This window comes from Aythya fuligula, chromosome 14 (genome assembly GCF_009819795.1).
Source record: "Aythya fuligula isolate bAytFul2 chromosome 14, bAytFul2.pri, whole genome shotgun sequence".
NCBI lineage: Eukaryota > Metazoa > Chordata > Aves > Anseriformes > Anatidae > Aythya > Aythya fuligula.
Window position 1 is genome coordinate 13,051,776 of NC_045572.1, and position 69,081 is coordinate 13,120,856.

General features: G+C 50.0%; 3 protein-coding genes and 1 long non-coding RNA gene across 5 annotated transcripts; 3 read left to right on the forward strand and 1 right to left on the reverse strand.

Moving 5' to 3' along the window:
* Positions 1-15,666: 15,666 nt before the first annotated feature.
* MFAP3 (microfibril associated protein 3) lies at positions 15,667-25,405 on the reverse strand. Its single transcript, XM_032196676.1, has 3 exons — positions 25,342-25,405; positions 21,153-21,614; positions 15,667-19,757 (listed from the first exon to the last, which is right to left on the reverse strand). The coding sequence occupies exons 2-3, from the start codon at positions 21,430-21,432 to the stop codon at positions 19,012-19,014; spliced, it is 1,026 nt and encodes a 341-aa protein (XP_032052567.1). The 5' UTR covers positions 21,433-21,614; positions 25,342-25,405; the 3' UTR covers positions 15,667-19,011.
* A 25-nt stretch (positions 25,406-25,430) lies between these two features.
* On the forward strand, positions 25,431-35,023 carry FAM114A2 (family with sequence similarity 114 member A2). 2 transcript variants are annotated; one of them, XM_032196674.1, is made up of 15 exons: positions 25,431-25,512; positions 25,953-26,095; positions 26,208-26,413; positions 26,631-26,727; positions 27,202-27,297; positions 27,577-27,689; positions 28,624-28,758; positions 28,919-29,077; positions 29,679-29,802; positions 30,814-30,893; positions 31,560-31,688; positions 31,901-32,040; positions 32,776-32,848; positions 33,411-33,464; positions 34,192-35,023. In XM_032196674.1, the coding sequence occupies exons 3-15, from the start codon at positions 26,210-26,212 to the stop codon at positions 34,291-34,293; spliced, it is 1,506 nt and encodes a 501-aa protein (XP_032052565.1). In that variant the 5' UTR covers positions 25,431-25,512; positions 25,953-26,095; positions 26,208-26,209; the 3' UTR covers positions 34,294-35,023. The 2 variants fall into 2 exon arrangements, with proteins under 2 accessions (XP_032052565.1, XP_032052566.1); XM_032196675.1 differs by having other exon boundaries at positions 25,475-25,490.
* Positions 35,024-38,300: 3,277 nt separating this feature from the next.
* LOC116495057 lies at positions 38,301-41,181 on the forward strand. The gene is made up of 5 exons (XR_004253920.1): positions 38,301-38,775; positions 39,965-40,160; positions 40,270-40,343; positions 40,852-40,908; positions 41,044-41,181. It is a non-coding gene; the product is annotated as an uncharacterized LOC116495057 (long non-coding RNA).
* Positions 41,182-48,608: 7,427 nt separating this feature from the next.
* On the forward strand, positions 48,609-60,932 carry LOC116495056 (LON peptidase N-terminal domain and RING finger protein 1-like). The gene is made up of 12 exons (XM_032197246.1): positions 48,609-48,978; positions 52,185-52,303; positions 53,127-53,249; positions 53,798-53,908; positions 54,696-54,822; positions 55,008-55,101; positions 56,126-56,240; positions 56,846-56,967; positions 57,192-57,350; positions 58,027-58,189; positions 58,333-58,479; positions 59,249-60,932. Exons 1-12 carry the CDS (start codon positions 48,609-48,611, stop codon positions 59,444-59,446), a joined length of 1,848 nt encoding a protein of 615 aa, XP_032053137.1. The 3' UTR covers positions 59,447-60,932.
* The last annotated feature ends 8,149 nt before the right edge of the window (positions 60,933-69,081 follow it).

Sequence of the window (69,081 nt, forward strand, 5' to 3'; positions counted from 1 at the left end):
CCCTTCAGGGTGGGGGCCTGGTTTTGCTTGCACACAGCAGCCCAGTCTCTGGGAGTGGACAGGGCGCTTAGACCTGTGAGATGCCGTCCTGAATTATTCACGCTGCCCAACGAGCAATTTCGCATTTAGCCGGAGGGGAGGACTTAATGACTCAGCCCTGCCATACCCCAGCTGCTGCAGGGAGTGCTCCTGCTGGGGGAAAGGCTTTTTGTGCCAAGGCAGTCTCATCCTCCAGAAATCCCCCCCACCCTTTTTTTTTTTCTTCTTTTTTCTTCTTTTTTTTTTTTTTTTTTTTTTTTTTTTTTTTTTTTTTCTATTTGGAGTGGCCAGAAGGAGCTGTAAGTGCTAGAAGTGGATCTGGAGATGAGCAGAGCCCATCCGAGGCGGGCAGCCCACTTGGACTGAGGGTGGGCCGGCCAAAATATTGTTTTTCCAAATCATCACCGTGATTGCGACTGAAGGAAGCTCTATGCTCTCCCTTCCCCACCAAACCTCGGGGTCCTGTTAAGAAATAGCAGCCGGGTCCTCGTTATCCCCGTGCCAGCTTGTAGCCCCTGGCTTAGCTGCAGCTTTTGGCTGCTTTTTCAGTCCCTGTCTGGCCATTCGAGGTGGCTGTGTTCATCCTTATCCATCCAACAGAGGATGCTTTTTGTTCTTGCCTCCTGTAAGCAGGGCTTCATCCAAGCTGATTTTAATGGGTGACAGCAAAAATACCTCAAGATACTTTTAAAACCCTGCTGTTCCTGGAACTTTTGTTTAGCTAGAACAGCTCCTGCTCAGGTTGCTCTAACAACAGCTGGAGACTAATGTGTGCTGCGTCTCTTGGGGGCCACCAAAGCCAGAGAGAAAGGCCAGCAAGAGCAGTGACAGAAGTGATGATCTTGCTAAGAAAACCTGTAATGGAAAACGCAGAGCTGCCCATAAATCCCATTGTCTTGTTACGCTGCTGAGCGAAACCCCAAAACAAGAGAAAAACCCATCACAGAGCATGCCCTGCTGTAAAACCGGCATACTGTAAGACTCGGGATGTAAAAGTAATAATAAAACTGCAGGAAAATGTGGAGGCATGGGCTCAGTCCATGTGATGGTGGAGCATTGAGTCCTGTTGTTGTGGGGCAGGCAGTCCTTTGGGTCTCCTCTGCTGGGCTGCAGGTCCCACCTGCGAAACCTGCTCTCCTCCATCTCCATCTAATTAAAATCCCTTGGACTACAGAACAACCACGTGCATTTGGAAACGTTCCCCACCCCTGCTAATAGTCTAATTGCCAGCCACTCCCTGCTCCGGATGGGGAAAGGTGAGGGAAAGTTGGGAAGTTGAAGGGAATTTGGGGGAGCAGCAGCCAGGGGCACGGGGCAGGGATTAGCACTCGGCACACGCCTGCACGCACGCAGGCACAGCAGGGCTGCTCGCTGCGTGCCGAGGAGAAACCAGTTCAAACAACAGGTCTGGCATTAATATCTCCTTCTCTATAAATAAATCAATACAAGGAGAGCTGTTCGGCTGCTCCTCCTCCGAGTTGCTTGCATTCCCCTGGACGCTTTGTGTCCTGCTTCATGCCTGGAGTTTCCCTGCCCAGTCTGGGGTTAGAGGGATGGGGACATCGCTGTCCCCCTCTAGCATGGGTGGCAGTGGGCAGGATGCAGCCCCCTGTGAGCCCCATGCACCTCTGGGGGATCAGCCTGGCTCAGGAGAGGGCCACCCCAAAAAGAGGAGCCTGCAGGTGTAGGGCTGTGCAGTCTGTTCCTATTGTCAGTGCTTTAAAGAGATGGAGCCAAAAAGGAGTCATCTGAGCTTGTTTCTGAGTTACGGAGAAATAAGTGACTCGGTGAAATTATTGGGGGAAAGGAATTTAGAGGATGGTGGAGGGGCCAATGAAGAGCCTCAGAAGACAAAAACATTGCTTGACAAACTGCCGTGCAGGGCCAGGAGCAATTCCTGCTGCAGGTTGGGAAGCAGCTGCGCTTCACATCCTTCTGCCTCCAGTTGGTTTGCAAATTTAATAGGACACTCAAGAGAGCATAGATGGGAAACCCAAAACTTGCTTTTCATTTTCTCCATATGTGCTCGCAGGCTCCCTGACATTTTTTTTTTTTTTTTTTCTGTGTGTTTGCTCTTTTTTTTTTTTTATTTTTTTCCCAGCAGCTTCTGTCTTAGTGAGGAAATCCGACCTAAAACTGAGGCTCTGACGGATGGAGGCTCCTCTCAGAGCAATGTCACGTAACGCCTCCCATGGTGGGAGCTGGCAGATAATGTACTGAAACAGGGAGTTCAGGTGGTTTGAGATAAATAACATGAGCTGGGTTTTAATGTATTTACAGAGCTGATCTGGTTTTTGACGAAAGCGAGGAACTGGCCTTCCTCGGTCTGCAGCTCACCACCACCCTACAACAAAATTATTGATATGCGCCATCAGCATGCAGCCTGTGATCCCTGGTGCTCCTGGGGGCTTGAGCATCTCTTGTATCCCAGCCTGACCCTACAGCAATGAGGCAGTGTGCACAGGGGGAGGGCAGAGCTGAACTATTTATACCTGTGGAAAAAAATGGACCCTTCCCTCGACCTCCAGCGCGCAATAAACAGCCTCCAGCCCAAGCTGGAGCTGCATCCTAGGACCTGCTCGTCAGCCTTAGGATAAGTCAGGAGCTTACCAGTGCCAGCTCCATCACCAGAAAGTCGTAAAAAAGATGGGGCTGCCCCCTGGGGAACCCCATTTGGGAGCTGCTGGAGGTGGCAGCAGCGTGTTCCTGTGCTGGGGGAGCTCTGCAGGAGGAGCAGTGCTGTGCTCGCTCACCCAAGCCACGCCAGCTGCAGCTTTGTGACAATTTTAGGTGAAATAAAGAAGTCCTTGGAAGAGGTCGCAGCCCCAGTCCCCTGGAAGAGCTCAAGTGGTCCTTGGGTGCTGTTCAGCCCTGTGCTCAGCATCTCCGAGGGCTAACAGCTGGGGTGGTGGCAGTGTGAGCCACACACCCGCGTGCTGCGAGCTGCTCAGGTCTGTGACACGTTGGGCACACTGTACACACCGTGCTGGGCTCACTTCGGATAAACCCTGGCCATGCTCCTGACCCTAAAAGTCTTTAAGACCGTAAATAAATGATACCGCTCTGTCTTCTCCTCTAGCTCTCAGTGCCCGGTGAGCTCAACAGCAGACAAACTGTGCTGTGGAGAGCCTGTGCTCTGCTATCAGCCAGTAAATCCCCCCCTGGATGGGTGTGTAAGGGCTTCAGTGGCTGAATTTGGGACCTTGTCCTGCTGGGGCAGTGGCAGCACAGGGAGCTGGAACAGCAGGAGCCCTCTGCTCCATGTGTAACACGGGAAGGATGATTTGGGGGGGCACATCCTTCACCGCAGCCAGATATTGATGGCCTCCTAACTCCCGAGCGCTGGAGCGCAGCACACTCCTGGTGCGTTACAAAGTGATCGATAATGAGTGGAAATTAATGCAGTGGAAATGATGCATTCAGAGCCAGCTGGGGGTTTGGCCGCGGGCTGTTAGCGTGGCTCTGCTTTGTGGGGACAGCAGGACATGGCACAGGATGCAGGTGGTGCCCTGGGCATCTCCCTGCATCTCCCTCGGGTCTGGGATGTGCAGGTTCCCAGAGAGAAAAACAAACATTGTTATGGCCTGGAGTGAAAGTTCAGCCCCTCTTCATGCTTTTTAGGAATAACTGGCCAATGGTCTGACTGTGCTCTGGCAGCAGGACATTTGGGATCTTTCCCCAGCCCGTGGCACAGCCTCGGCTGTGACTGCTGCTCCCCTCCTCTTCATCCTTGCTGCAGCCCTGGGGCAGTCCTGGCTCCGTGCTGCTCCAAGCAGCCACAGGAAGTAAATGTTGCCCTTATAATCAGATAGGTTTTCATCCTTTTTACCCAAGTCCTGCTCATGTTTCCTGCAGAAACAACCCAGCACCCATCCGCTCCCACCCCCCTTATTTTCCGCTTGGTCTGCCTCTTCATTGCCTAATAATGAGCTTCTGGTTCCATTTTGTGATCAGCCTGCTGGGGCCCCACCCTGTGCCCAGGGCAGGCTCCTTGCCTGGCCCCTACAGCCCCAGCAGGCAGAGGGGGTCCTGATCTCACCCCAGGGACATGGGGACATCGGATGCAGGGCACCTGACCTCATCGGGGCATCAGAGAGGCTGCGTTGTGCCTTTCTGCTCCTTGTGTGGCTGGGCTTTGCCAGCATTGTTGTCATCTGAATAGAGATTTCGGTCTCTCCATCGAGGTTTTCAGGGAGCAGAGACAGAGAGGCATGCAGTTTTGGCAGCTGCTGAGACCAGGAGCCCGTAGGACGTCCCTTCCATCGTCTGCCGAGGTGAGCCTGCAGCTCCAAACATCACTGCGAGTGGAGGAGCAAAGCGGCTCCTTGGCAGCTGAGCTGCTCCTCCCGGCCTTAGCTGCAGCATTGCTACAAACATGGTATCTCTGCAGGCCTGGAAAGGAGAAAGCTCGGTGTCACAAATACCTGCCCTTATAGTAAGATGGCCAAGCAAACAGCTTCCTGAGCAGCGCTCCCTTTGAAATGTTCTCAGCTGGGGTCCGATACAGCTTCTTGGGCTTCCCTTGTAAGAGAGGAAAGGATTCCGGTTTTATTTTAAACTACAAAATCTTGGTCACTTTTCCTGCCCAGCTGTAGCCTGGAACAGTGCTGGCACGATGAGTACTTCGCCCAGGAGTGAGACAAGATGCTGGTCTTGGTTCCCAGCCCCAGCTCCCCCCGGCGTGTGAGGCTCTGTGCATCGCTCTCAGCAGCGGCACAGTGGCGAGGTTCCCTGAACACTTTTAGTGCATAATAGGACTGGTTCAATAATCCCATTACAGTCTGTCTTCGGGATGCCAGAACTAATTGGCAGGCACTGGGACCTTCTTCCCCAGCTGGAATTTTATTGCTCATCACAATTAACCACGATGCTGAAGTCTCTCGGCTGCACATGTGCCATTAGCTCAGTCTGGAGCTGTGTCCTCGCTGGGCACTTTTGGGTCCCCAATGCACCCTGTCCCCAGCCTCTGGCAGGAAAAGTACACGGTTATTACCGTAGCTGATTTGCCTTTATTTCATGCCGTTTGCACTAATAGGATTTATTTTGCGCATGTCCAGTTGGAGAATCTTAATGCCTGAAATGCTGAAGGCGGCTGTGCCAGGGGCACTGGGAAGCTGGGGACAGCACTTGACATGTGCTTCACTCTGAGCACGGGCAGAGATTCAGCTCTCTCCAGCATGATGGACACATTTGTTTAAGCATTTTTTATTTTTTTTTATTTTTTCCTGAACTAAAGCTGTTAAACAGCCTTTGCAGCTCATCCTGGCTGCCTGTGTTCAGCTGCTCTGCAACGTGCCATTTCTGGGGCCCCGGGGAGGGCGGAGGGCTGAGGACAGGCTCTGGTGATGCAGCTGGAGGCAGTTTTGTTGCCTTTTGAGCAATTCTGACTTCAGAAACTCTGCTCCCACAGTGGCACTTTGTAGGGATGAGGAGCAAACTCTCGGCTTCAGTGTTCATATTTCCCATCTCCGCACGTGACCTGGATCACAGTGCCACCGACAGAGGCTCTGAAAGCACACGAGCCAGGGGAGAAACCTCCTCTTCCAGAGCTGGCCAGGGACTTATTACTGGAAGATACTGCAAAAGCCCATATTTTACAAGGTTTCAGAAAGTGATCAGACAAATTCTAGGAATTAAAAATCCACCAGGGGCTGTTAAGTGCCAAGACAAGCTCTGAGCTGGTCAGTGAAGCCAGGAGTCGTTGTGGAGAAGCAAGCCTGGGTCTGCATGGTCCCTCCTGCTCTCTCCATCACACCCACGCGTGGCCAGGACTAGCGCCAGGGTGCTGGGATGAAGGGGCCTTGGTCTGTGCAGGGCTCCCCTTGCCATTTTAGCTTCCGGAGTTGTTTTAATCAAGAGCTACATGATATTTGAGCAGGACGGCAGGAGTATCTGGAGTGCTTTGAGGGATGAGGCTCCACCGTGGAGCCAAACGGGAAGACAGAGTGTGCCATTTCAGAAAACACTTGTTGGAAATAGGAGCAGAGGGAGGCTGGAAGAGATTTGTCTTGTTTTCCACAACTGGCCTGTGGGGTGGCAAAACCCCAAAACCCACAGGATCAGGACAGGAGGGCTGGGACACCAGGCTGAAACCTCAGCTGGTGCTGGGTGTCAGCAGCAGCCAGAGGCACCCCACCACAGTTACGATGGCATTTGTATTAAACGCAGGCTGCAGGATCAGATTGCCACCCAGCAACAGCCTAAATTACACTTCATTCCTCTCTTGATTGCCTCTTAGGTTGGCTATAACCCTGCCTCAGTCCATTTCTTCCAGCGATGGCTTTTAGTCAAAATAAAACCCTCCCCTGAATTCACCGTGCTCCGGTTCACACTCTCAGTCCCCAGTTATCACCTCCAGCACCCTACATAGCGAGATGCCATTTGCCCCTCTGCCCAGCCTCAGCCCCCAAAATACAGCAGGATCGCTCCTTAGCATCTCCTCTCCAACAGCAAGTAGCTAGGGAATGCCCCCAGGATTATTTTATTTCCAAATAACTGAACCAGCCTCTTTTTCCCACTTGGTCACCACTTGGAGCAGAGGGATGCTGCTGGTGGCTCTGGGCTGCCCACCCCTGCCCGCTCCCACCCTAGGGGTCTGGGGGGGGGCTCACCAGCAGCACTGGGGCCAGGGGAAGGTTTCTTTGGTCGGCGCTGAGGCTTTGATTTCAGCGTAGAGCCGCGTGCTGGGGCAGTATTTCATGCTTGCCGGTGTCGGCTGATAAACCTTTGATTTTCACTTCTGGGAATAATAGCACGGTAATGAATTATATTCACAAGAATAACTGTAATAGTCATAAAACTGCAAATAGAAGAAAACTGTAAATCAGTCATCCCCTTGTAATGTGCTTACTTCATCTGAATCACCCTCCCTGGGCAGATTATCAATTTTATTTGGCTTTTCCATCCTAAACTTTTATTAAGTGGGGTGCCTCATGCGTAAAGATCCGGAGCACGAGCCATATGTTCAGGGGATTTATCTGTTTATTTTGCCTGCCTTCCTGCGCTCTCCCCCTCCTGCTCACAGCTCTCCAGACCTGCAGGCGGTTGACGTGGGCCCATAAAAGACACACATCCCTGGTGCGGCTTTACCTTTATTATGCAAAAAAATAGATGCCGTCATGCCACACGGCGATGAGCGCGCCTGCCTTCGTGCTGCGCAGAGGTACCCAGGCGCTGCTGAACATTCAGATTTCCGTGTAATTAATGCAGAAAGCCATTAGCATAGCCCCAGAGTGATCAAGGGGGCACATCTCAGACAACAACGTGCCCTGGGCTGGCAGCACCGAGCTGCTCCTGCCCTGTGGCATTGCGGGGAGGCAGTGGCAGCAGGGTCAGCATCGTGGAAAGGACGGTGACAACCGACTGCTGAGCCAGAGCCCAGACGGGGAAGGTGGCTGTGAGGGCAGAGCTGCTGCACAGGGGGGCTCCGGGTGTCTTGAGGGTGACCTGCTCTCACCTCGAAGGGAGGGAGCAGCAGGAATCAGCTGGGCCCAAGGGCTTTCTCCTGCTGGGTGCAGGGAAATAACCTGGTAGCTTTTAGCAAAGAATTGTCACCTCCGTTTCTCTTTCTCTTGGAGGAGTTATATAAAAAAATGCCTTTGTCTTTCTCTCACAACAGATGCCCTGAATCCTTTTCTATGTTTCCCCTCAGCTGAAATCCCACAGTTAAATTAGTGTAAAACCACAGCAAGAGTAATGCTGAATCTGGCCCAGATGCAAAAGGCATTGACGCAGCCAAACAAGGCACAGCAAAGGTGCAAACTGCACCCAGCAAGATGTGACTGCAGGGCTCGGGGACCTTCCCGAAGCCAAGCAGGGTTTGCTTCAGCTGGATATGAACCTGCCAGGGCCTGCGCCGCTTTTGGAAACCCCGGCTGCAATGTTCCACAGCTGTAGAGCAGGGAAAAAGAGAAAAAAAAAAAAAAACACAGAACAGGTTATTTACGAGGAGCTTCTCTTGGATATTTCTATCTGTGATCTGAAATTGCCAAGCAATGTAGAGACCCAGAGCTGCAGCTCCAAATCCTCCCGTCGAGCTGTGCTTTTGCCATCGTTTTCCTGCCCGCATTGCTCCAGTCCTGACCTCCCAGTCTCACTGGAGGAGGTCACAGCTGGAGTCCCAGCTTGCCAGCCCTTTCCCAGTTGCTTTTGGAGCTGCTCCGGCTTTTCCAGAGCTCCTGTTTGGCCTGAGGTAGGGAAAACCGGAGCTGGCTGCACAGCTCGAGCTGTTTCCAGCTTTGGCAGAGCTGGAGAAGAGAAAAAAACAAACTGCAGAGGTGACTGAGATGGGGAGTGGGTGGAGGACAGGCAGAGAGCTCCATTATTTCCATGATTCATGTGGGTGCTCCGCTCAGCACGCGGTGTGATACCCGCACGGATCCCATCACAGAGCTTCGGCGGGGGAATTAAAAGCAACCAGAGCAAAGCTCCCGTGGAGCAGTGGGGTCTGCAGGGTTTGGCTTTCCCGTGCTGGTTTGTGGCTCTGAAATCCTATTTCCAGGAGCTGTAGGAGCTGGGGGAAGCCAGCACAGGAGCTCAAAATCCCTCGTGGGAGCTGTGCAGGGTGTGCAACCTGCCTTGCATCCCCCAGGCAGGTTTGGGGTCCTGTACGGCCACGTGTGCTGCTTCTCAGCAAAGAGAGCCCGAGCGGAGTCATGCTCGGAAGGGGGAAAAAAATCAACCTCGTAGGAATTGGATGTTAAGGACAAGCCTGAAGTTCAAAAGTAGCTGTGATTTGAACATAAATCTGCTCTTTACAGCCAATTAGCCAGTCTGAGAGAGCAGCGGGAGTGTCTCTTGTTGTGACAGCAGTGGAAAGGCACCGAAGCCAAACAGCATGGGTTGTGTGTGTCTCCTGTGCGAGCTGCAGCTCAGGCAGCCCCAGTACCAGCCCCAGCACCATGGCACAGGCCGGGCAGCAGCACGATCCCACCCACAGGATGCTGCTGGCAGCTGCAGCCTGGTTTTGGGGAGCTCTGGTGTCTGGGGCTCATGCGCACGCCTGTGTACAGTCCTTCTGGAATCTGCTCATAGCAAGGGCCTCTCGGTGCAATTTCTTGTGGTTTCCTAGGGAAGAAAGAGCTGATAACACCGTGCAGGTGTGTCCATTGGTAGCTGTAATTCCTTCGGTGCTTTCAGATGCAGACAAGGGACAGCCGCCTCCCTGACCCTCAGCCACCAGAGACTCTCAGAAGGTCAGCAGCCAAAACACCCCCCCTAGAAGGGCAATGTGAGCCCAGCCACTGCAAGACACAGGAGAATCTACACCCCCCAGCACCGGGGAAGGGTCCCTGGGGTGGCCAGGACCCCCCCAGCTCACACAAGCCCCCAAGATGAGTTGGGAGCCTGTCCATGAGCATCCTCTGGTCAGAGCTGTCCAGCAGCCTTCAGCATCCACCGGCCATCCATGCAGCTCGGAGGCAGGGCCTCCCCGAGCAGCTCCTGCTGCTGAAATCACAGCCCTGATCCCTGTTCTGTGACCAAATTAGCGAGGAGCAGCCACGCGAGGCGCATCGCCCCCGCCTGCGCGCGGTGAGGGGGCGGCGGGGGAAGGCAGCCGGGGGGATGCTCTCGGTGAGTCAGTGCCCAGCTCTGACTGCTCGTTTTGGAGGTAAAGGCTGGAAAGTGGCTCCCTCCCTCCCTCCCCAAGCCAAAAAAAAAAAAAAGCCGTGACAGCTTGATTTGGTGCTGGATAATGAGGCAATTGTGAGGAGGATGGGTACAGCGGGAGCCTGCGCTTGCCAAATCGTTCGGCTTAATTGATCAAATATTTTTATGCATCGTTTATTCCTTTAAGGCCTCCGTAAGCCGCCTCTCCTGCCGCACTGAAATGAAAAGAGCAGTGCTGGAAATCACCCAGGCCGAGCCCTGACGTGACAAGGAGGGACGGGTGGCAGCCGAAGACCTCCCGGACACCACGGACCCTCCTGGCTGCCCATGCTGCCCACCCTGCTCGTGCTGCAGGGCCAAGAAAGGGTGGGCAAGAGGGTCTGGCCTCCCCGGGGCTCCCCAAGGCAGGCAGCAGGTGGGAGCACAACCACGGGCAGTGTTCATCCATCCAGGCTTGTTCTGAAGTCCTGGCCAGGGCATGGGGACAGCCCCGTGTGCCACCCGGGCTGTGCCTGCCCGTCCCCATGCCAGCCCCACTGACCCCGCTGTTCGACGTGCCAAGCTGGTCAGACAAGGAATTGCTGGGAAAGGTTTCCCCCATGCAATTAAGTCACTGTAATCACTAAATCCTCCCGTCAAAGCCGGATCTGTTAATCTACGAGGAAAGAAGGACAAATCCTTCTTTGCTGGCTTTTATCTCCTGCCCTCCTGCTGCCAGGCTCCCTCGACATGCTGGGGGTCTCCTTGCCCTCCCCCAGGCTCTAACGTGCCGTATGTGCCCCCATGGGGAAAGCCACTGCTGGATGGGACCCCCGGTGGGCTGGGGGGCTGCAGGTCCTTGTTGGGGGGTGGTGTTGGGCTCGGGCAGGCAGGGAGCCCTTCAGGACAGTGCCTGGGCAGCCGCTCGGTGCCTGCGGGCTGCTTTCTCCATGCTCAAAACAAGAGCTGCCTCTAGCGGCAACGGAGACGGCCTTGGGGCCTGTGCCAGCTCCAGCAGAGGCAGCTCCTTCCCCGCCCTGTGCTGGGATTGTGGGGACATGCCCCTGACCCCCAGCAACCTGGGGGATGCACAGAGCAGGTCCCCAGGGCATCTCGGCCTGTCCAGCACCAGCATCCCCCCCAAGCACTGTGCAGTCCCCCTCACACCCTGCCTGTGTCCTGTCCTGTCCCTAAGGTCACGTCTGAGGCCAAGAGATGCTGGAGCAGGCTGTGGCTGAGCGGGGAGATGGGGCAGCAGATGGGTACAACATATCCCGCAGTGCTACTTCGGACTCTCCTGACACCCAAATTTGGTTTTCTCTTATTTAACCCCCCTCCGCGACAAACCTTCACCCTAATTCTCCTAGAACGATGAGTTCTCCTAGGCAACTAGTGGACAGAAAACCTCAGCATCCCGTTGGAGCTCCCACCTGGTTAGCCAAGGCCAGGTGAGCTCCCCCAGCACCGCAGAGAGCAGAGCTCTCCCCTCCAAGCACAGCCAGACCCCGCACCTTCCTTTTTGTTCCCAGCAGGTCCAGTGGTGTGGGATCTCCTTGACTGCATGCCCAGGGATGCTCCTCTACACCCCTGTGCTCCAGGAACAAGAAAGACCTTGAAAAAGAAAGCTGGAAATCCTGAAGGCACCTAAAATGAAATGCAGGAGGAAGGTAACCGAATGGAGGCGTGTCGAGAGCCAGGGCTGGGGCTCCCAGCCCCGAGTCCCTGGGGAGAGGCAGCGAGGACCCTGCTGGGAGCCCGTCGGGAGGAACTGCCGTGCTTTATGGCCACTAATGGTATTTGCAGCTCCCCGTTTAAAGATGATGATAAAGGTAATCAAACTGTCAGGGACGAAGACAGATGGGGAGCTCGCTGCAGTCAGCGAGGGATTCCCCGGGTTGGGTTAGCAGCCGTGATTTATATTCCCTTCGTACCTGCAGACTCGGAGCAGGGAGCAGGGCAGCGGGGCTTCACAAAACCCTGTGCGGATTGCAGTGACACTGAATTTATCTGCATTGAGCTCTGAGGCCTATTACGCCTTCTTTATTCACCACCATGAAATATGGCTGGGATTATCAACTTCTCCTAGAAAATATTTGGTGAGCACAACTGGCTGACAGCGATGAACAGCTCAGCATCCTGCAGCCAGATGTGTCCCAGCCAGCAGCAAGCCCCTTTCCCTTCCTTCTCCAGCCACACAAGGCTTCGAAAGGGCCCTGGCAGAGCAGGACTGCAGTCCTCATGACCCATTGGAGCTATGAAGTGGTCTGTTTGCTCGGAGGTGCAGGTTACAAAAGCATCATCAGGGATGAAGGAAGGGGATGGAGGTGCAAGGACCCCCCCCAAATGCATTGCCATTGATCTGGACCTGCCTGCAAGCCACAGCTCGGACCTCTGCTGTCTGTGGCTCCCTACCTGTAAATCAGAGAACAAAGGGCAGCCTTCCCTTGCTCTTCTCCAAGCTCTTGCCTCATTACAGCTCTAGCATCCCTCCTTTTCTATCCCCAGACATTGTCTCCTTTCTCATCTTTCCGCTGAGCACTGTCACAGCGACAGCAGGGCCAGCCACCAGCCTCGGCCTCGCTGTAACACAGCGTCGCTCCGTGGGGCTCTGTGCCGGCGCTGATACCGTAGCCATGCAACCCGTGTTTGTGTTTCAGGGATTGTGTTTGCTTTATTTCCCTGGATTAAAAAGCGGTAAGAAAACAGCCGCACCAAGAAGAGCTCGAGGAGTTAATTAGTTTCAACATTGAAAGGGCCGCTGCCCAGCAGCTAAAAAATCATCGTGTTTGAATGGTGAATTAAGTCAGCCAACCAATAAATCTGAGCAACAAAACAGTCCCTTTAGCCCAGAGGAGCTCTCTTTCCTCAAAACACTGATAAATGGCTTTTTCTCAGAGCCCACAAGGTCATCAAATTAATAAAGCATTTCAAGGAATGTACGGAAGCGAAGTGACACCCTGTTGGAAGAGATTTGCTGCTGAAAACGACTCTCTATAACGGAGTGTGATGCGTAGAGGATTTCCAAAGCAAACCCATCCTCTAATTTAGGGCAGTTGTCCAAACTCCTTCATGTCTGTTCTGGTCCATTGTCTTCCTCACTACTCATTACTTAGGAGAGCTAAGCTTGGGAAAAACTCACAGAGGAAAAAAAAAAGAAAATCTGAGATTTTCCCATCGACCAGGCAAAAAAACCTCAAAATACTTACTGTGGACAAAATATAAGAGAAAGTAAATGAAATGCTGACAAGCTCCTGAAATGATGGCAGGACACAGTCCCATCCTTTGTAGGGGTTGCTTTCCAAGCCCACACGAAGCCAGGTCCGGGCAGCGCGAGGTGCTGGGGATGTAGCAACGGCAGGCGTGGACAGGATGAGATGAGTGATGGATTTAGAGCTGCTCGGGGGCAGATGTTAGGGAAATCTTTCCAGCAGTCAGGATAGTTTAGCGAGGGAACAGATTGCCTGGGAGATGAGGCATCTCTGCCCCTGGCTCTTTCCAAGGCATCTGCCAGTGGCTGCGAGCGCATCCTGGCGGCCTCGCTGCCTTCCAGCCCAGGGCTCTTCTCAGTGCCCTGCTCTTCAGAGGAGGTAGCATGGGACACGATTTTCACTCTCCCTCTTGCAGATGGCCCGTAGCAGGCCTTGGAGCAGACTAAAAAGGCACCTCCAGCCAGCTGTCTCCAACTGATTTACTTGAAGTTTGTGGTGGGAGCCTCTCCCCTAATCTTTAGGCTGGGTATGTCCCCTCGCTCTCCACCGAAACGGCTTCCTGCAAGCTTGTGTCACACTTGAAACAATTTAATATGAAATATATATTTAATAACGCGGCAGCACAAAGAGGCACCGAACAGAGAGGCCAAACATAACAAATCAGAGAGCGAGCAATAACCTCTGCACATTGCATCCACTGGGTACCCTTCGTCACGAAACCCTACCCTGGCTTTCATTTGAGTCGCTTTGTTTGGAGCACAAACCCTCTCGAGGCAGCCTGCAGTCCGTGCGCACCCCGCAGCACCCTGCGAGCGCTGTCCCAGCACACGGCGCTGCCTGGGGCGCACACGGACGGCGACTTCCAAGGGGACGCGCGCATCTCGCCCAGCTCCTGACATCCAAAACTGGCAGCACGCACACAGCGCTGGCTCCGTTGCGGGCTCATTGACATGCAGCAAGAGCCCCGGGTAGCATATGGAGCGTGGAGGCAGATGGATGGACATATGTATAATCTGTGTGCATCTCCGCTGATGTAAACGTCCCGGCGCGGGCATTAACACTCGAGTACACGGCTTGTGCTGGGGGCACGAGAGAATTTTTCTCCTATAAAATAAATAAAGTACGTTCCGAGCATCTTGGGATGCAGCCATTCTAATCCTTTTTATTCCTTCCAAAGGAAAATGATTCCATATTCAGGGCGCTGTGCAAACAATTAATTAGCTTAATGAAAATGAAAGGCCTAATTGCTTGATATTATTATGATCATTGGCAGCCAGGCGTGACCAGGCACTGTCCTACCAGTGAGAAAGCTCCACTTTCTGGCTTTTCAGGTTTTTTAATTACATTTGAATGTCTAAAAATATATACATATATATTTTTGTTTTCTTTTTTTGGGAGCGATAGTGTAATTTTCCCTTCCACATGCAAAAAAAAGCTGGCAGTATTTGAAGACATCTGAACGAGCTGCTGTATAATTAAAAAAATGAACAAAAGAGATACCCAGCTGGTGTGAAATGACCTGGCTGAACAGAAGTCAATAAAGCTGTAACTTGCCTGAGTTGAATGATATGGTGGCCTCTCCAAAGCACGTCTCCTGCAGGAGTCTGCACTCGCAAGACAAGAGTGCTGCAACATAAGATTATCTTTTTTAAGGAACAAACCAAAAATTAAAGTACAATTGCCCTTAGCCCAACTCCCTTTTCAATTATCTGTTGTTATCCCAATGGAAGAGTGCTTTAAGCTCATGTAGATGAACTTTTTCACTGTGGTTAGGATCATGAGGAGTCTGGTTACAGGATTTTAAGGAAAGGACCCTTTATCATTGATGCTTATCTCACGATGTAGGGATAGAAAGCAGATGCTGACTGAACACTGACTCAGCCTGAGGAGCGTGGGTCCAATAATTCTTCCTTTAAGCAACTGATTCTCATAGGAAAATCCCCAAGATTCAGCTTTAATTCTACTCTCTTTCTCGTGCAGAGACTGGCAACCAGAGACTATTCTTTAAAAACAGCGTGGGCAAAGTCAGTTCTCATTTGCTCAAACAACCCCACTGACTATACTACAGAGGGTTTCTCATGATGCCGGGATTGGGCAGGGAGGGGGAAATTACAGTATAAACTTTATTAGGGGTATTTTTATTCTGTGCTCCAGGCTGGCATGCACAGCTGTAGGAGAAGCCCATACAGATGTTCATTGCTGTGCAGCATCAGGCACTCAAGAGGGGAAATCGGGCTTCCTGGGGCAACCAGTGGTGATAGGTCAGCTCCTCCCTGACGGCCCTGGGATCTCCCTGGGCAGAGTTAATGCTTTGAGTTGATTGCAAAGCAATCAGGAACTCAATTCTGGCCACTGGAATGAGGTGAAGCCTGGTCACCAAAATGATGTGGAAAAAGAGGTGATTATACTACAGACCTGTACAACCACATAAAAACATAAGAACAGAAAATAAAGGTTTGTGGCTGAGGGCTCCTGCACTCCACAATTAACTTCTTACCTTGCAAAAGTGAAACTGAGAAAGCATGGGCCTTACCGAGACCATTTCAGGTCTGCAACTACTTGTTTTTGCAGCTGGCAGCAATTTTTACGGATGCTGCTGGGGACTTTGAGACAGAGAACACATCAAACCCAAAGACATCATAGCAAGAACTGTCTGTCAGATGGCTGAATGTCCTGGCAACCTTTATCAGGGTTGCTAACAGCATTCTGCAGAGCTGAACACAGCTGCTATTTAACCTCAGACAGACTGTTGCTCACCACCCCTTACTGATTAAAATAAATAAATAAATAAACCCCTAACAAAACAAGGTTTTTGTTTTTAATTTATTTTGCAAATCTACCAATTCATTTTATGAAAGTATGAAATCCTATGTGGTTACATTAAACAGTTACATTACAATCCATGTAATACAAATAACCACTACAAAGTTATTTTTAGGTACTCTTGGGTAACAAGTAGATTTTACGTTATTTAAAATAAAAAGAAGTTACAAAGAAGAGAGAAAATAGCCTTGCGATTGTCAAAGAATTTAGTTTAGACCAAGGAAACCACTGCAGAATCTCCTTGTGCTAGAAAAGGTTAGAGAGAAACACTGATGTTTATGGAATCTTTCAATGTTAATTTTCAATTAGTCACATCAACCAAATTTAAGTGCACACATCTAGTTAACATAACAAGAATAGTTCACAAGTTGTGTGGAAATCACTGTCGGGTTTCATTCTCTGAAAATCACATTTACTGTATAACAGCACCACCGTCCTCACTTTCAGATGCATAAAGATCCTGCGATATTGGTTGTAAAATACACCAGAGCTTCCAATCTGCTCTAATTGAGTTCGGTGGGAGTAGAATCAGTTCCTACATTTAATAAGTATCACTGATTTACTGAAATTCTTGCAAAACAGCCTCATTCCCAGGAATGAAATCAATTACAAAATATCGTAATAATTTAGGGCAATTCTTAGTTTTACCATTCCGGCAATTGACATGGCAACTGCATTTCTGAGGACCTGTATGCAAGATCATTCCTTCCTCTCCAGCAGAAACAAGGACACAAGAAGACAATGAGTATCTGTGCTTAGTAAGAACTCGGGGCTATGTAAATAAAGTATAAAAATCAAAGAACAGATTGAATTAATCTAGAAACTGCTCTCCTGACACCCATCTGACACACCTCTAGTGTCATTCTGCTGCCTGTAAGCTGCCACGTCTGATGAGACATCTGTCAATCACAATTGCATAACTGCTTCTTAGGAAGCAATTAACTGGAGCTTCGATTTTGTAGCTGCACCTCTACATTGCATATATAGTATGCGGGAAAATGTCAAAGATGCTACTGCCACGTGTAATGCAACAGCTTCACAGAAGCAAGGAGAGCTGTTTCAGGGAAAAAAAGGCAGGTGTGGATACAATCCCAAAGGCATGTGGCACAAAGGAGATTAAAACAGGTTTTCCTCTCTTGTGGCCACCATCTCTTTCAAATAGGACATCCAAAAATGGTGCAAACCCCCGAATCTACACTCATGCGCGTGCAATAAACCTGCAGAGCTGGCTGTAGTACAGAAATGAAGCCAGCAGCACCTCAGCAGGGCTTCTAAGAGAACTACGCCTTTATCCACAAGAGTATCTTTTAACACTGATCACCAAAAACTTTTGAAGAAACCAGACAGGTCACACAAAACTACACAAACTTCTCACCTGGACATAAAGTGCCATCAAGCTATGGAAGCTAAGAAGTTACTGCTGAGGGCAGTGTCTGTCGTAAGTGTCTACAGCAGGCTTTATTCCCCTGAAGCAGATAATGTTTGCTACAGACTTGGAAATGGCACCAGGTTGGTCAGAGCACTGCAATAACCAGGGCTAGCAATTTTAATTCTTCCTGAAAAACACAGCTCTTACCCAAAACACCAAAGCCAACTAGGCTGCATTTACGGGTGGCTGGCTGCAGAACTTTCCCCGGGAGGTATTTTAAAATAGTAATAGATGCGTCAGTTTCCCATCCTCTGATATGATATGATAAATATAATCTGTTTAGATCCTTTTTTATGAGGATGCATTCCAACAGGAGGCCCCATCCTGTTATTACCACTGTGCCTGCTTGTTTTCCATCTCTAGTCATGTAGTGTCAATTCCTGTTAAGAATCCTGAACAGCCTTCCAGAATCACTCGTTCAACTGACATTTCTGTAATAATAAGGAAAAGAAAAAAGAGTTGTGGGAAATTAAATGGTGCTTCTGTTGCCAAGTTGTTAAAATTATATGGCAATATGGTTCCAGTAGTTGTACGAAATTAATTTATGGAGTGCTTGCAAGCCTTACATCTACTAAATCTCAACAGGATATAAAATGCTATTTAAGTGATACAACTTATAAATGCTAAGGAGAAAAAAATCAGCACCAACGAGTGAAAGGAGAAACTTGATTCGTGTCTGCACGTAACTTCCACAAGGCTGGGTCTCTACTGCTGAGGAAGCCGTGCGGGAGATCCTCGGTGCAGTATGTCTGTGCTGTGTAGGCAGGGATGTGAGCACTAGCACCTCACCCTTCTGCCACTCCTTCAACAGACAGGAGAGGGCACAGTACAAAGTTACTCCGGTCCTGTAAGCAACGCTGGGCAAGCAGCTCAGCCAGCCCCTCTGCTGAGCCCTCTCTCTTCTGCTGCTTTCTGAAAGTACGAGCCAAAGCAAAGTGAGTGTCATTGCTTTTCCCCTCTTTTATTATAATGCTGCTCAGAAAGAACTGCCTGAGATACCCGATCTGTAGACAAATTCATGTTTAAGTTATGTCACTAGATGATTACTGTCATTCCTTTCTCACAACAATGTCAAATGCAATGCAAAACTTTGGATTTTCTATAGTGAATCAGCAGAGGCAGCAGACAGCCGGTGCCAGCAGTACTGCTTACTGCTCTGCGAGACAGAACCAGGGTAAGGCGCTTTGGCAGTCAGCACCAAGGTTAAGTGACAAGCTTTGTAACAACTTGCTTCCACACACTGGAGTACACACAAGTTTTCTGCAGATGCATGGAAAACTGAGATCCCCTGGTTGTTCTCTAAGCTGCTCTGAAACTACACCAATGCGTTTCATGCACCAGCCGATCCTGGTGCCATTCTTTTTCTAAGTACAGTACATTGTGATAGCAACATAGAAGCACACTACACAAAACAGATTTGTTCAAGCTCACCGTGGTTCTGATGGGCTACACGCACCAAAAGGCAATTCAAGAAGAGCACACAACTCATCAGGACAGTAAAATTGGCTAAAAGGGATTCTGGTTTCACTTTGTGAAGGAAATTAAGAGTTCACAAAGGAGAAGATCTTATTGCAAGTTGTTTTGCTCAGCCTGACCACTTCTAATACAGATCAGAAGTGTCGGAAACTACCAATGAGACAAGGACAAAGAATTCCTGTCTTGTAAATATTTTAAGTTTAGTAAGCTTGCTTCAAAAATAAAAGCCACAGGTATTTCAAATGGCCTTCTCTAACAGACTTGAAACTGTTAGATGAATACAGAGGAACACTGATGGAAAATACAGATTTCAGTAGTAGTTCTGGCACCTTGCAATTTGGAAAAAAATAACTCTGGTGCACATGGGATGAGGCAGCTTGTTTGCAGATCCCTTTCTCACAGTGTCCTAGAGTCACTCATGCTTCTTTCATGAGTGTGTCACTGCTCTCAGCAGGTGCCTTCCTCAGAAGGAGCAAACTGGCAGCTGTCATGAGAAACTGTGTCGATGCTCTGCACTTCTGACTGGGGGTGGATGGACACCTGAACGGCTATCTCTTGACCTTGCTCATTCATGGATCCATCATCCGAATCCCCAGCTGGCGAATCGCTGCGCTTGATCTCTGGGTTGATGGGGTATATCGCAGCTTGGGTACCACACGCTTGGGTTTGCTTTTCCTCCTCGCCCACTTCATCAGGGTCATCAACTCGCACAGCCTCAAAGATCTCTTCCATGAACGCCCTGCAGTTAAGGATCAGTGGTGGAAGGGGAATGCTCCTGGCAAGCTCTTCGATGTACCGAGCAAACTCCATGGTCTTAAACTGAGTGACTTTGGCCAACTCCAGCGTTTTGGCAGATGTAATGATAGGGATACGCTTGGCTATCTCGAAAGCCTTCTGAAGCTTCTCAGCTCCTTCCGTCCTGAAGAACTCATTAATGGCCTTCTCCGTTTTGCGGAGGTGGCTGCTCATCATGCACAGACGGGTTATGTTTAAAATGAGGGTGATAGCAAAGGCAACGAGGCACACAATCATGTAGTAGATACTCATGTCTCCCGAGGTGAAGATAACTCTCAGGGTGACTGTGTAGTACGAGGTGTTGTTACGATTAACAGCCGCACACGTGTATCGCCCCCGGTCAGCAAAGCTGACCTTTGTGATGTTAAGGGAATTATCAGCAATCTTCCACCGTCCACCTGGAGATTCAAAAGAAACAAGCTGAGCTAATGAAACTAAAATAATTAGGCAAGCTAGACACATGCTACTTGCTCCATAAACAGGAGACAGGGCTTTGAAGCAAGCAGTCCATTTCTAGCACTACACAAATTACACCAAGAATGGAAATTTCCTTTTCATGCTTGTGACAGAGAAAGCCCTAACTCAGGTACCAATCCTACTACTTGACAGTAAATTATTCTGTGCACTCACTACTCTGGTTCTTCTGTTTTCTCTCATCTACACTTTCTTGAGTGCTTTTGCATTTCTAGTTCTTTCTGATGGGGAATCTAATTCTTAAGCTGAACTTGTCACCCACTGAAATGCAGTGTGTTGAAAGATTGTCTGCTATAAAGTCTAATTTTCTGTATATTCTCGGTCAAAAGTCAAGTGACCCAGGAAAAAGATCAGAATCTGTAAATGGCTCAGCTGGCAAAAGAACACAAGATTTTCTTGAGACGCAGCTTTCTGCTGAGCACGCAGTGCTGATATACAAAACTCATGTAAAAAGAAATCAATAAAAGAGGCTAGCTTTATACAGTATTTCCTACGGGTTTATAACCTGGAAGAAAAACTGTTTTCATAACTCATTTTTCTAATTAGTCTACTTTGAACTAATTTCCAGATGGCATTCTAACTGCACAGAGGTTACTGAATACTTAAAGCAGTAAGACGGCCTCTGAGAAGATCCTATCAATTAGCTCGATGACCTTCATTAATACTAATAGAGGACAACACATGGATCTCTAAAAGACATCTTTTTCTAAATGAAAAACAAGAGGGACAGAACTATAAAAGCCACGGCTACAAAAATACATTCTTCCTCTGTATGAAGGGGTTAAATATCATGTATTTCATCCTTGGCCATTACAAACCTTGTTGGTTTCCGCAGTCTCAGTGGTGCATAAACCAGAAAATAAATGCAGTAAGTTATCCCATGCTTTATAAAATCCTCTAACAAAATTAAAGCACTGTTTGCCAGCTCATAAAAGGTCACAACTGTGGAGAAGCGTGTTTAATTCATGCATTTGGGAAGATAAAGTATAAACCAGAGCAATAATAAATAAAAAGATCAGTTAGTATCTGGTAGGATGCAGACAGTTCTTTTGCACTGCATACTGTGATGTCTCGTGAACAAAACAATTCTGTAGGGCACCACTGCAGGATGGATGGGCTAGGACACACGAACCCAGGTATAATTCCTGCTCCACCACATGCAAAAGGACAAAGAACAATTTTGGGGGCTTGTTCTCCCCCTATTTCCAAACTGTAAAAATGGGAGGATAGGAAAACAAAACAACAATAAAATCTCAGATGTTTTCATGTACCATATAAAAGCAGAACGCCCAAGGTCATAAAATAGCAGAAAAGCTCACCTTCATCTTTCTGTTCAAGCAGGTGTCCTCTGGAGTTATACCAAAGGATATATTCATATTGGCTGATGTTCAGTTTACATTCAATTAAAATACTGGTCCCCTCTTTGGCTATGATATCATGGTGTGCTGGGGAACTTAGTAAAGCTTGAGGCACCGGATGAAGCGATGTATTGAAAGACCCAAAGGCAGATGTTCCATTAGAAACTACATTTTCCAGTGTAAATCCAATCGAAAGATCAACACTCACAGTCAAAATTAACAGGCAGCAGCTGAGCTTCATGGAAAGCTAGAGAAAAATCTTTTTTCATTTAATTTGGAGAAGTGAGGTCATAAGATATTAAACTGTCTGTACTGCTCTGAGATAGGAGAGGAGGCTCTTGATTTGTTTGGTGATAGAAAATGTGTTGGATCCAAATGCACGTTCAAGACCATCAATATTAGGAGAGGAAACTGGAAATCCAACTGAAAAAAAAAAAAGTATTAAGTTTATTAATGATAGCAAGCTTACAGCGTATTTAAATTTCGTTTCCAGTAAACATATTTCGATTAGCATAATATAAACTGCCAGCCAAGAGGTTCCAAATCACAGCTTTGCTCAGACCACAGTAATGAAATGAGGGTAAGAAGGCATTAACACAACCTTCGGTCCTCTAGATGTTCATCTTCCCATCCAAATAAATAATCTCAGGAACAATAATCATTAAGAGAAAGAAGGTTTTAAAAAAGAACAATTTGTACTGACTACTCAAAATGCACAACTATCTTTAGGGTCAGAAAGTGGATTCTGCATTTGTTAATGGGAAATAAAGGACTTTCTTAATAGATACAGAAAAGCAAGAAAGAGGATATAATGTCTGCCTCCTTCCACACTGACATCAAAGTCCTTTTAAGCCCTGGTTTTTCAACACTGGTTTTCCATTTAGCATCTAGAAATAAAGCACTCACGCATCTGATTTTTAGCATTTATACATCTACTTACTTGATTTTAAGGCACAGTCGGTGTTAAATGTCTAAATATTATTTAATATGCTTATCGGTTCTTGCATTGAGAAAATTCTCTTGGCAGTCATCTACAAAGAGAAGAAGTCCCTTTCTGAATACCAGGACAGGATTGTCTAAACATACTTCCTTTTTTTTTTCTTTTTTTTTTTTTTTGCAAACTCCCTTGCTTCTGCTTTCTTTTTTCTTGTTGTTGTTGCTGTTTTACAGCAAACTGCTATTGAAAATCTTCTGTTTTGTGCTGCTACATCTCAGCTGTCGTATCTTGCTTATTATCTCCACTACACCAAATTGTGTCCCGTGTCTCAAAGCAGCTTGAAAAAATGTTTTGTCTAGGGACAGAATTCACACTTCAAATTTACATGTGCACGAGATATTTGAAGACGCTGGGATACAGACTTTAACTTGGGGCTCTTTGCACACAAAGATTTTTCTTTTTTAAAAGCCAGAATAAAATCAACTTGCAACAAAATGAGATGATGCTGTTAAGAGAAAATCTGGTATAAATTTTCCTGGAAGCCTGATTCAAGAAAGTTTCTAATCCAATGTGCATTTCCTGAAATTATGATTCTATCTAAACTGCTCCAGAGCTCTAAAAAAAACATTAACAAAATATAGAAGCCACGAGTTAAATGTTATCTTAAAGAATATCTGACTTCACCGCACTGTCTGGGTGACTTCAGAGGTACCATCATTTTCTTCAACCAATACCAAATGCTAATAGGGTTGAATTTCATAAATACCACAATACAAAGGAATACATTTTCTTAATAAATAATGCAGACACTCCCTGTGTCCTTCCAGAATCGCTGGCTAACACTGCCTAAAGCAGAGAGAATTTGTATCGCTTATGAAAAAAATAATTTACTATAAATAAGTACAGCTGATTTGTACTAACTGTCTGTCCAGTAGAGACTAATTAAGCGTATTCAGGAATGGGAACATTCGCTGCTAACACACTGCCCAGATCAGGAGATTTTTCAGTTCAAGATAAATTGTCGAAGGTCAACCAAGACTCTGGATTTGACATCTGATGAGAAATGTGTACCTGACCCACTCCTGTTGCAGCTGTTGCCAAAATCTGCTTAACAAAGAAGGCAAGAAGACAGCTGTGTCCAGCTCTCCTTCAAGCTTGACTAACCAACTCACCCACCAAAGCCTGCAAGGGAAACTGGAAAACCTGCACTCTGCTTGTTTCTCTGTAAACAGAAATCTTTTCTTTTGTTTTTGGCCTGACTATTTTCCATCATGCCTCTTGCCTGTTCATTTAAAATGGGATGAGCACAGAGAGCGCAGCTACACCTCTGTGCTGATGAAGCTACTTTTCCACACTCAACAGTAAAAAAGCAAAAAAAAACAAAACAAAATAACCAAGCAAAAAAAACTACCACAGCTTCTTTCGTTCCTGTTTTCGACCTTTCCTCCAGTGACACTTTGGGGAAATGATTTCTGCTGCCAAAGGCTGCTGACAACAGACTTGCTCATTTGGGTAACCTCGTGCAGATTTCTTTACTGTATGGCGAGGACTTGGAGCGCCACGGACCGCTGACACCTGAGCTGATTTCACAAGATTCGATGCCGCTCCAACTGATCACAGCTCTGAAGTGAAGACAAACCCTGGTCTTTGTTACTGAATCGAACACATGGAACAACTTCCAACCTTCCAAAACAATAATCTCCCAACTAATAATGCTTCAGATTTATTAGAAGATAATTCCAGCACCTCCTCGACTTTGCCTGTGTCATTTTCATCACTTTAAATTATTAAATTTAAATTACTAGATTTCCAAGGGTCTGTGACTTTCCTTCTAAAACAGCATTAGAAACCTCAATTATTTAACACAAGAAATACTGAACAACATTTTTCCTCATAAGAATAAGATAATTATCTTCAGTAATTGCATATGCTCTCTGGTATAGCTCTGCTGAGCTTGCATAATGCATAAAACATTGGTGAAGGGCCACTGAATATTACTGTTCAACTCTTAAAAAAGGTCTGATTTGTTATAAATTGTTTGTCACGTTCCGCTTTTGGAAAAGCCATTCCTGTTAAGCAGACAACAATGTCTTACTGCTGGGAACAATGATTTGCAAAAGCCGTGTTCTTCGACCACCACACTTATGCAAAACAGCTGCTGGAGCTGATAAAGGATCCAGACAGGATAAAGCGCGAGCGGTGCCAACCGTACAGTTCTTCAGGAAGGTACTGGAGCCAAGCAAGACGAAATGTGCAGAACAGAACCTGGCGAGCTTACAGCCAGACCCCAGGTTGAGCTCAACGCATTTAACCTTTAGGAAACCGAGCTGTAACAACACATTGCAGCGAAAGGATGAAAACCCATGGTGTGTGTGCTTACGTGAGCCATCGCTGGCTCTTTGCCTGAAAAAACGTGTGTGTTTAATGCAGAGCACTCTAACTGGTCCCACCGAGGTCAGTGGGAGTACTGAGAATGCTTAAAACTGCTCAGTTTTATAAAGCGCTGCAAAACTGGGGCCCGAGAGGTTCTTTGACTTTATGGTCAGGACTCATAGCGTGGTCAATAACCCCAAAACGTGAGTTTGGGAGATGTTGGGGTGATACGGGTGTGATGCTGGGGAGAGCCACAGACACTGCTGCCAGCATGGGCAAGCCTGCAGGGAGAGCTTGCCCTCGGCCTGCAGCGGCTCTGGTGAAAAACCAAAAACCCCCAAACCAGCCCAAAGAGCTGCAAAACCCCAAACCAGCCCCAAGACCAGTGGGAGGTGCGAGCCTGGGGGAAAGGGCCCAGGAAGGCCCAGGGCCTGCGCTGTGGGGAGGACACGCTGCAGGCAGCAACAACCCTCACTCCTCTAAGTACTAAAACCCACTAAAATTTGATAAAAATCCTAAAAATTGGATAAAAATCGTTAAAAAAAAAATACCTAAAACCCGCCCAATTCCCACCGCGGGGACAGGACAACCGAGCGGCCCCGGCCCCAGGCGCTGGGACAGAACCGGGCCGTGGGGCAGCCCGATAGCCTTAGGAGCGTGACGTCACGGGGGCGTGACGTCACCGGGCCCTGACGTCACCGGCCGTGACGTCACGCCCGAATAACCCCCCTGTTACCCCCCCCACACACACCCCCTAATAAACCACCGAGCAGCCGCCCGGCTCCCACAGGCGCTGTGAGGAGCTCGGGGGGCCCCGGTTCCAGCCCCATCCCCGCGTACCTCCGGTACCGGCAGCCTCACACCGACCCCGACACCTCCGGCCCCGCCGCCGCCACCCGGCCGCCTTTCCCCCCCCCAGCTCGCTCTTCCGGGCCCCGCTCCGCTTCCGGGTTGAGGCGGCCGGGGCCGCTCTGCGCCGCGTCTCGATGGTGCGGTCCGCCCGGCCCCGCGGTGAGGGTTTTGGGGGGGGATCGGGGGTTTTAGGGAGCCCCGGGGTGCTCTGAGCGGCCTCGGCTGTTGGGTGGGAGCACGGGGGGACGTTGGGAGGCCGGCAGCTTGGGACCGGCCTCCTGCACGGCCCTGGGAGGGCCCTGGGAGTGGGGTCGGGGGGGTGCTGGGGGTGCTGGGGCTCCTCAGGCTCCTGGGGCGCCTCCCGGGGTCTTCTCGTGGCCTGGGTGCCTCAAACCCCCCGCAGAACCTCAACCCGAAATACCGAACCAAACGCCCCTCAGCCTGCCCCCCGCCCACTGTCACTGCTCTCCCCTTTGGGGTCCAGCACCCTCCAGAGCAGCCCCACACGATTTGGTTCCCCCCCACCCTCCCCTTTTGGTGAAGCAGGTCATGGATTTAATCATCTAAGGACCTTTTGTCCCTCCCCGTTTGTTTTTCAGAGTTATCAGCCTGTCTCTTTCGTCTGGTGGTGAGGTAAAGCCACGTGTTCCCGTGGGACTTTAAACTTCCAGGTGTGACGTTTCGTGCAGCCAGACGTAAGGCGGTGTGCAGGCTCGCTTAAAAACGTAATTTGTTAATGCAGGTATGTGTGGCAACAAGAAGGGATCCAAATCATGTTTAATTATTTAAACCTAATGTCAATGTGTACATGGGAGTGATTGTTTTATCTGCTGTGCTTTCTGTGATTGTCACAGTCATGTCTGAAAAAGACAACGGTGAAAATCTGGAAGAGGAAGCTACTTATGAAGATGAAAATGAACAAAAGCCAGAAGAATGTGGCCACGTTGAGAGCAGCAAAGAAAAAGAGCAAGAGCCTGTGCCTATGACTCGGAAAAGACCTGAACCCAAACCCCCAAGTCAGTCTGCTGCCACAGAAAAGTCCACTGCTGACACCCCCAAGGTATGTTTCTGTGCTAGGTCTGAATGACATGACTTCGTGTTTCACGCCTTTATGCTCAGAAGAATTCTGACTGTAAGCCTCGTTCCTTTTCTAAAAATTGACATCGCTGTTTATTTGAAAAGAAAAAGCGTCACAAAAGTTACACATCACAGGCTGATTGTGTTCTTCTTGACACCATCATATCTGCATCACTGTCTTCTGCTTTTCTTCATTAAAGGTCTCGGATTCTCCTGCAGCTCAGACAGGATGGGGGTACTGGGGAAGCTGGGGGAAATCTCTTCTGTCAACTGCATCTGCCACAGTAGCTACTGTCGGTAAGTCTCTTTCTGGTATTTGATAGATGTTGTAACCATATGTCATGTTACAAGCTAGTGCTTTTGGGCTTGTTTCTAGAGAATGGGGTTTCTGTTATAGAAGCAAGTATTGGAAAATGTCAAGAGAACTGTACAAGTAAAGGGAAAACCTGTACCAAAAGGTACAATAACATTAAAGAGATGTGCACAAACAAAACTACTTCCAAGTTTTTGAGGCCTTTGCGTAATTTTCAGTTGATGTTTTAAAGCTTTGCCAATTGAGACGAAATTTTTGCTAACCTGAGATGAAACCTGAGTTCATTAAACTGGCAGGCAAGCAAGATGGAGAGTAGTAGGTGTCAGCACGGGTTAAACTGTTCTGAACAGGAGGAAGCCAGAACAGTAGAGAAACAATATGCAACCCTGATCCTGTTTCTGCTCTAATGAGGAATAAAACTTATCTCATGGTTAAAGTAACACTGCTGTCTTCTCTAGGTCAAGGTATTTCAAATGTCATAGAAAAAGCAGAAACAACCCTTGGGATCCCCAGTCCTAGTGAAATTTCTTCGGAGACCAGAGATGCTACAAGAGGTCAGTTTTTATTGCATAAGAATAACACTGAAACATATCTTATAATATAATCAGCCCCAAAATATCATAACATTACTCTGCATCTCTCATATTGATGTAGATAACTAAGTGCTAAAATAACAGGTTATTGCTTACTGCTCTGAAAAGTAGGCGGGAGAATAATAGCAATTCTAGGCCTGATCCTGACTGACACTTCATATTTGTTAATTTTCTTCACTCAGCAGGTGACAGGATCTTTCTGGGAGAGTGAGGAAGTTAATTTTCTGCCTTCTATTGCAGGAGGTGAGAATTCTGATGATAACAGTGCAGATGAGGTTGCTGATGGCAGTTCCTTTCCTATTGCTGGAGCTCTTGGTGTTTTATCAACCATCTCTACTGCTGTCCAAAGCACAGTGAGTGAGTTGGGAAGGCAGAAAAAATGTGCTTGAGAGCATTGTCTGAACTATCTTATTGGGAAACTTTTAATTTTGGCTTTTGTGGCATAAATGGTGAGAGACTATCTCAGCCTTCAGACAGTCTTTATCTCATGCCATGCTTCTAACTGGCACTTGATGTGTCAGTTGTCTTGGATTTTGTTAGTTTTATATAAAATGCTGATGCATAACAGAGATGCCCAACATTGGACTGTGTGGTGTGTGCATTGCCATGCATGTCACCTCTACACTCTGCTACCATGCTCTCTTCCTTTAGAGTATGTGGCCAAATGGAAGGTCAGACTAATTTCTGGAATACTTTCACTGATTTTCACAGAACTGTCTAGAGATGAAATCCATTCTCGTGTTCAAAAACGTCTGTGAAACTGGCCTCAATTGCTTGGAAATCAGCTTGCTCCTGTGACCATGAGAAATACACTTCAAAGAACCCATTACCCTTAGAAACTGTGCTTTTGTGATCTGCTGTCTTGTCAATTTGCCCATGAATCTGAAAGAGCTGCAGATGGAAAGCTTGCTTCTGCTTTTAGGGCTTGAACAAGAATTTAGCAACCAACACAGCCCACAGGTCTAGTGTTTTCTGATTGGAGCAATTAGAAACTAAATACTTAAATGTGCTGAGAACCAGCTCCTTCACAAAATAAAAATGTTTCCCATCAGATTGCTGCAGCTGTCTGAGTGCTATATTAAACTGTTGGATGATAGTGTATTGTGGCTCTTTCCATGCCTTTCTGCTGTGATTTTGGTGATTAGTTTTGAATTCTAGAGTGATAAGGACCAGTTTGGCTTGTATGTGAGTGCCTAGCATAACACAGCCTGTATAAAGCCCCCAGTATAAGCCTATTCAGTCTTCTGTGACTCTTATGCACTGACTATATCCAAATCTGCTTCCTAGGGGAAAAGCGTGATTAGTGGAGGTCTAGATGCCTTGGAATTCATTGGGAAAAAGACAATGGATGTGATAGCTGAGGGAGACCCTGGATTCAAAAAGACAAAGGGCCTAATGAATAGAAACTCTACGTTGTCTCAGGTATGGCTGTTTCATATCAACTCCTTGTTGATTCTTGTTCTTCCTTCTGTTGTGGTCCTGTCATTAAGCAGATATTTCTTACTGTTAAACCCATAAGCCTTCTCTTCCCCTATTCCATATGTTCTGGTGTTGATCTGAGTTCTTTGCTTTTCTTTTTCAGGTCTTACGAGAGGCAAAGGAGAAAGAAGAGCAGCAGACAGCTACTGAGGTTACCATGGCTACGGAGAAGAAAGCCCATTATGGATTACTGTTTGACGAGTTTCAGGGTCTTTCGCATCTGGAGGCCTTAGAGATGCTTTCCAGAGAGAGTGAATCAAAGGTAATGGCCTTGAGCAATTTTCCTTCTATTTTTGAGTTCAGCTGGGTGAGAAAAAAGATCGGAAATGTCTGTACACACATGCAAAATCCAGTAGTCAGAACTTGAAACTTGCTACAAAATGATTAATTGCACAATGTCACTTTGACCCCTGCATTATGATCTAGTGTGTACTTTGGGAGCATCTTGTCCTACCCTCAGCTCCTAGAATGATCCTCTTTACCTAACTAGCCTCACTTCCTGTATTTCTTCAACAGCTTATCACAAGTTACTCTTTCCTCACATCAGCTTGTTTGCTCTGTGGTCTGGAAGAGAGTACTGCAGGCAAAACTGAGATCGTCTTCTGTCTTGGAGCAGGGAGGGGGGTGGGTCAACGTATTTCAGAAGTCATTCAGTTTTTTATAAAGGAAATTATTTGAATAACTCCGTAAGAATCCATTGGTACCTAACAGGTCTTTGCAGAATCGGTCTTTTCCCTGGTATTTTCCTAATATTGCTCTGTAATAATTTTACACACAATGTAAATGAGTGCTGTATCTTCCACCCTGTTTCTTTTCTTTGCTGGACTTATGATTCTCTCTTTGGCTGTGCTGCCCCTAATTAGGTGAAATTGGTTCTAAGTGCCCTCTCTGGCGAAGAGTTGGACACACTAAAGGAGGAAATGGAGCAACTCAAAGAAGCATTTTCTTTAGCTGAATTCTTTGAAGAAGAAGAGGAAGAAAAGAAGGGTAAGAGCCTTGGGTTCTGGGAGGAGAAGCTGGTTTTAAATGAAATTCTCAGAGCAGAACCAGCCAGTCCTGAGAGCACTAGCATTGGGCATGATGCCACAGTTAAGTTATTCTTTAGCTGGATGCTTAATCCTAAAACTGCCTGTGGCCAGGAGCATGACAGGTAGCAATGCTCTTCATCTTTGGAAAGCTTCTATGCATTAATTCTGTTGCAGAAACTGTTTGATTTCTTGCCAGAGCAGGATTAGATCTGCTTGGTTCCTGGGCATTTCCTACAACTGACCTTGAGCCAAGATGCAAATGCAAAGAGATGCTGGGTTTCCCTGTTCATAAGGGAAGGACTTTGAATAGAGTTGTATAACCTGTGGGAGAGATTTATTTTTTTTTTTTAATGAGAATTAGCAGCAAAGACCAGAAGACTTAGAGGCCTCTCTATACAGAGGAGCCATCTGATTCTTGAGGATTACACAGATTTAAATGTAAATGTCTTGCATTGCTTTTACTTCGATGGCTCATCAGGGAGGGCTTACACCTGTGCTTGCTAGCATTTAACATTTAATGCATCTTTTATATTTCCATGACGGATCTCACAGCATCCCTCCCACTGTTAACATCTGCCCTGCCATGTATAATAGGGGAACCGTGGGCTTTAAGCAATATTTCATACTCTCCAAGGTGACGCACAAGTTAGTGCATTGTAAAATGCTGTGTTTATTTGATGGATTGTAGACTGTTTGCCTAAAATAAATAAATAAAAATAAATACAGTTACCTTAGCTAAAGAACCAGGATTGAGAAGGCAAAAGGTAATCTTTTGGTAGTGGTGGCTCTGCTTTTTCAGAACTTAACTTGTATTAAAAAGACCAGATGTGATGCGTCCTTTCCTGAATCAATGATTCAAGGAGAAATATAGGAAACAGTTGATAGACTTGTGCAGAACTAACTGTGCATTGAAGTCCTGCTTTTTTCACTGTATCTGTCCTTTCTGGGGATTCATTAGCCTTTTCTTTAGGAGATGAGGAGTTCACGAAGGAAGTAACAGAGCTGTTTTCAGAATTGCATATCTCCACAAAGCCGGACAAACTGATCACGGTGAGTTATTTCCCATTCTCTAAAAGCTGGAAAGAATTCTTTGAGAAACTGCTTCTCCATCCTGCTTTGCTGATGAAAATATGAAGGACATGAATACAAGCAGTGTTTTAGATCCTTTGACACTGGTAGTGAAAGAAATAGGCCTTTACCTTTGACTTTATGAAGCAAAACCATGCTCTGCAATGCCTCTGGTTCTGAAGCAGTAGGCACCAGTGTGTCTTTGCCCTGTCACTGGGCAGTAATATCTGGTGGCAAAGATAACTGAGCAGTAAGCCATCAGCCAACACAGTGAAATCAACCTACAGTCATGAATTGCAGCCTTCCTCTTGGTACAAAGCAACTGTTTTTACTATGTTCAGAAGCTGGTATGAGGAAGAATCCTTCCTTTCCTTCCTTTCACTACCCTTCAGATCCACCAAGTGGCAGCAGCATTCTGCAGACATGTTTTTAAAACTGTTAGTCATGGCCCTGGTGTAGAGAAATGACTGCCTTCAACTAGGTGAGTGCAGCCAACTCTCTACAGGTCATGGAGGCACTAGGATAATTTGTCCTTACTCTCTTCATGTAGCTGTTTGCTTCCCCTAGAGATCCAGCACTCTGTGTTTTGTTGTGGGGAAGGGGGGATTCATTCTGCTCCATAAATAACTATGGCTCATCTTCATACAGGTGAGGACATCTGCTCATGAATGGATAGAACAATTCAACAGTAGTCTTCCAAAAGAAGAAAAAGAGAGTGAAGACAACCAAGAAGTAGAAGCTGGAGATGGTGACCATGATGCTAAAAAATCAGTGGAGGTAACTGAGCAATGGTGGAAGACAATATCTGACCACAGAGTGTTTATCTGGCTGCCAAGTTACAGTTGTGATGACTGGAACTTATGGGTTTCTATTTCTGTGCAAATTCTGGGGTCCAAAAGGGCAGATATAACAAGTAAACCACACAACATTCTAAATAATAATAGCTGCTACTTTTTGTATGGTATTGGGGATCTTTTTAACTCTTGCAGGATATCCATGCATTTGCCATTAGAAGCCTGGCAGAACTGACAGCATACTCCATTGAAATGTTTCACAAAACTGCAGCTTTGTTCCTTCATGGTCAGAAAGAAGAGGTGACTGCCACAGACAGAGCCAAGTCGCTTTCACAGTAAGTTCATATCTTTGTAAGCATGTGGCATGCAATAACTTTCTTACTGATTAAACTGTCTGATGCTTCTTTGCAATTCCAAGGGATGTGGGGCTCTTGAATTCTTCATAGGTGATCACTGTTGTTACAGGTGGCTATCTCCCAGCATAATTCAGCTGGCTTTATCTAGTTCAAAGACATTTCTTGACAAGAAAGAAGAAACCCTACTTGAAAACTTATATAGCCAAGAAGAATATTTGCTCCAAGCTTGTGCGAGTTAGTAAATACCCATTTAAAATATGACGAAACAGTTATATAAAAATGATTTTTGATTACCTCTTTGCTGGTCATTTAGTATACTAGTAATACCAGTAATGCGTAATAGGAAGGGCTTTTTCATTTTATCAGAATGTACTTGGCAAGTATATGAAATATGCAATACTTTCTAATTCAGAAAATGTTATTTGTCTGTGATAAAGCTAGTTAGTACAGTTCCTTTCTGAATGGCGAGGTCAATCTTCTGAATGTGGATTCAGATCTTCAGCTTTAATTGCCTATTTTCACCTTTCCATTCCTTAGTTTTTTTCATAGAACTTCTGGATCTTCATGAACTGTTTAGATGCTGTATATCAATTTTGGTTTAAATTAGCTTTATATACATGGAAACAAGGTATTTGTGTATTACAGGAATGCTAAAAGAAAGTTATTCTTCATAGATTGTATTTACTACATAGCTTTTCCACTTTTCTTGCACAGACTGACGATTGTGCTGTGTAAAGAACTGTCAACTTTCTCTAAAGAGTTCACTACATGCTTAACAGTTGCAGGGGTAAGTCTTGCATCATAGTTCTTTGGGATGAGATGTGATTATTTGATTGCAGCCTTGGGATCTTAGCCAGAAAGTGCTTCTTGTGCTTGCTCATTTATGCATGCAGTTTTTTGCCCTGTGAACTGATCTCTCGGACCCGTGTTTTCCAGTCTGTGGCAGCTGAACATAATCTGAGCTTTTGAATGCTTCCTGAGGCATTTAGCCTGGCACGGAACGATGATGGGGGTTGGTTCTGACAGTACTAATGAGACAGAAGAAAATAAGTTTGTAGATGCTACAAAAGACTCAGGTGTTACTGAAGATAATGTCTTTATCTCTAAATCTTCCATCAGTCCACAGTTCATATGGAGATACAATGTGTGTCTTCATGTAGGTCTTGCATTGTGCCTATGTGGGTTAATTTGTTGTTATCTGCACACTGCCGAGCAGTTCCTCTGCAGCTTGGGACTTGGCTTCCAAGGGAGCAGCAGTATTTTTAACCTTACTGAGGGTTTGGCTTTATCTTGCTTGAAGAAATGTGATCAAATTTTCAATCAGGATAATATATGTCTGATCTCTGCAGGTCAAAGAGAAAGCAGATGTGCTTAATCCCTTGATCACTGGAGTGTTTTTGGAGGTCAGTTATGTTAAAGTTAAAACTTTAAGCTAATACTTGGAAAATTAGCGTGCAAAGTTCTCTAGCCCATGGTCTAAGATTTGTTTTACCTCTCTAATAACTTAGAAATGTTAATAAATGCCCATAGATCTTCACAAGACATGAATGTTAGTGAACAGTGAGCCTTATATGGTCTCAGCTGACAGTTATGTTGGGTCAGAAGACACATACTAGATGTTCATCAGTCTGATTTCTAGCATTTTAGTGGGAATTTAAAGGCCTGAAGTCAAACCTCAGACAAGCTCATAAATTAGCGTGCAAGAGTCCCAGCACTTCCCGGCTGTTCAGTTGGTTCTCAGTGCTTGTAAACTCCTGAGGTGTGGCAGGAAACGGGTGTTTCTGTTGCTGTGGCAGGAAGGAAGAACACACCATAATGTTTACTTTGCTTTGAAATAAATGCTTCTCATCTATTATACAAAGTAGTATCCTACATTTGGATTGCACCTGATCTTGTATGGCAGCTTTTAAGGCAGGTGCTTTTTTGCTGAGTAGCATAAAGCCCCTCAAAAGTAATACTGAATTGATTTCTGGAATGAAGCCTTAAAGCCCCAACAAGCAATAGGTTTCTGTTTCTTACGTGTACGTATGTTAATCAATGCTGTTTGAAATGAATTTATGGTTAGTAAAACTGACTGGTAGTATAATTATTCATGCATTTTTTTTTTTCTTTTTAAAATTATTTTCACAGGCTTCAAACAGTGCTTCATATATCCAAGATGCCTTCCAGCTCTTGCTGCCTGTACTGCAGATCTCTCTTGTTGAGGCTAGAACGGAACTATCACAGCAATAAAAATCCTTCTAATTAAGAACTTTCGACCTTCCCACTTCGTATTTTCCATGCTGGAGAATGATGTAATGGCTGATATTAAAGGGAAAAAGATTAACTGATCACTGCTACTGCAAGAACAGTGATTAAGTGCAGTCTGGCAATGACAGCTCTTACAGCTCGTTGAGAAATGTGATTAGCGTAGTCCAGGCTGGTGGACAACGTGACAGACTTTACAATGCAGACTGCTTCCCTGTTTTCATAGACTGTATCTTTTCACTGAAATCCCTGTGCTGTATGTGTTAACAAGCTCTTTGGAGAAGCTCTCTGGACTGTGGAGACAATGCTGGAGAAAAGAGCAGCAGCTGGCTAGTTAAAGAGTTAGCTAAAGTCATGGTGTGATTTTTAAGTCAGACATAATTAGGCTCCTGAAAGCTCTGCGTTGAAGTGAACTTTGGATTGGAGATGCAAGAAAAGGCTAATGTTTATGATTATCACCCTTGCAATTTCCAGGCTGGAAAGAATAGAATGGAGAGGATGCCTTGTGGAGCTGTTGTTGCTGAAGAGAAGCCCCAGCTTCCTAAAGGTGTCTGCTAATGACTCAGGGATGTGGGACTGGGACTCTCACTAGGGTGCTGTTACTCATCCTCTTGCAGAATGCTTGCTTCAGCATGAGCTGGAAAAATGCTGATCTGGCCCTAAGAAATGTGGGTACTTTGCTTTATAGCAATAAATGAGAACTGGCTAAAAAGGATTGATTCTTCTTTGGGCAATCCAATGCAAGAATGGAGTGGGAGGATTCTCTCTCTTTTTTTTTTTTTTAATGCAATTTGACATGTCAGCCACAGACTGTTCAGATTCAGATACCACTCTTTTCCATTTCTTTGCAAAAACACTATAATGTAATTCTCCTTTTTTGAAGATATATGAAAGCAGGGGGAGAAGAAGCAATTTGGTTCTGTTAGCAGGAGTCCTAATTTGTCTCAGAAGCTGCTTCACATAATCTATCTTTTTTTTGTGTGCTGTGAAAGTTCCCTATTCTGTTCCTTTTTACAATTCCTATCTTTTGAGCTTTACCATTCTGAGGGAGCAGCCTCTGATGGAATCACAAGAGCAGAAACACAGATTAAATGCAGCTTAAGTCCAGAACAGCAAACCAGAGGTGACTGAGTGTTGGTTTTAGTGGGTCTTGCAAATTTTTGCAGTACTGAAGGCTTAGCATTCCTCTGCTCTGTTGTGCAGTAGAAATGTCCTTAATATTAGAGCACTTTTTGGCTAATGCTTCTCCAATTTTATACATATATGGAAAAACCCTTGCCTTATTCCTTGTTAGACTGATAAGGTCTCTAAATGTAAAGTATTTATTTTAATTTTTAAAGAAAACTGGACTTGAAAGGAGTGGGAAAAAATCTCACTAAATAAACTATATACTTTTTCTTTACACTGATAACATTTTAAAAAGATTTGTTTTGACAACTGTTTCAGATAAGAGCTATCAAGGTAGTGTGGGGCACGAACCAAGCAGGAGGAAAGAACTGTGTGTGCTTTCTTCACACCCCTGACCAGTTTCTGAGGCAGGGCGTGGTGCTGCTGTGGGGCAGAGACAACTGGGGTCTCTCTCATGGCAGGGTTACCTTTCATAGAAAAGAGTTCTAAACCCTGGCTGGGGAGTGAGAGCTCCCACAGCTGAGCTCTGAATTCCTGCATCAGTGCAAAATCTCAGCTTGGCTTCTGCCACAAAGCCACATTTTACAGAAATGTCAGAAGAGAAAGAATAATGATAACAGGGTTTTCTGAAGCAGCAGCTGCTTTTTTTTTCCCCAGATAAATTGTCAACCCAAGTTGACCTGCAGTGCTTAAGTGTAGAGTAGTTTAATAATTAAAGGAAAGGAGCTGATTTTTTTTTTTTTTTAATGCAGATGGTAACTCTTTCAGTCATATGCTCACCTGGATTTTGTTATAGCAGCCAATAACGAAGCGTGAACCAGCTTCGCTTGGGTGCCAGTGCAGAGACTGCAGTAGCCTGCCAGCGAGAACAGTTATACAGTTGTCGAAATCTTCCTACCCAAAGGATTCATCAGAACTCAGCATCCAACTGTCTGGAGGTCTTATTGCTTGGCCTCGCCTTGCTCATGAACCTAATGAGAGCTGGCAGTAATTTGAGCACTTCTGGTTGTGTTTGGGGAGGTGAGAGGTGGCTGAGAATAGATAAGAGTTAGCTAAGATGCTGGCAGTGACTGGGAGGAGAAAAAAGCCACAATTATTTTCTTTCCTTAGGAGAGAGAGCCCGTTACTTGCAGCTGTAAAAGCTGCTTCCTGGCAGCTGCCGTGGAAAGCTTTAAAACATGAAAAAGGCTCAGTCCTCCCGGTGGGCTGAGGGATGTGCTCCCAGCCCTTGCCCAGCCAGCTTCCCCAGGACTCATTTTTTTCATTAGGAAAACACACACGTTCAGCAGCAGCAAAACCTCTGACACAGGCACGATGAGCAGTTGTCCTGCTCCTGTGGAAGAAGCAAGAGCTACGCTGCCAGGAGTGCTGGTGGCTGTGAGCAAGGGGACAGCTATCCCAGGTCACCTGCAGCACGAATAAAATGCTCTGACTCAGAGGCAGGAAGGGGAGAGCTCAGGGCAGGAGGAGGAGGAGGAAAGCCTTGGCATTTCTTTCCCAGGTGTGCACACCAGATCATAAATAAGCAGCTGTCGACAGCGATGTGATTTAAGCAGAAAGATTGGTCTTCTGTAGCCAAGGGCTCCTTGGCACAGATAAAAGATCTAGCGTAGGAGGGCGTAAATGCCCAGTACTGTGCTAATTAACATTTTCTGGGGGTGTTGCTAGGCCCTCACAGCTCTACACTTTGACAGCAGCTCGGCTGCAGCCCTGTGCTGGTGTTTTGGGTGCTGGCTGCAAAGTTTCCTTCTGTTCTTTGAGGGCAGCTTTGTGCCTGCTGCTGGGTGAGAGCTGAGCTCGTATGTGGGCCGGGGCCTGGACATGGAAGCAACTGCCCCCCTCCCGTGTCCTGGTGATGGTGGCAACCAGCACCGTGCTGTGAGGTGCTGCTGGCTGGGGAGGTCCCTAGAGCCAGTTCCCCGGGGTGATGCTTCGTGTCCCTGGGCTGCTCTGGCTGGAGGATGCTGAGTGCTTTTTGAGCGCCTGGCTGGGGCTGGCAAGGAGCAGCAGCTGCTGCATTGGGGTCAGCGTTTAAAAACAAGGTCAAGTGCAGTGCTTGGAGGGGGTGGATCCTCCTAAGGAGGTGGCAGGAGCTGTTGGGATGAACAGGATTGGATTCCAACCATTCCTGACACCAAAAATCCTCCCCAGTGCTGCTGGGGACCCAGTGCTGTGCTCTCTGTCCGCATCCTTGCTCCAGGTACCTAGATCTGGGCAGGATTACTGTGATTGCTCATTCCCAAACAGTTCCATGAATGATTTGTGCATCAACTGCAGCATCTCTGCTAGCAAACACAACCGCTACTGCTTCTGAAACTTGCTGCAGTGAGGACTCTGCCACCAGCCTTCCTAAACTCCTCCACTCAGGAGGAGTCCTCAAAGGTTTTATCCACCCTTTCCCTCAAAAAACCCTCCTTTAGGACAGCTAGGTCCTGATCTAACCTAGCTGTATTTGGGGCAGAGCTGTGCAGGTTTTGGGGTGGATGACCTGTGTGCCTGCCCCTCTGCGGTACCGGGGTCAGTCTCGCTCAGAGTTGGGGACACCACGTATGCAGCAATTTCAGCTGTAAAATTACTGCGGGAGCAACTTTGCTGTGGAGTTGAAGGGTTTAAATGGAGCAAATCTTGTGGGAGAGGTAATGCCTTTTATTAGGTGGAGAAAACAAATTAGCTTTCAGGTACACAAGCCCTTCTTGCCATTATTGTTCCTGTTATTATCCCATATTGGTGCTATTAGGAACGAGGGCATTGCGTTAGAGGGGAAGCACATTATGCAAGTGTTAAGACCTGCTGGTAACTGCTCTCTGCTGACAGACACTTGCTTAATGATGTGTCGGGGCGAAAGCCAGCGGCAAGGACGAGCACCAGAAGGAGCTGGGAGTGCTGAGCCCTGCCTCGCACCGAGCAGCCATGCCTGGGCCCGATACTCCTTCCACCTCCCCATGGAGGAGAGAGAAAGGACCTGGTGGAGGTTCCTGCCACCACGGCTTTCAGGACACCCCCAAATCCTTTCCTTTTTACATCAAACAGGGTCCTGACCGCAGCAGGACCCTGGGGCAGGTCCCCTGCGGCCAGCGGAGCCGCCCTGGCTTGCTGGCAGAGGGTGAAGGTGCTGGGTGCTCCTGCCCACGCTGGAGGCAGAGATGTCTGCGAGGCTCTCACGGGTGTGAAGAGCACCGGTCACGTTCTGGGCGTCAGGCGGTGGCCGGGGCGGGCAGCAGAGCCAGTTTTACTGCCCCGAAAGTGGGGCTGGGGAGGAGACAGCGACACTCAAATAGCCGGGGCCCTGCGCGCTGCCTGCCAGGTGTGGAGGAGGCCACTCGCCTGTCCCTGCTGCGGGTAAGGCACTTCTCCATGTGCACCGGGGGGGCTTACAGACTGCCTTATTGATTTTAGGGGCTGGGGAAGAGGAGGGGAAATGTGGGCTGAAGTGTGGTTTGTGGCAGGAGCATACCCGGGGCAGCTCTTGGGTGGTCTGAGGGATGGAGATGGGACGTGGTGCCTGATCCTTGCTGGGAAGGGCTTCAGTCCTCCCTGCTGAGAGGAGCAGGCAAATTCCTCCAAGAGGATGCCCGAGGCATGATGTGGGGGCACCCCATGGATATGGGGCTGGGCACGAGCTGTGGGGCACGGAGAAGCTTTGGTGCAGGATCCCACAGCAGGGAATCAGCTGCACCTTCTCATACACCTTCTTAGGGGCTGCCTTTCTTCTTTTTGATAATGTTTGATTATTTTTAACGATTTTAGATTAAAAAGTAATTATTTTCAATTAGGAGTTGCACTTCTTAATTACGGAGATGAATTAGGTGGCTATTCATTATTAATTAGATTTTAACTCGGCGCTGATAGAACCTTTTATCTGTCCCTATCTGCTTTCTGCCCATCCCGCCTGCCTCTGCCCCAAAGCTGCCCCAGCCCCGCAGCATCCTGTGGCTTTTACAACTGCTTACAAAATACACATCAGTTTTATCATCCCAGAGGCTGTCTGCTTCCTTCAAGGGTGCAAATCCCGATCACAAGATGGTGTCATTTTGTGGGCTTAAAAACATTAATTGAAAGCATTAATATGCTGCCTCCCTCCATCAGTGACTGGGGCAGAAACTGTGCCCTAATTGTGTACTGAGCCCGAACAATGACCCTGTTTTTCCCTGCCAGCAGAAGGAACCCGTTCCCTCGTCCTTGCTCCTTTCCTCTGCCACAAGTGGCAATTTTGCTCCTTTGTGTGTGACAGAGAGGGTTTGACCTGCCTGTGCTATTTCTTGGATTTTGTTTGTTTTTGCTATTTTTAAAGAAAGCTGTTGGCTTTCTTTTGATCTGCTTTCTTTGCCATCTGTCACCTTTCGGGCATTAATCAATGCTCAGAGTTTTCTCACTGTTGCTCACTGCTGTCTCTGTCTCCCTCCCTGCTACTGTCCCATCCCTGGGGAAGGTCTCCTCTCCGCTGTGGTTTCCCAAGAGCTCAAAATAGTGGTCTTTACCCTCATTTTTTAATATTTTAAATATTTCTTTAATTTTCACTTGCTCCCAGGTGGGTTTGGAAGTGGTCTTAAGGCATCTCTCTGCATATTTGAAGAGAAAACCAAACGGTGGGGACCGGGAAGGTGTCTTCATCCCTGAAAAGCCCACGTTATTCCCCCTCCGGTCGCTCCTCTCTGTGCCACAGGTGTGAGCACCTCGCATCCCAGAGCCCTTTGGCTGCGGCGAAATGTCGACGATCCTGAAATGTGAGTGTCCAGTGGGAGCTGGGGTGGGACGGGGACCCACAGCCCCCTCCTATGGGTGCACATGTGCTGGGTGCTGCTGGTAACAACCCTCAACCTGTGTCTGTTGTAGGGTTTGGACGGGAAGATAAGGAGAAGGGTGCTGAAGAAGAGAAGGAAAAGGAGGAGGAGAAAGAGGAAGAAAAGGTAGGGGAATGATGGAGGTTTTCACAGATTGGCTGCTAAACCATTTCCCAGAGGATTTCCAGCCCCAGAGTCCCCAGCACGGTGCTCAGGGTGAGCCCAGCACTTCCCAAACCAGCCGTGTTGGGGAACCTCCATGTCCATGGTTGTGCAGCACCTGCAGGGCACCCAGCACCCTGAGCACTGCTGCAGGGAACAGGGGCACAGCAGGGATGTGCACAGGGCAGAGCTTCCTGCTTCCCACTGAGTACCAAAAATGGTACAAGAGGGCATGGGAGGCAGCCAGGGCTTGTAGGGTGTTAGAAACCACCTGCCCTGCCTGATTTACATCCTGGCTGCAATGAGTCATGGCATCCACACACCTCTGGTGGATGGTGCTGGGCCATCCACAGCCTGGAAATCACACCGTGCACATGGCTTTTCCACTGGGAGGCAGCTCTCTCTTTGATCCTGCTGTTCAAATGGGGTGTCGGGGCCCTGGTGACATTTGTCCTTCCCTCTGCCCCTGCAGGGAGATGAAGAAGGTGGCGACAGGAGTAGCAGCAGCTCCCAAAGCGTCTCAGAGGAGGTAAACCCCCAGACTGTTCACCAACACCCCCAGCCCCCATGCGGGTGCTGTTTTTGGGTGGCATTCAGTACCTAGAGGTACCAGGGGATGGGGCGCCCAGCACTCCACTCACCTGGTGTTGCTTTTCTTCTCTAGCCCCAGGAGCACAGCAGCGACAAGGACGATGAGAAGGAAGCTGCAGATTAGCCTTGCTGTGCACCCCCAGGAGGTGGGGATGCTGGTGGCAGCACTTCGGAGGGGGGACTGGCTGCTTTTAGCCAAATAAAAGAGTTTGCCGGCTCCAAAGAGAGATGCTATTTATTCGTGCTGGCAGGCTGCCTCCCCAGAGCTGCGTGGCCAAGGAAAAGCAGGTGATGGGGAGCTGGCATCTGGGGGAGCACAAGCAGGTTTTGTTCAAGATCATGAAAGGGAATGGAGAGAAATCCAGCAGCCCTGGCTGCCTGGCTCTGGGTAGCCCCTGAAATGAAGAAACCCCCTCCCTGTCCTCTCTCTGCCTCTCACTCCAGGGCTGTGCAGGAGGCAGCTTCAGCTGCCTGAGGCTGTGCTGAGCTGTTACAACCTGCTGTGATTTTCTACGGAACCCAAACCATACGAAAAGCAGTCAGAATAGGGGGAGAAAAGCCCCAAACCCCGCTTTCTGCCAGGCTGCCGGCAGAAAGGGGGCTGAGGATGTCCCTGCCCTACGCCCGCCTGCGGCTGGGAGAGGGCGCAGCGCCAGGAAAAAGGGGAAAAAATGGGAAAAATGAGCTGTCACCGCCATCTACCGGGGCTGGGACGTGTGGCAGCAGGGGCCAGGGTTTCGTAACCGCTCGGCTGTTTGGTAAGGCTTCCTCAGAAGGGCGTTATTCCTCGGGTAATGCAGAGTTCAGAGAAACTTGGGTTAGCAGTCAGCGCCGGGGAGGATTTTACATAGAACCGCAGGACAGGGAGCGAACGCAGCCGGTTCCTGTACAACCCCAGCAAGCAGCAGGAGCGATGCTGAGGAATGTTTTCTTAGTGATCCAGCGCCGAGATTAAAGGGAAAACATGTAGAGCAAACAAACAGCCACTGCCAAAAGCTAAACTGGCTGTTAGAAGGCTGAGTTTAAGTGCCACGTTTCACATGAACGGGGACACCCCAATGTAAAATAGTGCCATGGGGCCCCTGTGGCTTCCATTGCTTTGTGCACAAGTATTTGAGAACCTTGCACAAGACACAGCCTACTCCCAAACAGCACACAGAGGAGTTTGCATTCCCCTCAGGCCACACTCTCGCAGGACGGGAAGCTCTGGGAATACATTCAATGTGCCTGAACATGAAAGGGATGGCCCTACCTTTGCTTTTTAAGTTTGGGAATTTCCCAAGTGTGCTGTGCCAGGCGATTTTTCTGAGGTCAAATGTGCCTGTCGGTGCCCTGTTGGAACTGATCAGTGCTGCATCTCTTTACACCTGATGGTGGATTTCTTGCCCTGGGATGGGCTAAAGAGATTCAAAGTTCTAAAACTACCTCTGCACCTTGTGCCACAGCTCCCAGCATTGAAATTTATAAGCAACTGTCTGCAAATGAGCTTGCCACGTCCTCACGCTGCCTCAAATCCCATTGCTTCGTGTCCTCGGAGCCAGTATGTGTACATAAACCCCACACTGCTGGGTGATGGTGATCACCAAGACAGGGAAAGCCTTACTGTTTGTGGGTTTTGTTCGCTGCTCTGGGCCACTCTACAAAGCTCTGGGTGCTTCCTCTCTGTTCCCAAGTGATGCCTTGATTTGAACTGATGAGGTTTCGCCAATTATCTGCAGTCCCTAATTCCTCATTGTGTCTCAGCCCTGTCTTGAATCCAGGTGGCATGAATGGATTTACAGCATGAGCATCCATGACAGCTACCTGGATTAGGGCTTTAAAAATGCTCATTGGAGGGACACAAAGTAGGCCAAACATTTGGCTTTTGGAGATGCTGAGGACGAGCCCTGCAGCACCGTGGGGGACAGTGGTGTCCTGTGGGACGGGGCTGGGGACAGCTGGGTATCCCCCAGCATGATCTTGGTGCTTGCCCACACCCTCAAGAGCTTCCCTAACACTGCTGGACATGAAATCTAGCTCCACTGGGGTGCTTAACCACCAAACGTGCTTTAAACACCCTCATAGTTCAGCCTGGGTCTCCCTGGACGTGTCTTTGGCCAGCTGGGAGTGGAGCATGGACAGGGCCATGCGGAGCATCCGTCACGTCCAGCTCGTGGAGGGGTGGAGTAGGAAAAGAAGACCAGCAAGAGAAACTGGCAGCCGTGAAGTTACTTAAGCAAGCCTTGTTTACACACATTTAATCCTCTTTATATAATCGCCCAGAGGCAGCAGGAAGGGTTGTGCTGCCCCTGCTCACACCAGGGGTGGCTGCAGGGACCCTGCATGGCACATGGCCACCCAGGGCCTTGCAGAGATACAGGTGCCAGGAGACCCTGGGCATGGAGAAAGAAGTGATTGCCATGCCACTCCATGCAGAGATGGCCCCGAATTAAGGCATTTTTCTCTAAATATTGATAATTTCAGAACAGTAAGGTCAGACCTTTATTTTGCTCTGAAATTTTCCATCTTGCACTTAGGGGTTGCATTGAGTAAACATGGGTGTTTTGTTATGTAACGTGTCCTGTTAGGGAAACAAGCCTCTCTTAAGGTAGAGATCAAACAGAAATCTTTCCTTTGTTCCCAAGTGGCCTTCTTCGTGGAAAATTTCAAAGCTGCTTTTTCATTCCACCAAAAAGTGGGAACAGTAAGAAATCCTGACTTTCCCGGCAAAGCTGATTCCTGCAGCCCTGCTTATGATCTACTAATCTCTGCAGGGCGCCAGGCAGAGGTTTCCTACAAACCAACTCTTCTATTTTTGTGCTGAATAATAAGAAAAGCAAAACCAGAGCAGAACACGTGTCTCACAAGTGGAGGGCGCTTTGGGAGGTCAAATCTCTCCTCCCACCCCTGCTCCCTGGAGACTCCCTGCGCTGAGTCCTTCTGCAATTTGTCCTCTCATTCTCAATATCTGGAAATTAAAGGCTTCTCGCCATGTTAATTAAAAGCTGGAAGTTATACCAGAGCTTTATTCACTGTGGTGCTTGGGTTTCCTTTTCATAAAAATGTCTCTAAGTGTACAAACCCTGCAAATGCTTTCTTCTGAGAGTCCTGCATTGGCTCCTTCAGAAGAGCAGAGAGGGGAATTTGTTCACAAAACCTGACTGTGATACATTCATAACATCCACAAAGAAGCAGCACCAGGCTCATTGTGAAGGAACACCTGTGGTTTTCTCCAGCAGATCCTCTGGGATGAGTTTCTGGGTGACAGACCTGAGGAGCAATAGCAGCTGGACCCTGAGGAAGGGTCCACAGCTCCTGTAGCCAAAGGTTGTTCACCTGCAGTCTGAATTTCAGGGAGAAGTGGGAGCAAACCAACATGGGAAGATGGCATGGCCAGAAATGCTGCTACCAGAGCAAAGGGTTGCAGATGTGGGGGAAGCAAAAGCTCTGCCCAGGCCACCAGCACTGCAGCGAGCCCCCAGGCAATGGGCTATAATTGTGGCATGCGTATCCCAGCTCGTCCTGCCTAAAATCCAGCACTGTCCGTGTGTTTAGTACTCCCCACCACTGGGTGTGGGGATGGGGGCTGCTCAGTGCATTCCTGAAGCCCTCTGCACGGCTCCCTGAGTCTTTGAGGTGCTCTTTCTCCGGCATGTTCACACACAGGGCTTAGCTGGAATTTGGCCCACTGGCTTCACAAGAGCTCTTTGTCCTTGCTAGAGAAGGACACCGAGGTATCAGGCTGGTGGGGGTGGAGATTGCAGGGAATCACTGCGAGCTCACAGCATCCTGCCCTGCAGACCGTCCTAGGGCAACAGGGACAATTCTGACCTTGCTTTTACCCGGCATGGCTCATACATGCCCACGGTTTTCTCCACGCTGTTAATGTGGGACGTGCTCCAAGGCCGAGTGAGAATATTCCATCAACCTCTTTGCCAAGACATTTGGCCCAAGAGAGTAAAAGGAGCCAGACGGGGACTGGGGCCCTCCCCACTCGCCTCTCGGGTTTCCAGGACTCGAGGCAGAAGCAGGGTTACGTGAGCACTGCGATAGCCTTACATCGCTGCAGTGTGTCTGGCCGGTCCATGTGACACTCAACGCGTTTCTCTAGGAATGAGGATGCCTTGGGCAAAGCCTGTGTGACTCAGAAGGGAAAATACTGATGTTTTTTTGAAAGGAAAATATTGAAGTTTTCTTAAATCGCCTGCCCTGTTTACCTCCGATCCTCCTTACTGAGAGTCGGGGCCTCTCGGAGCTCTCAGCCAGCCGAGTTTCGGGACTGAGGGAACAGCACCATGTAATTTGTGTGGTTGCTCCCTGCCCAGTGCCCAGTCAGCACAGCTCAGACCTCGAATACCAGACATCAAGGAGCAGTGTGGCAATCGGCTGCGTCTGCCAGAGAGAAAACCAGGCACAGAGCAGCTGCCCTCATGGGACGCAGGGACCTGGAGGAAAAGGTGCTTGTTACAAAAGGCAGGCGGGGACTGCAGACAGGAGCCTCCCGCACCACCTGCTTCCACTTCCTCTTGCTCCATTTACCAGGACCGGCTTTGAACTGCGTGTGGCAAATGGAGAAACCCGGCAGCTGAACGATATCCTGGATACAGAAATACTGTGAGGCAAAGAAAGCAAAAATGCCAGGAAGTTGATGTGCTTGTAGACACGCTGGGAGGCGTATGATGCAAGTGACTCCCTGCGTGCTATTTGCACGTACTGAGGTGTAAAAACAACTCCTTGCGCCAACCCCAAGGACATGGGGCTGGGCTCCAGCCCCAGCTGGGAACCAGAGGGGCAGGAGCGGGGCTGCACAGGTGCTCAGCCTGGTCCTGGCCCTTTGCCCAAGCAGGAATAAAGCTCAGAGCCTTATCCTGTGCCCGCTGACTCCTGCACATCCCCGCTGCCTCCAGCCCAGCCCGTCTCCTGCTGTGGCAGTGCCGCAGCCCCTGTGCTGCTTCTCCTCGGCTGGGTGCCAACTCTTTCCTCTTTCGTGTGTTTTTGAAAGAGAAAAACTTGTTTTACCTCTGCACAACAGGACTTGCAGGTCTGATGGTGACAACCCCATCCACACAAGAGGGAAGAGCAGGGTAGGTGTGTGACGGGGCCATGGCACACACGGGGCAAATCCCTGCCCAGCAGCTGCCGGTGGTGCCTCCGCAGACACCCCAAGGAGCACCCTGGTCTCCCCTGCCAGCACTGTGAAGGCACCACAGGTAGGTGCTGTCACCTCTGTGCCACTCCTTCCTGTTAAACTTGTCAAAACCCAATGTCAACACTGGCAGCAAATATTTAAGTGCTGGAACAAAGCACACAGCCGCCCGGCGTGAAGGCACTGAGTCCCACATTGTAGCTCGGCTGTCTGCACCACATCCAGGAGCCTGTGCCAAAGCCGGGGCACCGGCGGCATGATGGCAGAGAGAGGGGGGAGCCAGGGGCTGCTTGTCCCTGGGACAACACCCCGGCAGCTCCCCAGCCTGGCTGGGCCCCACCTTTAAAGTGGAAAGAGAAAAATCCGATGGTGCTCTGCAAATCGTACCTGAGCACAGCATGAGTTGTTCTGCAAAACACTGAGTCTTCATCTGGTCAGTGGAATAGTTAACATTAGGTATTTATTTTAAAATAAATTTAATTTAACTTAATTTAGTGTTTATTTTATTTTATTTTATTTTATTTTATTTTATTTTATTTTATTTTATTTTATTTTAATTTTATTTTATTTCAGCACATACTGATTCAGCACAAGCACACCAGTGACAAGCAAAAGCATTCGGACTTTACCACCAGCTCAGCTCTCTGTAGACCGAAGAAAACACACTGCTCTCACGCTGGTGCCAGCAAAGCCCCGTTTCCAGCACATGTACACGTTGTGGCTGATTGATTTCTGAATGCATTACGCAAAGGCAGCAGCACGGCCTCGCTGCTGGCGAGGTGCTGGGCCCGCACGCGCGAGGATGCCTGCGGAGTGAATCAGGAGGTGAGCAGCAGAGCAGGCAGGGCACAGGAGCAGCCCAGCATCACCTGGAGGGGCACATTGGGGTGGTGAAAGCTGCCCCCCACCTGCTGCTAGCTCCCAGAGGGCTGCTGCTCCTGGCTGAGCCACAGCAGCAGATTTTGGGAGCGCTCGGCCACTTGGATGTGGTGGCTGAAATCGCCCTCGGGTCATGGCTCAGCAATGTGTCCTGCTGGAGGGTAAGCTGGGTGGTCAGGCTTCTTGGTGACAATGTTGTGTTTTAGTCATTATCCAGGTTTTGGTGGAAAAACTACCCACTGGGGAACTAAAAGATGAGGCGACAGCATTGGTTGTAAGTGAGCCTTGTGCATCTGAGAAAGGTCCAGGAGTGCTGCTGGCAGGAGGCCTGGTGGCACCCCCCAGGGGTGACTGATGGAGGTGGCTTTGACCCTACCCAAAGTAGATGGGAACACAGAGGCTGTCCCCAATGGGGTCCTGGGCAGCCCCATGGTACTCCAAGGGTGTCTGCAGTCCCCAGTGCCCCGTGGGATGGAGGGCTGGGGAAAGAGGTGCTTGGGGCTGTGCTGCTGAGCAGGGCCAGGGTTTCCACCCGTCTGCAGAGCCCGCAGAAAATAATTAGGTTTTGAACTTTTAAAACCACTCGTGAGCTGTTTAATGAAATCACAGTAGGTTTTGAAACAAAACCTGCTCCACAGCCCCAGCCTCTGCCAGCCACTCCCTTAGTGGGACACGGGTTGCACCAGCACTGCTGGCTCACCGGTGATCTCCCTCCCTGAGCATCCCTGCCAGCGTGCTCCCGTCTTTGTTTGGCTTTTAGGGACATGCAAAAGAGCCTGTGGATTGCTGTGCATCATCCTTACATAAAGTCTGAACTACTAAGCTGTTTTTCCCAGCACCAGCTCTCCAACAGCAGCCATCGCCTTGCTGCTGGGATGCGTGGCAGGGGGATGCTTCCCCCCTGTCCTGGGGGGCTGTGAGCAGGAAGGGGACATCCCCACCCAGGTCCCTGCTGGTTCAGCTCCCAGAGAGCACCAGGGGAAGATGCAGTGTCCCACCTGCCCCAGAGGGACCCCGCTTTGCCCCGTGCACCCTGCAGCGAGGTGGCTGCATGGCGGGGGCTGCAGGGGCACACTTGGGGTCCCCCAGCCTCACCAACCTCCCGGGCACCTTGCACCCACATCCGACCCACGGGGCTCTCCAGCACCCCACAGCAGGGAGCACCCCAACAAACCCCTCACCCCTCTTGCTTCAGAGCCCCCCAGCACCCCGCACCGGGAACCGGCCCCGCATTCCCCATCCTCCCCCCATTCCCCCATCACTCCCGGGTCTCACCTCGGTGCCCGGTGCCCCCTAGCACCCCGTTTTCCCCCCCGTCCCCCGCCCCGTTCCCCGTTACGAAACGCGCCCGGGGCGGGGCGGGGCGGGCGCAGCGCAGCGGCGGCTGCAGCCAATGGTGCCCCCGCCGGTTACGGGGGGGGGACACACGGTAGGAGCCGTGTCCCGGCCGTGCCGTGTCCTACCGTGCCCTACCGTGCCGTGCCCGGGCTCCGCAGCCCTTTGCAGCCCCCCCGGTGGGGAGGATGGGCTGAGCCCGGTGGCACTGGGGGGAGCCGGCGGCGGTGGCTCCCGGGATGTGCGCGCACCGCCGGCCCTGGGAGCAGCTCCCCGGCTCCTTTTGAAGGGCAGCAGCGATGAACCGCGACCCCTCCAGCCCTCCCAGGGGGGATAGCCCCGTTTGGTGCCCCCCTGGGAGCGGGGAGCTGCTGCGCTGCCCATCCTGCCGCCTGCAGCTCTGGGAGCCGGTGACGGTGTCGTGCGGTCACTCGCTGTGCACGCCGTGCCTCGGGGGGGCCGTGCCCGCCCGCTGCCCCCTCTGCCAGGAGAAGCTCAAGCTGCTGGGAGTCGGCGGGCCGAGGCGCAACGTGGTGCTCTGCAACCTGCTGGAGAAGTGCGAGGACCGGGGCAGGCGGCTGGCGGGGCTGGTGGCCCGTGTCCGGCACCATCTGACCCGTGGGGAGACAAAGGAGGCGCTGGGGATGGCTCAGAAGGGTGTCGAGCTGGGTAAGCATCCCCTGGGTTAAGGGTGGCTTGGGGGGTGGGTTGGGGCTGGTGGTCCCAGGAGGGTCCGGGTCTGTTGTCCAGCTGGGGTGAGGATGCGCGGATGGTGCTGGTGGGGCAGGTGGGTACCGGCGTGGGTCGCTTTGTCCCCATGTCACGGTGCCACACGTGCCAGCATGAGCTGGGAGACCTGGGGAGCTCATTTGGAGTGCTGGAAGTGCTGAGATGGGATGGGGAGAGGGGGTACAGAAGCTGGGCTTTTCTCCAGTGTCTGCAGGTGTAAGGGGCTCATCCCCACCCCTGCCAGAGCATCATCAGGGGGACTTGGTCTTCTGGGGCTGTGGTGGCCGGGTTGAGCCCTGATGTTTGTCCCCAGTGCCAGGGCCGTGGGCAGGATGGGGTGCACAGCCAGGTCCCACTGGCCCTGGGCTCTTGGCTTTAGCAGGCAGCTGGAGAGGAAGGAGGTGTGTAGTGATAGATGAGATGTTAGCAGCTTCCCAGCGGTGTCCAGCAATGTTTCAGCATCAGGGGAAGAGTTTGGGGGGTTTGCAATCATTATGTAAAGTGGCTGGGACTTCTCTAGTCTAGGACAGACACGTCTGAGCCCCCCACGGCACGCAGAGGGGTCCCCCAGCCCCCTTCTGCACCCAGCCCCACCGTGACATTCACCTGCCGGATCAGGATCAGGCCGGGGGGGTCGGTCTGCTTTAACACACAGCCCTAAGTGGATTTCTTGGAGAGTACTGCTGAACTAAAAGGGGTTACACAACGCTTCTGGAGAGCAGGGGGCTGGGGCGGTGAAGGCAGGAGGTCCTCTGGCGTTTCTATGACAGTGCTGTGCGGGCAGTACCGAGCTCCCCTCTCGTTGCAGGCACTCGCTCCTCACTCATTGCCACTGCCAGACAAGTGCCAGGGGTGCACAGCATGGCTGAGGTGCCAGCGGTCCTGGTGCTGGCAGCGGAGTGTGGGTCCCTTTGTGCAGCGTCCCCAGGCACCCCCTTCACATCCTCTGCGCCCTTTGTGCAAAGCAAACGCACATGCGCCGTCCTCGGCTTCTCTTTTTATGAGTGCCAGGCTTTTGTCTTGTTGGGCGGTACACTTAGGTAGTTCTTTTTAAAAAGCCTCTGTGCGGAGAAAGAGCAAACTGTTTCAAGCTCTGCCCTTGGCCTTTCTTCACTACGTGCTCGGCTCCCTGGCGGGCAGGGGAAGCTGGGTTGGGGCAGTGAGGAAACAGGAATCAGCTGCAGCTCCCATAAACCTGTGTGTGCCGGTGCTGCTTGGGCTCTGCCATGTGGGTGGTGCTTTAGGGGCAGGATTCCCACCCCTTGCAGCCTGCTGACCACTTTTAGGCTGCACAGCTTCTTGTGGGCTCCTCTTTAAACCTAAGGTTAATAAAAGCTTGACCGGTGGGAGTGTGTGTGCTGCTTTGCACAGTCCCACTCCATGCTGCCAGGGCAGGGACCCTCGGCTTTGCACAAAACTTGCTGCCAACCAGAGCAGCTCTCTGCTTGGGAGACTGCGTGGCTAAAGCGAATAGAAAACAAGAAGATAACAAGTTGACAAAGTGAACAAAAAGGTGCAGCGTAACACAGGAGGGCTCCTGATGTGCCAGGAGTGCTGTCAGTCACTCTGCAGCCGCCGGTCTGCCAGCTGGCTCATGTCCCCGATGTCTAATGATATCATAGATCAAAAATAGCTGCAGCAGGAGAGAAATGCAGAATTTGTAGCCTGCTTTTACACATCTCGTTTCTGCCAAAGCAGACACTTTATTACCAGGCAGTTCAAATGTTCAAATGCGTTTGCCCATGTGGAAAATAAGCCCCTGGACTTTGTACCCGTGTTTTCATCTCCACGTGTCACCGTGAGCTGGAGCGTTTCATCTCTAGACGTGCGCCTGAGGGACGGGCCACGGCACAGCAAGTTCCCCTGCTTCCTGCTCCGGGTGCCAAGGTCGTGGCTGTCATCACACACGCACGTGGGCTTGGAGGGAGCACACGGTGCCCGCTCAGCCTGATTCGTGCAGGGCAGCTCGGGATGGGAGATTGCACTTGGCTTGCACTTGGAGCAGGGCAGAGAGTGGGGTCCTGCTGTGCGCTGTGCTGGAAGGAGGCAGGAGCTGCCCTGGAGCTTCCTCCACGTGGCTGGACGTGGCGGGTGCCTGGGCACGGTGGCAGCAGTGGAGGGCAGACGCTGGCTTCCTGCACCCTGCTGCCACGGGGCTGCGAGTCGGGACCTGCTGGGAGCTGGCACGGCTGCATCGGCGCCTGGTGTGAACCAGGGCTGGGAGAAAAAGCTGCTGGGGCTGGGAGTGCGGGAGACATCGCCAGCAATTATGTTTGGCTCCAAAGTGACCCCGGATGCTGACCCTACCATCATCCCATGGGGAGCCAGCAGGGACAGATGTGATGACACTGGTGTCCTGCCTGGAGGGACTGGGGTTGCAGCTGTGCCTTCCCCACCGCAGCGTGTCCCTGGCCCCAGCCCTTGGCAGCCGTCGGGCGATGCTCGCCGCTGGGGGAGGCGCGGGGCCACTGCCTTGGCTGGCAGTCAGCAGCAGATGTAGGTCACCTCTGTGGCTGTGATATAATGGGGTGGGTCTGCGAATCCTGCATGGTTCAAACCCACAAAGCATCGCCACACCTGGCTGAGTCGTGCTGCGTGGGATTTCGGGGCGCTTGTTTCTGAGGGACTGCTCTGCACCACGCCACTGGGGTGTCCTGGCCAGCAGTGCCTGCACACTGACATCCCACCAGTGACATTGTGATAATGCAGGCCTGGGTGCCCAATTCCCTTCCTCTGTTCTGGGAAACTTCAACCTTTTCTTGTGCTGCGGGGCCCAGAGCCATGTGGTGGGGTGGATCTGGAGCCTTCCTTTCTCTCCCTGTGCCATTCCTCACCCTGTGGGGAGCACGTGCGTGGTACAGCCTTTTTGCTGCACCCCAAAAGGATGTATGAGAGCCCAGATCCCACTGTAGCTGAAGCTCAGCCCCAAGGCTGAGGAAAGATGTGGAAAAACACAGGGAAGAGGCTCAGAGTTTGAAGTAGATATTTAGGGGAAAGGACTTTCTTGCTGAGAGTTATGAGGCTGGTGGCTCGTGCTGAAGAGGAGCTGGCTGTGTTTGGCCTGAGCTGCCCGCTCAACACATGTCTCCCCGGCCGTGTTGTTCTGCATGAGCTCATGACACAAGCCCCCACCTTTCTCTTCCCAGCCCCAGATGACATCTCCCTGCGGCGGTGCCGGGCAGAGGCGTTCGTGGCGCTGGGGCAGTACCCGGAGGCACTGGTGGACCTGGAGACTGTGTGCAAGGCTGAGCCCACGGAGCACGAGGTGAGCGGAGGGGAGGCTGGGGAAGCCTTGGAGCCACATCTCACTGCATATGGGAGCTAATCCATCCTCTGGAAGTCCCAGAGGATTTCCCCTTGCTGTCCCAATGTCACTTGGATAGCTCGCTCCCCTGGTGGCAGAAGGCCGTGGAAATTTTGGCTGTAGGGACGCAGATAATCAACATTTCATCTAAAGGTCTTAATCACAGCCTCTTGCCAGCAACTGATTGCTGGGTCCAGCACATGGTTCACAAGCAGTTCTGGGTTCTCATAGCCATTGGATTCATCCTGCTCAGAAATTCACCGTCCAGATCCACGAGGCTGCAGACACAGGACACAAGCACTACGTAATGTTAATAGGAGTGCATTGCCCGGCAGTAAAGGTCCAGCACTGTGTGTGCACACACACTTGGTGAGGATGCTGGTGTGCAGGGTCCCAGCTTTAGGCTGGGGGAAATCCTGGCTGAAGACCCCAGACTTGGGAGCTTGCTTGCTGATTTGCACTTGTTGGCAATAGCTTTGCAGTGTCAAAGGCAGAAGCCCTTTGACCCCATCTCTGAGTCTCTGCAGGGTTTATTTGCTTGGCTGTTGCAATTGTTGCATTTTGGAGCCCCGTTTGATGTGGTGTGCGGGTCTGGTGGGTAAAATGACAGTTCTGAGCATGGTGGCAGTGATGTGATAGGTACTTCAGCCTAGGATGGGAGCGGGCAGGATGCTGGAGGGAGAATCCCTTGGCACTGAGAGCTCGGGGTGGACACAGGAGCTGAAGGGACCTGCTCTCAGCTGGCCACTTTCTCATAGTCAGCACAGGTTTTTCTGCTTTGCAGGGCTTCTTCAGGAAAGGGAAGGTGCTTCTGGAGATGGGACGTGGAGCCGAAGCCCTGCTGGCCTGGGAGCACTGCCTGACGCTGTGTCCCCATTTCCAGCCTGCGCGGAGTGAGATGGAGAAGGTGCGTGGGCCTGTGGTGTGGTGTGGTCCTGTGCCCTCCTGTCACTCAGGGAGGTGCCCTGTTCCTCTGAAGGACTCGTGTCCCTCACGGTCCTGCTGCTCTGGGCTGGTTTTGGGAGCAAGGGAAATTGGGTCCTGGACTATGAGTTTTCCATTGCCCCGATACAAGTTTGCTGAAAGCTGTCACTGGAGATCTGGTGCCATTTCATTTTGGTGTCATTCAGGCCAGCACCCACCTGTGTGCCAAAATATTGTCACCGCTGGGGCTGCTGGCAGTGTCCCCAGCACAAAGACTTCATGCCATGAGTGGACCTTTGCCCTCCAGGAGGGAAAGGGCAGGGGAATGGGGACAGACCCCATTTTCTCCACAGTGCACTCCCTTCCTGCTTTTTTTGGGTAATGGAAAACAGGTCCCAGACCTTAAAATAAACTCGTGTATGCAGTGCCTTCTGCTGCCACCTTCCTTATGCCCTAAGGCGTTAGTTTGGCAGAGCTCAGCCAGCACATCCTTCTCTCAGCGCCCTGCTGAGCCCCCATTTCTCCGTGTAGATCCTCGCCCAGGAGGATGCTCCTTGGCCACGCACTGCCCACCGGGGCTCGAGCGGTCCCCAGGCAGGGGGGGATGGTGGGGACCCTGCATCCCCCTCTGCACGAGCCCAGGTAAGAGACTGTGATGGGACTTGGGGTCCCTTTGGGATGTCCCACACTGGGATTTTGCAGTGATGGGAACATGGGTGTGGGGAAGGGAGGCCAGGCAGGACCATACCAGGGGTGGGCAGCTGCAGGTAGCAGGGGGTGGGAGAGCAAAAACACCCTCAGAAGTGGTGCTGAGGGGCTAGGGGAGCAGAGGAGGCTCCTACTGGTGTCCAGTCCTCTCCCAGTTTTGTTCTGCAATATTTTACACAAGATTTTAGACCTTTGTGTTCAAAACACAAAAGCCACATTATGTTCAGAAAAATAAAAGAGAAAATTTCAGTTTTAATGGCGGTTTTTCATCCAAAAATTACATCTGAGAACAGCTCAGACCACTAGGAGCTGTTAAGGAAAACTCATTTTCTGCTCTTTGTCTCCTAAGGAGGAATTTGGCAGGTTTGGAGAGAGGGTAAATGGGAGAAATGGGTTCAAACACACCCCAGTGCCCGGTGGTACATCTGGGCAGGGAAAGCCTATGCTTTAACCACGAGATAAACCATGCCCTGAATGCGTGCTCTGTGCCCCGGTTCTTGGGCTGTTTGTGTTTCCTCCCAAAAAAAGATAAAATCTGGCTCCCAAATTTGGGGTTGAATGGGGATGTCTGTCAGGGGCACACTCTCCTGGTGTCCTGCAGATGCAAGATGTTAACAGACAGCAACATGCAAGAAAATGTCCCAGTGCTCGGTGGGGTGAATGGGTTTGTATTCAAAGGGGGAAGTGGTGTTGGGCTCAATTTTCTCTTTGCTGTATCCAGGACCAGGAGGAGGAGCCAGAGGCTGGCAGAGGGTCCTTGGTGTCTGAGCACGGCCAGGGGATCCTCACCCCAGGGCAACAGCAGGAGCCGGGGGCTGCAGCAGAGAGGCAGCACGGGCTGTTGGCGGGTGAGTGTCCGCAGAGGCACCAGAACCTCTTCTCCTGCAGAATAACCCTTTAAAAGACATTTTGGCACTGAAGTCTCAGTGTTTGCACCATGTTTGCACCGATTCCGTACACCTCAGAAAGCAAAGATTAATTCTCAGTATGAAAATGGGGGGTCTTTTCTTTCCTTCTCTTCTTTTGCCACCAGCTAACGAAGAGGGGACAGAGGCAGCAAAGTGTAACCAGCCGTACCTCGGGGAGCTGCTGAGCATTTCTGACTTGGAGTGCTCCCTCTGCATACGGTGAGTCCTTCGGCTGGGGAGCTTTAGGGATGAGGAACTGGCACCTGCCCGCTTCTGTTCCCTGGTTTGAATCTTTCTTCACCTCTTAATAGCAAACTCAGTCCCAGTTGTGCAAGTGCTGCTGCCAGAGGACTGGGCACTGTACTGCTGTACGTGCAGGATGGTCAGGGTCTCCTGCCCAGTGGCTTGCTCCAGGTCTGGGCATGGCATGGGAGGATGAACTGTGAGTGAACTGCCACAGGGAGGGAGCTCAAGGCTGCATCTGGTCCGAATTAGGTGAATTTAATCTTCTCTGAGAGCGAGGAAACGTAGTGTTCAGGAAGAATCAGGGCTCACTGCAAATGAAGGAGACCCAAGCTGTACTTGCAGTGGGGGATTTCCACTGGTATTAGAGTCCCCGCTGAGCTGGGATCAAGTCAGTCATTTCATTTCTGATCCTGGAGCCACCCGGGAGTGACCTGAGCTCTTGCAGCCGGAGGAGGAGGCACCTTCCCACTGCGGGAAGATGGGGAAATGCTCACCCCAGAAGGCCCATGGGCACCCCACAGGGCCAGGGAGCTCAGGCTGGGGACAGTTGTCATCTCCCATCAGTTTGCACATCCAGCAGCCTGAACCCAGGCTTGTAATTACAGGAATAAGCTAGCTAGAAACCTTTACCTTTAATTAACAGGAGTTACAAGCAAAGATTAGCCAACACAGCTTAAGTGAAAGCAAGTTGCATAGCCACGTACTGCCTGGGCTTGGGAAGCACGGCATGAGACAGCTTCCAGCGGTGTCTCGTCCTGCAGCATCGCTGTGAATTTCCCTTGAAGTGGCAGGAGGGAGTAGGGGAATAGCCTCGATCCTGCTGGAAGCAAAATCCCATAAGATCTTAAGCTGGAGTCCTGTTCCAGTTGCAGTAAGGGGATTCAAAGACGCAGTACCCACAGCACAGGGCTGGGGACGGCTGGGAGCTGTGCCTATAGCACACGTGCTCCTTCCCCACATCAGTCCCCGTTGTCCATCGACGGTGGCTCTTTTGCAGGATGTTCTTGGAGCCGGTGACGACGCCGTGCGGGCACACCTTCTGCAAGGAGTGCCTCGAGCGCTGCCTGGACCACCGGCCCAACTGCCCCCTCTGCAAGCAGAGCCTGAGAGAGGTGAGGGCACGGGTCTCCACGCCAGCAGCATGCCTGGGGCTGGGGGCAGGTGGGACATGGGGGGCACACAGGAGGCGGGGGACAGGCAGGATGCTCGCATGCTGGCGACTGCCTGGCCCAGCGGTGTCAGCTCCATTTGTGCATGAATGACCAGACAGCTAATAATTAAGACCAGGAGATTCATTTCCACGAGATGCCACAGTGATTTAGTGAGATCGTAAACAGGGCTGAGAGTTAGAGGGGAGAGAGAGAGGAGGAAGTTAATGCTAATTACTTTTAAAAATGGAAATGGATGGAAAACCTGCTAGGCTGGGGATTTGATTTTCTCTTTAATGAAAAAGGATTCAGAGGAGACCATTGGGGAAATTAGGTTGTCATACACAGACCACATCAGTGTCAGTGACAGGAGGCTGCATTAGATGGGCCCCAGGTCTGAGCCAGTGCTGCTCAGTCCTGCAGTCCTCCCTGGTGGGCTTCAGCCCCTGCTCTCAAATATGAATGTACCCTCGGCTCCAATACATGTGAGCATGATTCAGAGCTCAGGACAGCCTCGGGGCTCCCGTCCTGCTCTTGTCCAACCTATTTCTGGGTCTGTTTTCTCTCAGTACCTGAAGGCTGGAAGCTACAGCTGCACCGTGCTGCTGCAGGACATCATGCTGGCCACCTTCCCCGCACAGCTGGCCGAGCGTCGGGAGCTGCACCAGGCCGAGATGGCCGAGCTCTCCAAGTAAGAGGGACCTGCTCCGGTGTGTGGGGTTGTGCGTACGCAGGGGGGGCTTCCCAAGCTTCTCACCTGTAGGACTGCATTGTGGTGGTCTGCACCAAAGCATCACTTCGTGGGGTAAAGGACGGATGTGGTTTGGAGGAGCAGGCAGGGTATGAGTCGATGCAGAGCCTTTGGTGGGATTTGCTCCTAGGGTTGTCACAGCAGTCTCCCTTCCTCTCCTTCAGTCTGACCAAGAACATCCCCATCTTTGTATGCACCATGTCCTTCCCGGGTGTTGCCTGCCCTCTGCACGTCTTCGAGCCCCGCTACCGCCTGATGATCCGGCAGTGCCAGGAGGCCGGCACGAGGAGGTTCGGCATGTGCGTGTACGAGACCGGGAAAAGGTGAGCGCCGGGACGAGGCTGCTTCCTTCTGCCCCAGCTCGTTTACCCCTGTCTGCACCAGCTCCGAATTTCTAAAATCCCGAGTAGTTCAGAGAGGGTGTGAAATCACAGGGTGTGATTTCATCTCCCACTGCATCCTGCCAGCAGAATCCCCAGGGGGATGTCTCCGAGCTGCATGCCCATGGCCACTTTTTATGGTTGCCTTACTTCTCGTACTCTGTCCATAGCAAACTGTGGCAGCACGCTGGGCCAAACAGGCTTTCGTTTGATGCACCGTGGTCACCTTGTGTTCCTGGTGGCACCTCCAGGTCTTGGGTGTGCTCAGCCTGTACTAAAGTACTCCATTAAGCACCTGTACTTACATGGCAAATCTTCCCAGAGCTTCAGCCCTGCTCAAGTGAAATGAGATAACATTTTCTGGCCTCAGATGGGTTTTGGGATGCCTCTGCAAGGGATGGTGTGTTCATCAGGGCAGCATGAGGAACCAAGTCATTTTCATACAAGACAAATCCAAGGGAGTGCTCGCTATTCCCTGCCCTCTTGCAGCAAGTGACAGCAGAATTAATTTCCGATTTCGCACCTTTTCCCTGCTTGGAGATGGTGCATGCAGGACAAGCATCTCTCCCACCATAAACACCCTGCTCAGGCCCTCTTTTCTCCCCCTCTCTCCTTCCAGCTTCGCAGACTACGGCTGCATGCTGGAGATCCGGCAGCTGGAGCTGCTGGCGGACGGCCGGTCGCTGGTGGACACCGTGGGCGGGCGGCGGTTCCGCGTGCTGAGACGTGGGCACAGGGACGGCTACAACACCGCTGACATTGAGTACCTGGAGGACAAGAAGGTGAGGGCAGGGCCAGGGCAGAAGCCCCCAAATTGGTGGGACAAAGCCAGAGGAGGTGGAGAAAAGACAGACAAAGCCAACACCTGAGGTGGGTACCGTTGTACCCATGCATGCCCCTCTCCACTCTCCTCTTCCCCCCACAGGTGGCTGGGGAGGAGCTGCAGGAGCTGCAGAGCCTCCATGAAAGCACCTACGAGCTGGCCCAGAGGTTTTGTGAGCATGGAGATGTTGCCTCCAGGCGCCTCTTGATGCAGCATGGGCCACTGCCGGAGAAGGAGGAGGACATCCAGGTAATGCCCGAGGGAAGGGATGCTCCATAGGGTATGGAGAGAGCCTTTGAATCAGGGCCATTCCTGCCTGGCCATCAGCTTCCCTGCACAAAACAAACAAACAAACAAACAAATACAGAAAAACAAACAAATGGACAAACACACAAACCTCACAGCTGAGCTGTGCTCTCCTTTCCCATCATCTGTTCCTTTGAGAAAGCCCTGGCTGGCCAGGGAAGAGGTGCTAAGCCAGCAGGATCCAATTTACTTATTAAGTTGCTCTGACAAATTCAGATTATGGGGAAAAAAAAAAAACAACACCAAAATTTAATTTTCATTCTTTCAAGAGGGTGCTACCTGCCTGGATCATTACAAAGAGCTGCTGTGGTGACTGACTCTGCTCTGGTGGTGGTGGCTGAGTGCTGCTGTGCTGGGGTGCCTCTAGAAGTGTGCAGGATTTGTTCCGTGTTGTTGAAAAGTGTGGTCTTAAGCAAGCCAATGTGCAAGGCATTTCTCTATTTGTTTCGTAAAGGCTTTCCAGGTTGCCTCTGTTGGGGGGAGAGTCCCAAGGGAATGTTTGCCTGGAAATTGAATTAGTTCATCCAGCCATCTCGTGCCTGAACAGACGAAAGGGCTGCTTGGATGAGTGTTGTAGCCACGGCAGGCATTGCTGCAGGATCCCTCTTACTGCTCCGAGCAAATATTCCCCATCAGCAGTGCCGCCCGAAGGCCGTGCACCTCCCTGTCTGGCGGCTCCTGACGCGGGGCTCTCCCCCTCTCTCCCCTGCAGGCTTCTGCTGACGGCCCGATGTGGTGCTGGTGGCTCATCTCCATCCTGCCCCTCGACCCATCCTTCCAGCTCAGGCTCTTCTCCAGCACCTCGCTGCGTGCCCGCCTCACCCAGCTGCAGCGCATCCTCCTGGCTCTGCTGCAGCAGCCCCCGGCCGTGTACCCCCTGCCTGAGCACAGCCCCCGGGGCCACATCTGAGCCCCCCGCCCCAGCAGCCCTCTCTCTGTTCACACGGGAGACCCCCCCCTCCTCCTTCCTTGGGTTTCTTCGTGCATTTCTTCATGGTTTGAACCCCAAGGAAGGGACCTCAGCGAGGAGCTGGGCTCTCTCTGCTCAGCTTGGTGGGGCCCGGCGGTGACTTGACGCTGTTCGTGCTGTCCCCATGAGCTGCACCAGGAGGGACCAAGCCAGAAAGCTGGGTGGTGTCTTGGGAGCCAAAATCCCCCGGTGAGGAGCTTCAGTGCTAAGGAGGTGCCAGGGCTGCTTGGGTTTTGGCTCTTCCTCTCCGAAGGACAATGTTGGGGTTTTGGTAGATGGCGCCGCTCCATGCAGCAGGGGAGGAGGGATTTAAAGGTTTGGGAGATGTGGCACCAGGAGGCAGAGAGGTCCCAGCTGGCTTCCTCTACCTGCAGGAGCTGAAGGCTCAGGCTCTAGTTGCGAGTTTGCCTTAATTTCCATTTGAGCTAGAAGGAAGGTTCAATTAAATGATCTGATATCCACGGCCCTGCTTCTAGCCACCTCCTTGGCCAGGCAGAGAAGGAGGCCATTGCCTCCGTGTGGCTGTGGGGACAAGTCCCCAGCTGCCCAAGGCTGCTAATGACCTGGGTCAGGTTGGGCTTTGGGGTCGGACCTGACCCACCGGTGGGCTTGAAGGGGCTGATAGGGGAATTAAGGCTGGCAGTGCTTGTTGAGACTTTCTGCCCCTTGAGCAGTGCAATTTCCCTATGATCAGTGTTTCTTGTGGCCCTCGAATTTGGGATCCAGGACAGTTCAGTGCCCCCGAACCAGCATAGATTGAAGTCAAAGGGAATCTCCGGAGGGGCTGGGGAGGGCACAATACCTGGTGGCCAATGCTGTGAACCCCAATGCAGGGGAGCAAGTGCCTGTCTGCAAGTGCCTGGCTGCTGCTCCTCTCCAGAGAGAGGGAAAAAGTTACTGCCCCCCCTCTGCCTGCACAGGCAAGGCTTTACTCCATGGAGATCCTAAAACTTTGGGATTTTTGCCTCCCATCCATAATTTCAGTGACTTTGGGTTGAAATTTAGGAGTAATATTGACTTAGTGAGTTGTTGGATTAACGTTAATTCCAGAATCGTGTCCCTGCTTTCACTCTGTCTGGTGGCTGTTACCTGGGGAGGGGGAGAAGCAGTGGGGTCGGAGCCACAGGGCCCCTTCCTGCCCATCGTTCCTCTCTGTGTCCTTCTGCAGGGTACCACTGGATTTTGGGAAGTGCCTTTCTTTTCTGCAGGGTGGATGTGAGCACCCTCGTGACCCCCCAGCCCCACAAGCTGCCTGATTACTGGGGGTGGGAGCTCCATGGGTCCCTCCATGGGTCTGGGCCATGTTCATGCTGGAACCTGGCTTGCTGTGGGAAGGGACTCGTGCAAATCGCTCCAGTTTGTTTGGAGCACCTTTGGGGTCCATGTTAGTACCTTCTCTCTTTGAATTCTTTTTTCCTCTTGGTCACTGAAATAAAGAACTTTGTTGTTGTTGTTTTGTTGCTGGTGTTTGTCTTTTAGCCGCTCGTTGATGAAAGTTGGAGCATCCTGGGGAGATGTGAAGAGGCGATTCGCTGCTGGTGGTAGGTTAGGTGGGCACAGTGCACACAGGGTAGATAACAGCAAGAGGAAAAGAGAAATTGTTTCAGAGAGGACGAAGAGCACATGGAAACACGCCAGGAGGACTGGTTCCTGCCCATCGTTGCAGCTAAGGGCTTTGGGGAAGGATGGGAACCCAGGACACAGGTCTGGGAGGGATGGTGGCCAGCGTGGGATGACCCTGGTGGGTGTCTGTCCCTCCAGTGCTGTGAAGAGCACCCGTCCCTGTCCCCTCCTCGTGGTGGTGGGCAAGGGCTGCAGCTGGGAGCAGGTTTGCACAGGGCAGCTGGCACCAGGGACGTGTCCCATCTGGGAGACCTGCTCGAGTTCCCAAAGGGAGGCGAGGGGATGCTCCCCGTGGGGATGCCCTGCTGCAACAGCTCCTGCTGACCTCTGCCCCCCGAAAAGGGCCTCCAAAATCCGCCGGGTGGAGGTGCCCACGCGTGTCGGTGGGTCCCCGTGCCGAGCCGTGCCGTGCCACTAGGGGTCAGGAGCAGGCTGAGCTCATCCAGCAGGGGAGACACAGCGCTTTTAGGGGCGCACAGCCGGATCCTTGGCCACGCTTTTGTCCCCTCCAGCCCCACACAGCGAGTAGGGCCGGGCTGCCCCCAGATCTCCATCAGCAGGGAAGTGGGGCTGGGGACAGGAGCAGGGCAAGGCTTGAGGCCACCTCCTGTTCCCCAGGACTGGGGTTGGTGCTGGGGGGTCCCTCTGGCCAGCTCATAGGTGGGAGGTGAGCAGGATGGGGATGGAGATGGGGGCAGCCAGTGTGGCAGCCAGGACAGGGCACCCTCCCAGCCCGGCCCCGGTGTCCCCATCACCCGGTGGGACTGTGAGCTGGCCTTGGGGCTCATCATTGGTTCCTGTCAGTGATACCCTGCTGGGATGCTCTTCCCTTCAAGAGCCATTTGGGGCAGATTTTGGAGCCAGGCTGCTCTGGACAGACTCCGTGGGGATGCAGAGGACATCAGGGAACTTCCCCCTCCCCAGCCCTGAAAGCTCCTGCTTCAGCTCCTTCTCCTCCTCGAGCCGGACTGGGTACTGCCTGCTATGGCCAAGGCTGGAGCTCCAGGCACCTCCAGTCCCCCTGCCCTGAGGTGAGATGAGGGCCGGGATCCATATCACGAGGGCTCCACGCCACCTGCAGCACTGCTCTGTTTCCTGCTGCTTGCAATTCTTTCCCTATGTTTTTCCATCTCCTCCCCTGCTCATCCCAACAATAACTGGTGATGATTTCTGGCCTTTATGTAACACTCGTCATCACAGCTTTCCACACAGAAGTCGGTCTCCTTCTCCAGCTTTACAGACAAGAACCGAGGATGGGGAGAGGCAACGTGGTACCCAAGGTCATCTAACAAAGCTCTCCAAAAACTCTTCCCACCCACCCAGCCTCCACTTGCGGCTGCTGGGCATATCCTACACTGGGGGTTTACATCCTGGGAGAGCTGCAAGGCAGCATCGGCACTGACCCCTCTCCTCCATCCCAGCTCCCCAGCCTCCTCTCTATTTCCTTCCCATTCAGCATCTTCGACTTGAACTATCAGTGACAACTTCCCTCACCTAATAGTGTGGGCAAGCAATTAGCTAAAGAGGCAAGTAATTAGTACAGCAGGTGTCAGGCTGTGCCTCATCTTTCTTTAACAAATGGCATATTTCCAAAGTAATTAGACCAGCCGGTACCCGAGATAGCAGAAAATCAACATGAGATTGTTAAAACTAAGATCTCCTTCTCTAGTAAGGCCACGCTCGCACTGGAAGAGAAGCATGTTACACATTAAGGTTAATGACAGTGGGAAGAAGGGGGGAAACCAGCACCTAATTTTTTTCCGTGCTTTAGCAAAGACCAATTGGTGCAATAAAAGATGGATCACATTGTTCCTGTTTCTCAAAATAGGAAAAAAAAAAAGGGAAACAGTGAAGCTAGATGTGCCTTCTCTTTCAAGAAAACTCACCCACGGGATGTCTTCAAAGCTAGAAAATGACAGGTGATGAAAAAAGGGATTCAAAGCCAGTGTTGGAGCAGTTTGGAGGGACCTGCCCCAAATGTCAGGGTGACCACCAGTATTTATACCTGCAGTAAATTGATTTACAGGGACAGGCTCTTCGTAAAGGCTTTTAAAAGCCCACTGGGGCCTGTTGCACTAGCAAAACTGTCCGATCCAGTGCCACCCTCAGCCCCTGGGTACCCATACAGCCCGTGTCCCCTTGGGGAACACAACGAGGGACTGCCACCAAAGCCTGGCAAACCACAGCAAAGCAACCTCCACCAGTACTCAGCATGTGCAGAGAGAAGGGGGCCATGCAGGGCCCTATATACACACATACACAGTGCCCAGACCCTTCCCCAAGCCTCTGGCCACATCCCGTGTCCCCCCAATCAACCATCAGTGGCTCAGTCCCCCCCTGCCCTGCGCTGTTCCTGTTGCTTTCTGATTTCACAAAACCACTCCAGCCGAGGCAAAATATTTACAGCACTGATTAAACATCGAGGTAATGGGAAATTTGTTAAAAGTGTGGAACTTATATAAATACAGCGTTATTAAAATAAAATGTGACTTCTAGCAAGGACAGCTCTCTCAGCTGTGCCGTGTTTACCTTAATTGTTTCCCTCCATTAATTACAGTCTGAGAGGGAGACTTGTGCAAATTGAAATAAATTAATCGAATTTGTTTAGAGTTTTGTGTGGCTGGCTTACGGGGATTGCAATTACGCGAGCATGTTTGGGGTGTTAAATTACATTTCCTAGATCTATTCTTCCCCTTTCAAGCACCAGCAATGTGAAAAGGCAGGAGTCACTGGCAATTAGGAGGTAGCAGGCATCGTGAGCAATGGTTATTGTAGCTCCCATATAGCACCCCTTGCAAGTACTGAGGCTTATCCTGGATAAATGCAGCCTGGCTCTGTGCAACGAAAGATAAAGGGAAGGTGATGGGGCTGGTGAACATGACAGATTGAGGTGATCTGCACTGCAGCAGGGTCCCACACCTGGGCAGTGGGATGGGTGGGAGCTTGGTCCTGTTCTGCAGGAAACTCAGGCTCCGTGACCCAGCTGCCAGTGTCTGTCCTTGCTGGTTCCCACTGGCAGCTGCCCCATAGCACCCGTATTTGACAGAGGGGAAGAGGCTTTCAGATATATTGAGTTCTGACAACGGGCAGTGAAATAGAGAAGAGAAATGCATCTGCCAAGGGGAGGGGATGGGGATGCTCAACCCCTATTAGACACCAGAGAATCTACTGTACAAACTTTTTCCTGAAAACTGGCTCCCCTGGTACTGCTCATGGACCGTTCTGCTCTGGTCTTGCCCCAAACAGCCAGAGGAATGGATTACATGGGATTTTTCTCCAAGCCTAACATACCCTTGCTAAAGTGCAGCTGAACTTCAGAGGGGATTCAGCACAAAAGAAGGAGAAAAGTGCAAGTTCCTCCCTAAAAAAAAAAAAAAGTAACTGGGGAAGAATTGAGGGGACAGGGCTGTGCAGGAGCTGACTAGGAAGCACCAGAGCTGAGGGGGAACCTGCTTCTCAGATACAGAGAGCAAAAGGTGCTTGGTTCCCCCTCCCTGCCTCGTGGCAGAGCCGCACGCGAACCTCCTCACCTGGCTGCTGCCTGCGCCTGGATGATGTATGGAGTGGCTGAGCTGCAATAGGATTTCTACCCAGAATATTGGCTGGATGATAAAGGAGTCTGTCTGCGGTGATAATTGCACCATAAATAGCGCCGGGTTCAGCAGTGACGAGTGAGGCACTCGAAACCCTCACCCTCTGGATTCCTCCCACTTCCTTCCATCTTCCTGGCTGCTAACAAGTTGGAGGAATAGCGGCGCGGTTTTTACCAACCACGAGAGGTTTATTGCGCTGAGATGCAGCTGGGCACCTTCCTCCCCATAAATCTTAATAGCAAAAAAAGCGAGAGAGGCAAAAACTCAAGTAAATTGGGTCATTACTGAAAAGCAGCGGGTGCGGCCGTCCCTCCTCATCCCCCCTGCCCCATCCTGATTTTCCCTGGGTGCTCTCGGGCTCCTGGGGGTGCTTGTCCACTTTATTCCACTGATGGGAACTGAAAAGCTGCCAGCCAGCTCCAAACGCTGAAAAACGAGGAGCTCACACTGGGGAGTGCTGTAACAGTTAAGACAGGGAAAAAAAAGGTGAATGAATACGAATGGATTTGAAGCTTCCTCTGGCTTCTTGTTTTTTGAGCCTGCAGAAAGCACATGGACCCTTCCCAGAGAAAAGCTGGGAAATGGAGCTGACCCTGCAGGCAGATTAACCTGCTCTTGACCTGCAAAAGCTACCCTAAAACTGGGCATGTGAGGACAGGGGGTTCCTCACTCACAGCAGCCTCAAGTCCTCCTGGGCTCTGTCCCATGGGGAGGTTTGCTTGCTATTTGTGACCAACCTCCAGACACTTTGGGGAGTGTGGAGTAACTGGGAAAAATGCCCAGCGCTGAACTGAGGGGTCTCCTAATCATGTCTTATCCATGGGCCAGGGATTTGCTGCTGTGGCTCATTTATTTCTTATATAGAGTTTCCTATTTTGCTACAAATAGCTAAAAAATGGCCCATGTGGCACACATCTCCAGGGATGTAAAGGACAACCCCAGAAAGTCTGCAAGACCCTGGCCAAAAAATTAACGCTTGAGGAGCCAGAATTTTATTCTGAGATGGGAAAATGACATTAAAAGGCAAATTTTAAGGGCACTGGGTAGAGTTGGGGAAATCCATGCAGAGTGCCCAGCCAAGCAGGCACAAGCTTTTCAGCTCCCATGCAAATCCATAAGCTCCCCCAAGCCTTCCTCTTCTGCACACGTAACAAATTCGAAGGCCAAATATAGAGTATGATTTTCTCTCTCTCTCTCTCTTTTTTTTTTTTTTTTTTTTTTCATCCTGGAGTGTTTAAAGCAAAACTATTTACACTGTTTAAGCTTTGGATTTGCAAGTCTAAATCTTTCACAGTTCCAGGTGCACCCAAAAAGATAAGGGTGTCAGGAGCTGCGCTGCTGTACCTAAAAATAAATAAATAAAGCTGGGATTAATTTGCAGCTGCTTCTTAATACCCGGTATTTTTCCGCTATCTGCAGCTATTATTATATTTACCTTGCCTAAGCTGGCATGGGACAGCACAAAACACTTAACACAACAAAAGCGATGACCGCTCTTTGGTTTTTGGTTCTATGCTCTATGCAGCCAGATTTTGGGAGAAAACCAAAACCAGGCCCGCTTGATATTTCTGTAGCTGCAGCAAATGAGATCCATGATTTGGAGCTGAGATAAGCCTTCAACCTTTGTTTGTCTCTGGGAGTTAAAGATCTGTGGAAATGACAGTGGGATTTCAGCCCCAGCAGGAGACACATCCGTTCTGAAAGTCACTCCTATTCTTGTCTTCAGTTTGGAAAGCCACTGGCTGCATTTTGCTTTGCCAGTTTTCTCTCTTGAAAGCTCACCAACACCCACAGCACCGGGTACTGCTGAGCTCTGGCTCGCGTCCAAATCCTCCTCCCTTCGGGGAGATGGAAACTAATCAATGAAGAATATTAAACAATATGAAAGCCACAATGACTTAACATTTCCCATAAAGGTCAGATTCCCCCAGCAGCTTCACAGCAGCGTGGAGCTGAAGGCAGCATGGGGAAATGACACCTCTCAGAGAGAAGCTCTCCTTCCTGCTTTCCATGGGATGCTCTCACATGATGGAAAGGACGGTGCTGCCGAGCAGGCTGAGGCTGCCCTGCCATCCAGGCTTGTGTTCAGCCAGGCTTTGATTTCCCTTCTGTATGTGGAGAGCCTGAGCTGTCTCACCCATGGATTTGCAGGCATGGGTTCTTGTGGTCCTGGGGTGCCACCACCACAAAGATGTAGGGGACCAAGGTGGCTTATCTGCTTCAGTGCCCTCACCCAGCCTGAGGTCTCCCAGATTTTTCTAGGAAGGGGGTGATGCATTCAGTCAGGGATGCTCAACAGAGCTTGTCATGGAGATTTCAGGATCCTTCACTCGACTGAACATGTTATCTGCCCAACAGCCTGCTATCCACAGCTGCCTGAGTCTGGGGGGGGAGGGTTCATTCCATCCCTGGTAGGAATTTTAACCCAGATTCAGCCCTGGGCTCAGCTCTGGATTTTCCACCTTACCTCCTTTGTAAAGGTGAATGGTGGTGGGATGCAAGGAGGGCTCTCGTGGCACCCTTGGAAAGATGTAGCCCAGCCACAGGAGCAGGTCTGGGAGCAGCCAGCCCAGCAGGCAGCAGTGAGAAATCTCCTTCCTTCTGCATTCAGCTGCCCCTGATACATCTGCTCTCTCAAATTCTGGCATGGAGGAAGAGGCAGGGTAGTTGTCTGGCTATTGACCATAAAAAAGTAATAGAAATATAAACCCTTTAGCAAACATAGTTCTCCCTCATTTCCTCTGGATGGGTCCCTCTCATTCTGCAGCAGCGATGAAAATTTTAAATATTGACCAGGGGATTAAATGTCTGGTTTGGCACTGAGTTGCTGAGCAATCTTAACAAGACACTTCTCTGGGGTCTGGTCTTTGAGTCTGTGTACGAAGGATGACAACACTTGACTTCCCTTTTTAAAGCTATTAATGAGCAGTGACCCATCAGGCTCAAGAACAGTGTTCTAGCCTCTAAGCAAGGCCAGAAATCTGTTGAGCCTTGTTTCCATTCTAATAGAAAACCTGGTTAAAATCTAACTCTTTTATTTCAGACATAACTGGCAGGGCTGAAAAGATGCAAACATAATAGATTGAGCCAGGCAGACTGCTCATGACTTCTTTGTATTTAAGTTTGAACAAGATTTTGTAAAAAGACACAGCAATTAGCATCAGCCAGGGAAAGAGGGAAGAGGAAAGGACCTTGAGCAATGCCAAGCTGCAGCCAGGCAGAGCCTGCTGGATACAAACACAAGGAGCCAGTTTTTTTTTGGAGATTGCTGTGAGCCATTGCAGTTTGTATTCCAATTATTTTTCTCAAGTGCATAGTTAACTGATGCTAGTTGGTCCCCATTGAGTTTCTTGACAAGCAATTTGTTTTTAGAAAGGATGAAGATCAGCAGGTGTTAATTCCATCACAACGCCCCTCCTTCCCCATCCCAAAGCCTTCCGTCTTCTTCATTTGCTCCTCTTAATAAGATTTTGTATATTGCGACTGCACCTGGTTGCATGCCACGGTTATGAATTTAACATGCAAAGGTAAATGTAAACAGGATTAAACAAATCTAAGTAATTATGAAACACTTGAAATCATTCTCCCTCCCCCAGTTTATCTGCAGACTCTTCCTTCTGCCTGTCTTGCACATCCAGCTATTGCAATAATTTTTCAGGGGTACTTTAACTTGTTCCAGACATTTCAGCCAAAAAGAAATGTTCATTTCTACTAGAAAGTGGCAAGAAAAACTGATGACTCTTTGCCTTTATTCAAGGGGAATGGGGATATGAGGAGGAGTGAAAGCAGACTTCGCTAATCTAAATTCAAAAACATAAGGTGAAGCTTTGGTCTCATTAGAACCAAGGACAAAAATTTCTTTAAAATTTTATGACTCTGGGGATATAAGACAAAAACCACATGCGTAAATGCTTCTACCTGAGCAGAATTTGTCTGGCCACCTGTATGACTCAGTGATCTGCTTCTGTGCTGTCTTGGCCATGGACTTCTAATTCTGAAGGCCTTCAGGATCAGCAGAGATGTTTAATTATCCATCACATTAGGAGTGGTATCTATTTGGGTGGATGAAAGCATTGGGAGCATCTCTCCCTTAGGAGTAGATTAGATGCTGATGCATGTGGGGGAAAAATATATATATACACATACATGTATACATATAAGTATTATATATTAAGTAAAGATTTGAGTATAAAGACATACTTTTTGTGGGGTGCATTTCCAGCCCTCAAATCCTCCTTAGCACAACTTGGGATTGGGAAACATTAAAGAAAATCCCGCTCTACTGCTGGGTTGCCCCAATTAGTAGGGATGCTGCTTGGGGCCATTGCTTAGTGGGTGCAGAAATGTAATTTTCAGAGC

Bases quoted from the DNA above. Each gene is read 5' to 3' on its own strand.
- MFAP3 (XM_032196676.1), bottom strand. From the start codon at position 21,432: ATGAAGCTCAGCTGCTGCCTGTTAATTTTGACTGTGAGTGTTGATCTT. The intron at 19,758-21,152 runs GTGAGCTTTTCT...TTGAATCTCCAG, and splicing joins GCTTGAACAGAAAGATGAAG to GTGGACGGTGGAAGATTGCT.
- FAM114A2 (XM_032196674.1), top strand. From the start codon at position 26,210: ATGTCTGAAAAAGACAACGGTGAAAATCTGGAAGAGGAAGCTACTTAT. The intron at 27,298-27,576 runs GTCAGTTTTTAT...CTTCTATTGCAG, and splicing joins GACCAGAGATGCTACAAGAG to GAGGTGAGAATTCTGATGAT. The intron at 30,894-31,559 runs GTGAGTTATTTC...ATCTTCATACAG, and splicing joins AGCCGGACAAACTGATCACG to GTGAGGACATCTGCTCATGA.
- LOC116495056 (XM_032197246.1), top strand. From the start codon at position 48,609: ATGAACCGCGACCCCTCCAGCCCTCCCAGGGGGGATAGCCCCGTTTGG. The intron at 54,823-55,007 runs GTGAGTGTCCGC...TTTTGCCACCAG, and splicing joins GCAGCACGGGCTGTTGGCGG to CTAACGAAGAGGGGACAGAG. The intron at 57,351-58,026 runs GTGAGCGCCGGG...CTCTCCTTCCAG, and splicing joins GTGTACGAGACCGGGAAAAG to CTTCGCAGACTACGGCTGCA.